The 70,469-nt window shown below is 52.4% G+C and overlaps 1 protein-coding gene and 4 non-coding genes across 5 annotated transcripts in view; 2 read left to right on the top strand and 3 right to left on the bottom strand.

Annotated features, from left to right (window-relative positions):
- The window catches only part of LOC149869695 (long neurotoxin homolog TA-bm16-like), a 3,785-nt gene extending 2,088 nt beyond the window's left edge, over nucleotides 1-1,697 (bottom strand). The window contains exons 1-2 of the mRNA XM_090037378.1: nucleotides 1,646-1,697; nucleotides 117-224 (exon numbers count right to left, since the gene is read on the bottom strand). Of these exons, the coding sequence (XP_089893504.1) occupies nucleotides 117-224; nucleotides 1,646-1,697 (160 nt within the window). The remainder of the gene's footprint in view (nucleotides 1-116; nucleotides 225-1,645) is intronic.
- A 36,994-nt stretch (nucleotides 1,698-38,691) lies between these two features.
- Nucleotides 38,692-38,764, bottom strand: TRNAR-ACG (transfer RNA arginine (anticodon ACG)). The gene has a single exon. It is a non-coding gene; the product is annotated as a tRNA-Arg (tRNA).
- An 8,118-nt stretch (nucleotides 38,765-46,882) lies between these two features.
- TRNAR-ACG (transfer RNA arginine (anticodon ACG)) lies at nucleotides 46,883-46,955 on the bottom strand. Its single transcript has one exon. It is a non-coding gene; the product is annotated as a tRNA-Arg (tRNA).
- A 5,463-nt stretch (nucleotides 46,956-52,418) lies between these two features.
- On the top strand, nucleotides 52,419-52,491 carry TRNAA-UGC (transfer RNA alanine (anticodon UGC)). Its single transcript has one exon. It is a non-coding gene; the product is annotated as a tRNA-Ala (tRNA).
- Nucleotides 52,492-53,235: 744 nt separating this feature from the next.
- On the top strand, nucleotides 53,236-53,308 carry TRNAH-AUG (transfer RNA histidin (anticodon AUG)). The gene has a single exon. It is a non-coding gene; the product is annotated as a tRNA-His (tRNA).
- The last annotated feature ends 17,161 nt before the right edge of the window (nucleotides 53,309-70,469 follow it).

Raw genomic sequence — 70,469 nt, 5'->3', positions numbered from 1 at the left:
TCCCTGTGTAGCTGCAACGGATGCATGGTTGTGTGAACCTCCTGGTTGTGTGTGCGTGTCAGGCACTTGTGTGTCCAACAGCAGACTGGGTCATTGCCCCTAATGTCTCTTCTTACCATACACTTCTGTCTTGCAATTGGTTAAGTTGCCGGGGCAGGTTTTGGATGTCAGACAATCCGCGTTTTTGGTCTTCGCTGGGCAGGTGTAACATGTCAAGGCGAAACCTGCAAGAGACCCAGGTGTGTGAAGGGGTACCACAGGATGGAGAGCCCCAGGGCGAGGAACGAGGAAGCCGGGTCACTGCAGTACAACCCGGGCCTTAAAGAACAGACTTTGTGACCCTGGGCACGCATCAGGGTCTGAGGGGAGCATGACGCCACAGGGTCTGTCTCCATCATACTGTCAACCGTGCTGAGCCAAAGCAGCTCTGGGTGTTCAGATCCCTCCTCTGCCCAGCCGGGATCCCAGGCCCCACTCCCAGAGCCAGGGCACATCAGGGGGTCTGGGAGGGAGGTGAGTCCAATTGCTCATGGGATAGCGGTCACCTGCCCTCCCCAGGGGCTGAGCACCCTCAGGGGTGCAGCTGTCACCAAGGACTAGATGGGATAGGAGTTCACACTCAATGCAGGTGTTTCACATCCCATGGCATGGGCACAACTGAAGCACGCACACAGCTGCAATTACAATTACAATTACAATTGTGCAGGTAGCTGCCGGGGTATAATGCACTTAACCTCCAGGGTGTATCGAACCCAGGCAGCTGGACCGATCACCGGCTAGCCGTTTAGTGGTCCCCACCAGACATGCGCTCCGATCCCATTCTCACACCCCCAACGGCAACATACAGACCCGACAATGCCCCGTGGCTATATTGCATTATACCATTCAGCATAAAAATAATGCAATAGTTTGAACCTCCACAGAAAAAAGATGAGTTGCAATCAGATGCCTTCTGAAATCAGCATCAGTGACAAAGGGAAGGATTCGGGTTGAAACGGGGAAGAAACTGAGACAAGGTCAAGGTTTTCAAGCCAGCTGACCCAGCGGCCTCATGGAATTGGCTGGAAGTGAACTGCATCAGCATTTTTCATGCAAAACCTCTCATTTAAGGAAATGTCGAAGTGACGTTGTTTGATATATTTGAATTTTTTCCCTCCCGTCCTTTTTGGTGAAAGCGTCTCACAAATCCTCCAATGCCTCATTCTCCAGCAAGTTGACTAATTTACTAGGCAAGGGATTCTTACAGGGATACCTTTCCAGTGGACCCACTACGTCGTTGGATGAAAGTTAGGCTTTCAAATGCAAGGCATTCTTCATAATTTCATATGTTAGGGGCTGGAAGGGACGTTACAGATCATTTGGGCAGAAAGCAAGACGGGCCCCTTTATCAAAAACATTTCTCTCGTCTGCAAACCCAAAATACGTTGACTTCCAGCAAGAAGATAAACCATTTTTTCTCCCTGTCTAGACCACTCTGTAATGTCCTTTCAGAAAGCTGATACCACACACCCAGACAAGAACCAGTGACTTCTGCCTTTTGCTTTGGGGCAAACACATCTTGCTGTCTCCTCCTATTTCCAGAGGTGCCTAACTCACTGGAAAGACCGTAGGATTGGGATAAAGAGGAAACTCCCCCCTGTCTTACCTGATTCTATGCACAGGATTGCGGCCAGCAAAATAACAAGAAAGACCTTCATCTTTGAGGCTGTGTCTAGCACTCTGAATAGAGGACTTTCCCCTCCTTTATATATAATCACTCCAGGTATCACTTGTGCAGGGTTGGAAAGTATCAAATCCCCTACTTCTGGGCCAACTGGTTCTCTGAGTCATGATGCAGGTATTGGCCAAAAAATACCACTCCTCTCTCTTTGTTGTTTCTTTGTCAGGTTCTTTTTCTTCTCCATCGTTCCTGCCTTTATCATCACCCTTGTGCAAACCCTACACACCTCAATGGAAAATACCAGAACTTTTCTTTACAATGCCAGCCTGGGGTTGATAAACCTCTCGTAGGTGGGGACTTGACTCAGGCATGTCCAGTCATACATTCAAACCCTGCCAATCCCCTTTGCTGTTATCATCAAAAGCACCAACACACCTGTGTTTGATCAACGCCAGGACACGGCTCTGTGGAACATGTTTCTATGGACCCAGATGCATAGCTTTTGGGGTTATCCTCTGGGCACTATCTTGCCCCATTCACAGAAGATACGAGCGGTGATGGCCTCTCTCCATAGGCAAGGCCATGTCATAGCTCTTGTTTTCAGTGCTAGAGGCCCCAGGTTCAGTCCACCCTGGGGTGACCTTCATGCAGGGAGCCCGTCAGACTCTTTCCAGAGCACCGCAGAAGAGAATAAGACATTTCCTTTGCATTTCCTACAGGAAAGATGTAGAGCTCATTGCCATAAGATGTAGGCCGAAGTTGAGAGGTTAGCCAGATTCAAGAAGGGATTGGAAACATGGTTGGAGGAGAGGGGCATCAGTAGGTAATGAGCATGAGGGGTATGGCCTCTGCATCAGAAATTTGAGCAGGAGGTTGGACTAGATGTGACCTCCAAAGGTCCCTTCCAGCCATCATTGTCTATGAGTCCTAGATGTTAAATGCTGGAGGCTGCAAGTGGGAGACGAACAGGGGAAAAATCTAGGGTCTGACCCAGTAAATAGCAGTTATGATGTTCTTAAGTAAATGTTGTTCAGTTGACCCGCACTTCTGTTCGGGTCTTGGCAGCTTCCACCCCTGTCTGCAAAGCATGTCTTACTGGGAAGGAAGGTGGCAGAATTTTCGACCCGGAGGGATGTGGGCAGTGGGGTCCCCCAGGGCTCGGTCCTCGGGCCCGCACTGTTCAACATCTTCATCAGCGACTTGGACGAGGGGGTAAAAAGCACCTGCTCAAATTTGCTGATGACACTAAGATGTGGGGGGATGTGGGCACGCTAGAAGGGAGGAATAGGCTGAAGTTGGACCTAGACAGGTTACAGGGGTGGGCGGATGAGAACAGGATGGGATTCAACACTGACAAGTGCAAGGTGCTGCACCTGGGGAGGAAGAACCAGCACCATACCTACAGGCTGGGGAACTCCCTTCTCGTCAGGGCAGAGGCAGAAAAGGATCTTGGAGTCGTCATTGATGCCAAGATGAACATGGGCCGGCGGTGTGGGGACGTGGTCAGGAAGGCCACCCGCACCTTGTCGTGCATCCACAGATGCATCTCGAGCAGGTCCGGGGAGGTGATCCTCCCCCTCTATGCGGCACTGGTCAGGCCGCAGCTGGAGGACTGCGTCCAGGTCTGGGCGCCGCACTGCAGGAGGGATGTGGACAGCATGGAGAGGGTCCAGAGGAGACCACTCGCATGGTCGGGGGCAGCAGGGCAGGCCCTACGAGGAGAGGCGACGGGACCTGAACCTGTTCGGCCTCCACAAGAGAAGGCTGAGGGGGGTCTAGTGGCGTGTTACAAACTAGTCAGGGGGGACCAGCAGGCACTGGGGGAGTCCCTGTTCCCCCGAGCACTGCCAGGAGTGACCAGGAATAGCGGTCACAAGCTGGCAGCGGGGAGATTCAGACTCGACATTGTGGCGAAATGCCGGGCTAGCAGCTCCGGCACCGCTTAGGGGAGCCGCGGGCTTTGCAGAGCTGTGCGAGCGCGCGGCTTGTGGGGCGGGATTGAGGTAGCTCTTAGCCACCCTCGAGGTTCGCCAAGTTGGCACAAGTAGACGACTTAGAGTAAGTTGTTAGTGTCTCTTAATCTATAGGGTGTCCGCTGGTTCACGAGGTTTCAGAGCCAGCCCTTGCTCTCCAACAGTGGAGCTGGTCCGAAGCTCGGTGCGGCTGCCGGCTCCTTAAGTCCCAGAACTGGTCCACGGCTCATTGAGATGGAATGTTCGTAATAAAAGTTATTACGGAGTAGATATAGAGTAAAATAAAAAGATTTATTCACTCACCTGGCCTCACCCTCTTACGAATAAGAGGGGAGGCCGGTTGGAACGAAGTTGCAGTAAATGCAAGTATAGCGAGCGTAGGTATGCTGTCTAAGCTACGATGAGAGGCAGTCGAGAAGCGGAGTCTCCGATGTCTCTTCAGTTACAGTATGCCGGATACTGACGGGGTCTGTTGGTTCACGGGGTTCCAGCAGCTGCCGGCTCCGTCGTCCCAGAACCGGTCAATGGCTCATGAATGGGATATACAAAGCAATACTGTAACACGGTGAATCGTTGTCAGTTGTCGGATTTCTGAGGCCTTTATCTTCGCTGGGATATGCCCAGGCGGGGAGGCTGAGAACCGGTCCGCGGGGTGATCGGGCCCACAGAGTTTTCCAGTTGTCGTCTCTGCTGCTTCCTGCTTTTTTGCCTCTTTTATAGATGTTCATTGGACTGCCTCTATGACACTAACTATAATACACAGATAGGATAATTTTCTTTTACATAATAGTTACTAGGCAGATTTTCTACACAAGTTTTGTTTCTGTAATACTGACACTTTTTAGATAAGAGGTAAAATTTATAGAGTATAGGTATGGGGCTTACTGCCAGCAGAGCATAGTACCAGGCACTTGTTTAGACTAACAGTAAAACTGCAAGGCAATAAAAAGCAGTACCAGGCACTTGCTTTAGATAACAGCACAGGCCTCAAGGTAACATAAATGTGAAAGTGCCACACGGCAGTTATATAAAAAGGAGAAAATAATATAAAATATATGCTTTATATAAAGATAATATAAAATGGTTATATGCTAAATAATATAAAATAGCTACAGACATCAGGAGGCGCAACTTCACGGTCAGGGCAGCTAGGACCTGGGCCCAACTTCCAAGAGAGGTGGTGCAGGCTCCTACCCTGGGGGCTTTAAGACAAGGCTAGACAATCACCTTGCCGGGGCCGTTTGACTCCAGTGCTCTTTCATAAATTTCATAGACATTAGGCCTGGAAGGGACCTCGGGAGATCATTGAGTCCAGCCCCCACCCAAAGGGCAGGAAGTCAGCAGGGGTCATAGGATCCCAGCAAGATAAGCATCCAGTTTACTCTTGAAGGTGTTCAATGTAGGTGCTTGAACCACCTCCGCTGGCAGACTGCTCCAGACCTTGGAGGCTCGGACAGTAAAGAAATTCTTCCTTATGTCCAGCCTGAAACGGTCTTGCAGGAGTTTGTGACCGTTCGACCTCGTCATCCCTTGGGGCGCTCTGGTGAACAGACGTTCCCCCAGATCCTGGTGGTCACCCCTGATAAACTTGTAGGTGGCCATCAGATCACCCCTGAGCCTGCGCTTTTCCAGGCTAAAGAGCCCCATGGCTCTCAACTTGTCGTCGTAAGGTCTGTTTTCCTGACCTCTGATCATGCGCGTGGCTCTCCTCTGCACTCTCTCCAGCTTCTCCACATCCTTTTTGAATTGTGGAGCCCAAAACTGGACGCAGTACTCCAGCTGCGGCCTCACCAAGGCCGAGTACAAGGGGAGAATGACGTCCCGGGATTTGCTCGAGAAGCATCTATGGATGCACGCCAGCGTTTTGGTCGCTTTACTAGCCGCAGCATCGCATTGCAGGCTCATGTTCATCTTGTGGTCAATCATGACCCCCAAGTCTTTCTCTTCTGTAGTGCTAGCCAACGTAGCACTGCCGAGCCTATAAGGGTGCTGCAGGTTTTTCCTCCCAAGGTGGAGAACCTTGCATTTTTCAGTGTTAAACACCATCAGGTTCTCGTCCGGCCATTTGCTGAGCCTGTCCAGGTCAGCCTGGATCACCCGCCTATCTTCTGGCGTGGATGCTTTGCCCCAAAGTTTGGTGTCATCGGCAAACTTGGCCAGTCCACTCCTGACTCCAATGTCCACATCGTTAATGAAGATGTTGAACAGGATGGGTCCCAGGACAGAGCCTTGAGGGACCCCACTGGTCACAGGGCACCACGATGAGTGACTGCCATCAATCACAACCCTCTGGGTCCGACCACGAAGCCAATTTCCCAGCCAGCGGATCGTGGTGGAGCCAAGGCCGCAACTGGGCAGTTTGGCCAAGAGGTGATCGTGGGATACCAGATCAAAAGCTTTTTTGAAGTCAAGATATATGACATCAATCTCTTCTCCCTTGTCCAGGTGATAGGTCACCTGGTCGTAGAAGGAAATGAGATTGGTCAAACAAGACCTACCCGCAACAAACCCGTGCTGGCTATCCCTTAGGATGTTAGCCTGGGCCAGTCCCTCAAGGATGGCCTCCTTAATAAACTTTTCTAAGATCTTCCCCAGGATAGAAGTCAGGCTAATGGGCCTGTAGTTAGCCGGATCCACTCTCCTCCCTTTCTTGAAGATCGGCACCACATTGGCCTTCTCCCAGTCTTCGGGCACTACACCAGAGCGCCAGGAGCTCTGGAAGACCTGTGCCAGGGGCTGGGCTATGATGCTCGCCACCTCCTTGAGTGCCCTGGGGTGCAGGTTGTCAGGGCCGGCTGACTTGAAGGTATCCAGCTTCTCAAGGTGTTTCTTCACGAGGTCAGCATTGATGGAGGGTAGGGGATCCCCCTCACCCAGATTTCCCTGTCCCATAGCAGGCATGGGCATCCCGTGCGACTGATGAAAGACTGACGCAAAGTACCTATTTAATAGGTTGGCTTTTCCCTGGGCGTCAGTTGTCAGTTGCCCCATCTGGTTTAGCAGGGGTCCAACATTGCCCTTGCTTTTCCTCCGGCTCCCCACATATCTGAAAAAAGACTTTTTGTTGTCCTTGATGCCTGAAGCTAGTTGGAGTTCAGTTGCAGCCTTGGCTTTCCTGGTTTGCTCCCTGCAGGACCGGACCAGCGCGGAGTAATCCTCCTTGGAGGTGAATCCCATCCTCCATCCTTTGTAGGCTTTCCTTTTTAGCCACAGGAGGTCTGCTAGGTCTCTGGAGAGCCAGGGGGGCTGCTGTGCCTTCTTGCTGTCTTTCCTCCGTGTTGGGATAGATTTAGCTTGTGCACTGAGGATCGCTTCCTTGAGAAGCAACCACTCTTCTTGAACTCCCATCTCCCTGGGGTCACGGTCCCTGAGGGCCTGACCGACTAGCCTCTTGAGCTTGTCAAAGTCGGCTTTTCTGAAGTCAAGGACTTCTGTGTTGCTGACTGGCTTGCCAGCTTTCCGGCGGATGGTGAAGGTGATCAGCTCGTGGTCGCTGTCACCCAGCTTCCCATTGATCACTAGGTCGCCGATTAGGTCGTCCCCCGTAGCCAGTACCAGGTCAAGCAGCGCTTTGCCTCTCGTTGGCCCATAGACTTCTTGAGTCAGGTAGAGGTCATCCACGCACGAGAGAAAGCTTTGCGCCCGCTCAGATTTAGCTGAGTGATCTTCCCACGAGATGTCCGGGTAATTGAAGTCACCCATGACAACCAAGGTCCTGGAGCAAGTGGCCTCAGTCAGTTCCCGGGCGAACTCCTGGTCAAGCTCGGGACTTTGGGTGGGAGGTCTGTAGTAGACTCCCACCGTTGTGTCCCCTGTGCCGAATTCCCCACGAATTTTTACCCAGAGGGTCTCTAGCTGTCCATGCCGGTCGCCAACATCAGCTTGCAGGGACATGTAGCTTTCCTTCACATAGAGAGCTACACCCCCGCCCCTTTTGTCAACACGATCCCTCCTGTGCAGGGTATAGCCCTCGATACCCGTGGTCCAGTCATGGGTGGAGTCCCACCAGGTCTCCGTTATCCCAATGACATCATATTTCTTTGCACTGAGCAGGAGGACGAGCTCGTCCTGCTTGTTGCCCAGGCTCCCGGCATTAGTGTACAGGCAGGCAAGTGTGGCCTTGGGGGCTCTTGCCTTGCCCACAGATTGTGCCAGGGCTGGGGCAGGGGTGGGCTCCCTTTAGTGCCTTGGTCTGCTGGCTTTGCAAGGGCCATTCAGCGGGCCAGCAGTGGCAGTCGTCCCCCCATCCCCCAGCGGGCTTAGTTTAAAGCCCGGTGGAGCAGGTCAGCCAGCCTGGCTGAGAAGAGCCTCCTCCCCAGGGGGGAGAGGTGGAGGCCATCTCTTCCCAGCAGCTCGCTGCCTCTCGCCAAAGAGCGGGCTGTGGTCAGGGAAGCCAAAGCCTTCCCGATGACACCAGCGCCGCAGTCTTTGGTTCACCGCATGGATCCTCCTCTCCCTCCTCAGCCCATAGCCCGAGACTGGGAGGATCGAGGAAAACACCACCTGATGTGAAAACACCATGGCAGAGGGTTGGACTCAGTGATCTACTCGGGCCCCTTCCGACCCTAGAAACTATGAAACTATGAGCATCAAGACATTTTTTGAAGCCGGACAAAGCATAGGAGATGGGGCATATTGCCATGTTTCTAGGATGGACAGAGAAGGAGGAGAGGAAATGGCTTGCTCATGATCCCACAAAGAAGTCAGGGATGGAGCTGGAAAATGATCTCTGGTCTAAACCCAGGATCATCTAATGTCGCCATTCTCTGCTTCCAAAGCGCCCCATCCTGCACCGGCGGCCTGTCCTCCAGATGTTTCTGATGGTCCTGAGTGGTCATGGATCTAAACAACTGACCCGCACACCAGCTCTAGAGCAGATGGGCTCACAGTTCAGCTGTGAAATGGGCATTCAAGACGCTGGAAATAATAAGCCCAGTATTTACAGAAAGATTTAAAGTCAATTAAATGTGTGTACCCAGGCAATGTCTACATGAGAGATCATCCTCTCTCAGTAAGGGCTGATAAACAAAGGGGAGCTCGTATTGGGATTTTGGCTGTAAATCTGATCTGAAGTGAAGAGTTAAGCATAAGGTTTTGGCTGGATCTCCAGGAGCCCCCATCACCAGCGGGGAGGTCTCCGAGCTATCTGCGGGTGAACCGCTGGGTAGGTTTGTGGTGCTGGCAGGAGGGGGAAAGGAGTCTTAGGAGCACCCATCCATGCAAGGGGATGCTGCCTGGAGAGGACATCGCGACGCCAGGTTTGGAAGCAGCACGTCGGGTAGCCCTGTGCCAGCCAGGGTCAGGTCTCCAGGGCTGTGATGCTGCTCTATTGTCTCATGCTGGTGGAAACCTTTTGTCTCTTTTTGGGCCTTTGCAGGGAGGCTGTGGTCCTGACGGGTCCCCATCTCCTCTCTGACCACCCCGCCCCCAGAGCGGTTCTCAGCGGGCACGTATCACCCTCGGTGATGCCAGGTGCAGCTCCCTCTCCCTCTCGTAGAGACCGAACCACATCCAGAGACCAACAAACCAATAAATTGGCTTGGGCAGATGCTGCTCAGCCTCTTAAGCCTGGCGGCTCTCTGATTTTAGGCTCACTTTCCACAGGCGGGGTCTAACTCTCCATCACCTCGACTGCCCAAAGTACTGACAGTGCTTGACGTGAGCCCAGCGATGGGGTGACAGTCTTCCCCTCCTTGTATGACCCTAAATGCTGATCTGTTATTATTGAGCATGGTCCAAAAGTAGACGGCAGCCATGTCCTTTGCTATTGATTCCCAAGCTGTAATTTGGGGGGGTTGGGGGCCAGTACTCAGTTATGTACAGCTATCGTTGGGGAACCTTTCCCATATCTGTATCCTGGGCCTGGTAGTTGCTCTCTTAGTTAGCCTAATAAAAGGTATCATCTCCACACCAAGACTTTGGGAGTTTTGCAGTTCTTTTTCACTGTATATGCAATTCTTGCTGTGTTCCTGAAGATGGCAACCCTCCCCCACGATAGCTGCCAGCAGGCAATATTAACATGCAGCTGTCCGCACCTGAGTGTAAGCATATTTTTTTTTCCTCCTGGTATTATGAAACCCCAAGTTCATCTAATGGTGTGCAGAAAAGGCCATCTATTTCCCCGGAGGCGCTAGGAGCATCTGTAAATCGCTCGGGCTTTTCTCTTGCGGTTTACATTGTCACGAGGAGCTCTTGGCAGACGTCTAGCTTTGGATCTCGTGTTAAGGATATAGTTTGCTCTCTAGATACTTCCTGCTCACCTGCCATTGTCCTGTATGGATGAGACCTAGGTAGCAATGTGGGGCACATGGTGATCTTATGGCTGACAGTCGCATAGATATTAGGAAAAACATTCTCATTAGGAAGGTAGTGAAACACTTGAACAGGGTACCCAGAGCGGTGGCGGACTCTCCATCTTTGGAGCTGTGGCTGGATGATGTAGTTGGGGCTGGTCCTGCTTGGAGCAGGGGGTTGGATGAGATGTGACCTTCTGAGGTCGCTTCAACCCTCGTTTTCTATGATTTTATGATCTAATAATCATGTGAAAAAATACACGAGCGGCATCGGGAAAGAGGCCAAAAACCAGAGCTTTGAGGGTGGTGCCTCCGGCCTATTCTCTTTCTGATCTAGGAATGCTTCTTTTTTTTGGCTTCCTTCATAACCCAGCTTTACCAGCAGGGATGAAGGAAGCTACCAGCCCCATCTCGCCTATCTAGACTTGGTGATTCCCTGGGAGGAAGAAGATATGGATTCATCTCTTAAGTGAGAAAGGCCTTGAATCCAGGTGAGAAGTGTCCTCACCACTAGCTTGGAAGAGAAAACATGCATGTCTTGTCCTCTTCCTCTTCCATCCCTGAAACCTTGGGTGACTAAACCGAGGTTTGATGCGTGTGACCCCCACATCAGGTGCAATATCCAACTCAGGGTCTCAGGGGCCAATATAAATGCTGTGTAACTCCTGAAGAGGGGCAGAGACCGGGAACACAAAACTCTTCTTGCTTTTCCTGCCATGGACCCATGCACTTACACCCGGGGCACAATAATGCACAGTCCTGCTGCAACAAGGGGCCTCAGTGACTCCAGGCCCAAATAAAAAGACCCCTTCAAGGTGATCCTGGCTGCGCCGACGTCTGCCCTAAGCCTTGAGGGATTCTGAATGCGACTTCAGCAGCTGCCGTATTAACCAGGAATATGAAGAGGTTAAAATGTTATGTCTGTTCCTTAGAGACGTCCTGGTTAATGGAATTATTTTATTGAAGAAGCCCCTCTCTAGGGTTCATAAAGGGATTCCCTTGTGGCCCTAAGCATGGCATTAACCAGTTAAGCACATGCATTAAAAGGGTTTCCGTCGCCTCTGAAACAGCAGGTGTATGAGAGCTGGCAGGAAGCAGCACGTTGGGACCGAGCAGGTGTGAACCCAACTGTGCTCTATTACCAAATGTCGGTGTAGCAAGTTGCATCACATATTGCTCGAGATGGGTGGGGAAGGTTTGAACAAAGTTCAGATGAAACTTTCCCTAGGCTGAAAGCCAGCAAGTTTCTCCTGCATGAGTATCTGCTGGGTGAAAGCAAAAGTCACTCTGCACCTCATCCATGGGGAACAAAATGGTGAGCAGCCTGGTCTCGTTCACTACTGCCCTTCAGTTACTTACTACAAGGACAGCTGCTTTTTTTCTTTACTTTGGCTTTCAAATCTTACATGTGGATCTTAATTCAGGGTGCATGGTATGTGAAGAAATACGGGATCTCTGCCTCCGTGGCAAAACCATTGCAACTGGAAGCCTGTTTCATTCTGGATTAAATGGCAGTGGTGTAGCTCACACAGGTCACAGAAGCATAGAAAATGAGGGCTGAAGGGAGCTCAGGAGGTCGCATCTAGTCCAACTCCTGCTCCAAGCAAGACCAGCCCTGACTACATCATCCCAGCCAAGGCTTTGTCTACCCGGGTCTTCAACACCTCCAAGGATGCAAACTCCACCACCTCTCTGATGCAGCCTAGTAAAGAAGACCACCGAGCGAACCGTACTTCTTGCATATTCCTTGGACTAATTTGGCCATAACTATACTCCAGCCTCCAATCTATATTGGCCAAGTTATGACTATATCTAGATTGAGCCAAGTTATAACTATAACTATATCTATATTGGCCATAACTATACTCCAGCCTTTTTAAAACATTGAGATTTTTAGTTGAAGCTGCCTCCGATGCCTGAAGGGGTGAAGGCAGGAGCTGGAGAGGCAGCAGCCAACACTGTGCCCAGACTCTGAGGACACTGAGCTGATGTTGCAGGAACCTTTTAATCAGTTAGACTTGTGCTGCTGAATCCGAACCCAGATCCTGAGCAGGTCAGGGGGTGCCCTGTTCTGTGATAGCTACAGGGGCTTTTAGGATCCAAATCGGTGATCCGCTTTCCATCCCCTGGGAGTCTGGAGCTCCTGGATCCACTCCAGGGAGAATGGAAACACCCTGTGGAGGTGGGACCATGTAGGACGCGTGGCCTTATGGACAAAGCAAGCCTATTCCTGCTGCTGGGTGACTTGTCTACATCTTCTTCATATGCACGGTGGGCATGATGACACTTGGTTGTCCAAACACTTTAATAAGAGCTATGGGGGAAAAGGCCTGCATAAGTGATGTGCATTAGTGTACGCCAGAAACCTCTTTGACCTTGAGTGTTGGCAGGAGGGGAAAGAGAGACTGAAAGCAAACCCACCTTTATCCCAAGCTGTTGGTAGCAAGCCTGACCTGGAAAAGCCCCTCTGCGTTGCACACGGGCTTCTAGACAATCAGAAAATCACGGCATGGCTGCCACTTGATTGCATCGCGGGGCTAATCAGGTCTGAAATCCTCCAGTTTTATTCCTGAGAGTTGTGGCCCAAAGCTCTCCATCAGATGGTGCTCTTGTACCGCCAGTCAGGCCCCAGGTTTTCTGTGGGTGTGGAGTAACCCCTGAATAGCAAGGCTGTTTATTTAAGATCCCAGCCACTCCCGAGCATCAAAAATGCATTTGACATTTTTTGTCATTTTGCTAATTGCTGCGCGCGTTTGCTTGCAGAAGAGTCCGTGTGTGGGATCCCTGCCAGCCCCGGCTGGAGGTGCTTGCTACATCCCTGGGCTGTTTTTAGGAGGCTCTGGAAGGGAAAAGTCTTTCCTGGAGCTTCAGGGTTTGGGGTGAAGCCGGGGGAAGCGGTTCTCATCTGCGAACCACACCGGTTTCCTTGGCCAGACATCTGCTGTGTGCATCTGCTCACAGCCATGGATAACGCAGCACTGTAGGACCGCTTGCAATGTGCATCTATGGTTTGCTCCATTTTCAGTACCAGGGAGTGAAGTGACTTCCCCCAGGTCGTGCAACGAGTAAGTGGCAGAGCTGCTGAGCCTGGATACCTGGGAGCCCGGATACTCAGTCTTGCAGTCTAACCATTGGGGGATGCTGATGTTGAGCACACTTCCCCGGCCTAGAGCATAGGGTGAGCAAACAGGAGACCATTTGCATGGGACAGAGAGAAATCGCTGCCAGGCCAAGAGCTCGGCAGGGGCATGGCTGGGTTGGAGCATGCTTGTGCATTGATCCTCCCCTTTGGCTTCAATAGTTGTTGATGCTAAGAGGTAGCATGTATTACACCTAATTACCAGACACTTGGGTACTGTTAGGATGCTGGATGGCAGTGCCTGGGCTCGGTACCCTTTAAAGCAGCAGACCTCTTGAAATGCCTGTTAGACCTGGTCAGAAAATGAATTTAGGGCAGAAAATGTATGAAACAGAACTGGTTTTGCATGAATAAATTGGGTTGGATGGAAGCTCTCAGGTCCAGGGTGGATCTGGTGGGCCAATCAGATGAAGAGCAATACATGTCCCAGAATGAAGGGTTTGGATGGTGGCACTAAGCATATGCTTGCTGCATCCTTAGCAAATCTGTGGCTGACATCAAGGTGAGTGGAGTTGCAGACATGCCGGAGGGCTGAGCTAGGATCCAAAATGGAAAATGGTCTGTAATCAAGCACGTGACTTTAAACAAGAAGTGCAAGGTGCTGCACTTGGGATGGAATAATTGCACATACAACCACAGCCTGTGGAAGGACTGTCTACAGATGGAGAAGGACCGGGGGTTACAGGAAACCATAAGTTGACCACAAGCCAACAGTGTGCACTTGTTGCAAAAGGTCGACAACATCCTGGGTTGTATCAACAGGAGTGTCGCTTGCAAATCGAGGGAAGTGATTTTTCTGCTCTATTTAGCCCTGGTGAGGCCTCATTTGGAGTCCTGTGTCCACTTTTGGACCCTGCACTTCAAGAAGGATGTGAACAGTTTGGAAAGAGCCAAGTCAAGCGTGCAAAAATGATTAGAGGCCTGGGAAGCAGGACTGATGAGGAAAAGTTGAAAGAATTGGGGTTGTTCATCTGGAGAAGAGAAGACTGAGGTGGGATTTGAGAAGAGTCTTCAAATACTTGAGGAGTGAGGCCAGGAAGGACGGAGATGGGCTTTTCTGTGGCTGGAGGAGAATGGGGCTAGGGGTCGGGGCCTCAAGCTGCAGCAGGGGAAGTTTAGGCTGGAGATGAGGAGGAACTTTCTGACTCTGAGCGTGGTCCAGCACTGGAACAAGCTGACCTGAGAGCCGGAGCATCTCCATCCTGGGAAGTTTGCAAAAGCAGGTGAGACGGACACTCAGCTGGGATGATTTGGTCAGGGATGATCCAGGGGCTGGACGAGACCCTGTGAGATCCCTTCCAGCTCTACTTGGCTACGATCCCATGAGTAGCCAAAATCAGAATCAACCTTGGGAAGCGGAGACAGATTCCCTCGTACATCTGATTGGAAAAAGAGAACTTGAGCCTGTGTTTTCCACACACCGGGCAATTTCCCTATCTAACAGGCTCTGGAGTAAGCTATCCTCTCTCCCCTCTTCACATTGTACCATGCTTTGCATTAAGTAATTAAATACTAATTTGGCCAAAGAGAGAGAGAGTCACATTGATGCAGACCCATAAATCATTGCACTTTTGATGCATTGGCAAATTCAGATGTAAAATATTTCACTGGTTTTTTTTTCCGCCCTGAGCATCCCCATCAGATCCTGCAGTGAGTAGGACAACGCATCTAGAGAAAAGAGCAGACAATAGGAATGCCAATTAGGACTTGTCATTTCTTTCCCTTAAAATGTTTGGCTAGAAAGCCTATAAGAAAAAAAATTGAACAACATATCTTCCTCAGATCCTTTATGAAAATAGGAGGGGTGCTCACGAATGTCCTTCCTCCACGGCACACAGAGGGAGGGCTTCCCAGTTTCTTGACCAGTTCTACCTACAGATTTATTCTGCAATGTGGTCTATAATAATGAAGAGGTCCACCATAAGGTTGGGTCCTGGCCCTGGTGAAGTTGATGGGAGTTTTCAATAGGGCAAGAGTTTGCAGTATGGAGTGGGTCTTCAAGCACTAAGCACTTGGAGGAGACAGTGGTGATTAGGAACAGCTGCATGGATTCACCAAGGGCAAGTCAACCTGATTGCCTCCTATGATGAGGTGACTGGCTCTGTGGATGTGGGGAGACCAGTGGACATGATATTCCTTAACTATAGCAATGCTTTTGATACCGTCTCCCACAGCATTTGTGCAAGCAACCTGAGGAAGTACAGGTTGGATGAATGGACTGTACGGTGGATAGAAAACTGGCTGGAGCATCGGGCTCAGAGGGTAGCAATCAATGGCTCAATGTCTAGCTGGCAGCTGGTATCACGTGCAGTGCCCCCGGGGTCAGTCCTGGGGCCGGTTCTGTTCAATGTCTTCATTAATGATTTGGAAGATGGGATGCAGGGCACCCTCAGCAAGTTTGCAGATGACACCAAGCTGGAGGATGTAGTTGATATACTGGAGGGTAGGGCTGGGATTCAGAGTGACCTGGACACATTGGAGGATGGGGCCAAAAGAAATATCATGAGGCTCAATAAGGACAAGTGCAAAGTCCTGCACTTAGGACGGAGCAAGGCCCTGCACCGGGACAGGCTGGGGACCAACTAGCTAAGGAGCAGGGGGGACAGGGGCAATACAATGGATATGAGCCAGCAGTGTGCCCTTGGTGCCAAGAAGGCTACCGGCATCCTGGGTGGCATTGGTAGGAGCATTGCCACCAGGTCAGATAGGTTAGACAGTGGTTTTGTATGGGATGGTTGGGATAGGGATGGTTTTACAACTGTGACGAGCCTCTTTTCTGCTGCTTATTGGTTGCTGGACACATTCCAGACTTAATCAGTACATATTGGAGAGGATTTGTCCTCCTAAACATAAGAAAATGGAGGCTTTTTTTTAGCATTTGGAGTCCAGGGAGGAGGTGCTAGGAAAAAAAAAGTAGCAGAGAAGTTATTAAATATTTGACATATGCTAAATATGTATCTCCAGTAGATGTGCATCTTAGAGTCCTGCCTCGTGCTGGTATCTGGTTGGGTCCATGGGAATAGTTATAATGTCCTTCCTCTGCGTGTTCTGCTTACTCTGTCTGATGCCAAGGAAATGTAAATCAGTGGAAAGACTTTTATTGAGTACACTGGACCTGATATATATTTACCATATATCAAATATTCAATAGCCACTCAGCAGCTTCTTTTTCCTAGCACCTCCTCACTGGGCTACGGCCAGCCTGTTGTGCAAGTGGTGGCACGACAAGCTATGTAAAGAAATGATTGAATACCCACTTCCAAAACATTATGGTATAATGCTTCTGTGCACTGCCCTCCGGCAAAAAAAGAGGCATTTTTGGAATGACAGCTATGCATCATCAGGATAAGTCATATCTCTCGCCTTTCTGATGTCAAGGCGTACCAAGCGTCCCATCTCCAAACCCTTGTGTCTGTGACATTTGTAAATGGGAGTTTGCTAAGGGGGAGTTTGCATTGTAGCTGTTGAGGCCAGAAGGGACTAGTATGGTACAGTATCTAGTTTGATCTCCTGCAAAATACAAGTCACTGAACTGAGCAGCACCAACTCAACCCTGAATCAAGCCCTTGACTTCTGTCTTGAGACGGAGTGGAGTATTTAGAAAGACATCTGGTTTTCATTTCGAGGACTCAAGTGACAGGGAATCCATCACCTCCCGCAGCAAGTTTCCCCAGTGATGAAATAACCTCACTGTTAAAACCACCTTATTTCTCACCTAAATCGGTCTAGCTTCAGCCTCCTGCCATTGGCTCTTGTTCTGCTGTCTCCTGTTAGATGCTGCTATTGGCAAATCTTCCGGACTATGATCAAACAACCTTTCAATCTTCTCAGCGGTAAACGAAACAGGTTGATCTTCTCACTCGCGTGCATTCAGTGATCAAAGGAAAAGGCAACTTATAATGACTCTTCTTAGAAGCGTCTGAATTAAAGTGCACGATTAGTCAATGTGGTTGCAATACATTGCAAATTGATGCACCAATAAATCGATGCTCCTCCCTGGAGAGCTTTCCCAGCAAGCTGTGTGCTCAGGAGGTCTGCACCCAGCGTGCACGGAGGATCCTGAGTCCTGTGTCCCAGGCTCCAGCTTTCCCTATTCCTGCGGTGATTTTTTTAATGAGCTTTGCAAAGGTTGCATGTGCACTGGAGTTGCAGGATGGGAGAGTACAGGCTGAAAGGTGAGGTCTGGAACTGGCAGTATTTAAAGGAAGGATTAGTGTGCTGAGCTGCAGTTGTGGCAGATGTCAGGAAAAGAGAAAAATAGTGGAAAAGGATGGATTTGCCATGGCAAATTACAAGAAGAGAAAAAAAAAAGAGGTCCCCAGAGCACAAAAAACAGAGCTGTTGCCCAGGCTACTCACCTAATCCAATGATCTAGGTTTCCCCCAACACCATGGGCATTTTATCCATGTTTTTGCCTAGAAAAATAAAACAATAACAGATCAAGAGCGCATATGTGGAAATGCAAAAGTGGAATTGAGAATTAAGGTGCTTGTACATGTTACTGGCTTTTTTCTAGCTAAAGCTGTTCTCGGGGTTTATTTTACTCTTGCAATGTACCACGACAACTGATGTTACTATTTTGCACGTAACACATGGGGCACATCCAGGGTGTGATATGGGGCAGTGTTGACAGCACTCTGCTGTGTCTTATCCCCCGATGGGATTGTGGCAGGCAAATTTTTGGAGACAAGAGGCTCCTCGGTGTTGGCAATGTCAGACATGAAGCCCCAGATTCATCTGACTGGGGCCAAAGAAACTCCCAGCAAGGCGGAACAAGGACGGTGGCGATTCTTCTGGTCCATAGCAAACCCATCCAGAAATGCTGCTTCAAGGCCAGCAAAGCTCTGTACAAAGTTGGGCTGAACTTGGTGAATAGCTTTGGCTGAAAAAGAAAAGAAGGAGGTTTGCCCATACCATGCCATAGTTAGGGGGAAGAGAGAAATGGCAAAAGTGATGGTAGTCAGGTCCAACCCCAGCCCCCCTCCAACCCAGGCTGGGCCATTACAGCCCAGTCACCCAAAAACATTGACAGAAAGGGTTGAATACCTTCCACAATGACATGAAACGCAGCGTTTCAGTCAACGTGAATTTTTTTTTCAATTCACAAAACTAAACCAATCGACCACTTCTCTTGGAGTAACTTTTTCCCCGGCCCCCTAATCACCAACCATGGATGTCTTTCATGGTCACCTTGTATTAATCCCCAGACTCATAGCTGCTTTTTTAGCAGTGCTGCCTCTGCTATCAAGGGACACTGGACCTGAGATCCATCTCTTAGGAAAAAGGGTGTGATGGAAACACCCTGATGAGCAATGGAGAATGCCTAAAACAGTGAGGCCACATCCATACGAAATGTCTGATGGGGTCAGAGCACCATCTAGCCTGCTGTTTTCTGTTTTTAGACAACACTTGGGAAGAAGAAGGGTTGTTTTTAAAGGACAAATGGAACGACTACCTACTTAGCTAATTAAAAAAAAAAAACAGCAGCAACAAAACCCAACAGCTAGTAAAGACGGAGGGAAAGAGAAATAATAGTGGGGACCTCAGCGGCACCAGCCTTGCTCCAGGCTCAGTGCAGCGCTGGTGGGCAAGAGGAGTGGAGCACTGTAGCTTTGACTTCCTCGTTGGATGGCTTCTGGGGGGGGAACTGCAAGGATAACTTGCAGCAAGAGCAGAGGCAGAAGAAAGCACAAGACTGAGCAAAAAGGCCTCTCCTTTTTCCACCCTCCAGGAAATACAGATGTGCCCTGCGGAGGCAGCGGAGAAAATCCAGTACTAGGGCAATCCCACGTTGCGTGATTGTATGTGTCCCTGCTCTCTGCATGGTCAGACATGGGTGGCCAGGCTGTTTAGACTGGACCTGTGCCCCCAGAAAGGTGATCATCACTTCATGGGACCAGATAATTTGCTACAGCTCCTGAACCGTGAGTTCAAACCTCACTCAGGACTTGTGTCCCAGCAGTAAGCAAGCACTGGATCACTCCAGCTGGGAGGCTGAGGCAGATGGGGAGGATCCCAGCCATATCCTTCCCTTGCCTGCCACTGACTGTAGAAGCTGCGGTGGCTCCACCGTGCCGGCCCTACGGCCTGTCAGTCTCAGATGAACCTTGGCCTTCCTTCTTCTGACACACAACTGGAGCAGGAGCATGGATGGTGCAAGTGTTGCAGGCAGGCTAAGGAGGTACAATCCTGCTGGGTCCCTATGGTGCTGTGCTTGCATGAACGGGGCTCTGCTGCTTCCGTGTTGGGAGCCAGTGGACACAGCACATCTATGCCTGGTGTTGCATGGGACCTGATGGAAATTTCCATAAAGGGCCATATCTTATGGGAGGTACCCATCCTATTGGGCTGGAGGAGAGCTTTGCAAGGGAAGTACCTTTTGGAAACAGGGTGTTAGTCACATAAACCTCACAATTTTTCCTGCTTATGCAGGGGGTCGGACTTGATGATCTATTGAGGTCCCTTCCGACCCTAGTATCTATGAATCTATGAATCTATGAATGCTGCTCGGCCACACGTACAGTATCATTGCTAAGGAGGCATTTGCACTTGTCTGGGTTTAGCAGTTCATATTGGCTCATGATGGATCTAGCTCTGTCTTGTTCACTATGCAAAACATGATCCCAGAGTCACTGGGGCATAGCAGCATTGTTGGAATTCATTTCTTATTAATTGCTGAAATAAGGTTTGCTTTAATAGGCAACTCAAATTTCCGAGCAGTGACGGAGGGGGGATGAAAGTCCCTCTAGAAGTGGTGGATTCTCTGATTCCTAATCTTTTCAAGGCTGGGCATCTTTCTGGAAGATGCTGTTAGCCAAACGCATGTTACTGTGGTGCCCTTCTGAGACAACCGAGTGAGAGGCAATACCTTGTGCTATTCAGCAGGTCAGGTTTGATATCTAAATGGTCCTTCCTGCTCTCAAACTCCATGTATCTATGGCTTTGTCTCTTAAACACCTAAGGATTAAATCAGCAGCATTTATTTTCAACATTGTTCACAAAGGTGCAGCCATTCTCTGTAGAGACCATAGGGGAACGTTGCTAAGTCTAAATACACAGGAAGTCAAAAAATATAGGGAATACCGTACTTTCTTGCATACAACATGCCCTGGAATATAAGACACACCTTGTTTTTGAAAGGCAGAATAAATAAAGAAAGATGTTTCCCAGAGCTATGGGTATAGAGCAGGGTCAGAGCATAATCTCCAGGTGACTCACCCTCCTTTTCCTGCTTAGGCTGTGAAATAGGAGGAGAGAGACCAGGAGTTAGGAGACAGCAACATCACCCTGAGAAAAGTTAGTTTGATTACTGACATATCAAGATCATTAGAAAGGAGAGACAGCTGGTAACACTTGTGGAGTGGAGAACAACTAGCCATTTAGTCAATTTACTCGCTGAGTAAATACCACCGCTGCTGCATTGTAGAGCAAGGATCAAAGCAGGGGGCTTCTATCCTGGTCAGAAAATCAACTTCCTAGCTTAATACAGTCACCTCAATTTTGGGGGGGAGGAGGGCTGATTTCTGGGGTGGTATGTAGTATATCTGAGGAAATACAGTTTTAGGATCAGGTCCTCAATGGTACTAGACCCTGAAATACCACTGAAGACCTGAGCGGTAGTTTCTGTCTCTGGCTGCCTCTAGTTGAAAGCGGACGTGCACAGGTCTCCTGTGACAAGGAAGAGGCAGAGCAGGTGTGAGGGAGCAGCCTCTGGAGGCAGCCAGGACTTCTCCATTTCTAAGGGACCTCAATGCAGGATGAAACAAAACTGCGTGGGTCTGCAAGTAGTGTGATAGTAGCATGTTGCCCTTATGGCTTTCATCTGAGGTTTTTACAGCCTTACACACACACACACACACACACACAAATCAGCTTCTTGACACCTGTCTGATGGTGGCCAGGGAAAGGTAGCACCCACTTTGACAGAGACACTGAATGACATGCTGAGCCATAGAGTCACCAAGTCCCCCACTTTTTAAACAAACCATCAACAGCCGTCTGAAGCGCTGTTGCAAAAACCCATCGATCCCCCAAACATGTGAATCAGCTCCATATGGCCCACGGGTTAAAAAAGCTCAAAGAAGCACACAGAGATGTCGCTGCCCAAGCGGCGTAATAGGCTTCCGGCATCTGAGTGAGTTGCCGTATGAATAACAAAATCACAGGTGCCCATTGCATGGTCTGCCTTCCCTCCCAAAATACCACCCACGTACAATATACAGCAATTGTTTTATTTGCCACTGAAATGCAAACACCTCTGAGGTGGAGTGTTGTTGTTTGTAACTGTGATTAGCAACGCTGTGCAACAGCCGAAGACAGAATATGAGGAAGGATAATGGTGCCAAAAGCCGGGTGTTGGCCTGATTTGGAAACCCGTGGGGTATAAGACTAACTCTTTTGTACTTCTTCCACCACTTGTGAGTCCTATCGTGTTACGTATCATCTGTGCATGGCATCTCCAACAGAAAAGTGCCTCCTAGCTTTGATCTGGAGCATTGGTTCAATGGCAACTCTCAGGGTACCTGATCTCCTCAGGCCTATATGCATCTAAGCAATGGTCGCATGTTGCAGCAAGCAAGGGTTAAGTTGGATATTAGGAAAAACTTTCTCACTAGGAGGGTGCTGAGGTGCTGGAACAGGATACCTAGAGAGATGGTGGAGTCTCCATCCGTGGAGGTTTAAAGCCCTGGGTAGACATAGTTTCTAGGGTCGGAAGGGACCTGAGCAGATCATCAAGTCTGACCCCCTGCCATGGCAGGAAAGAGTATTGGGGTCAAAAGACCCTAGCAAGGTGTTCATCAAGCCTCCTCTTAAAGACCCCCAGGGTAGGAGCCAGCACCACTTCTCTTGGTACGCGAGCAGATAAGGTTGTTTGGGTAAATATGATATCTTTTATTTGTCCATCTAAACAGACCATCCCTCTCCTGACCTCCAAGAGCCCTGCCTTCATGGATTCGGTACCTCCTTGCATATAGCATATGAGTGTCTAATTTTTATTAATCATTGGCTGGGATGATGTAGTTGGGGCTGGTCCTGCTTCGAGTAGGGGGTTGGACTAGATGTGACCTCCTGGGGTCCCTTCACAACCTCATTTTTTATGATTCTACGAAAGCAATTAGATGCTTAAAATTAAGCTCATGCTTAAGCCGTATTGCCTTTGCAAGAGCTACACAGACTGCCTTGCCTGACTTTGTGAGGATCACCCCATAGAAACTACCGAGTCCAAAGGTGGACTCAGCTGACCCTCTCCAAGGCCCTGACACTTTATTGGTGATGGGTATTTAGGAACACGGGAGTAAAAGGGACCCGTGTGGTTTCTCAAGTCTGGCCCTCCCCATGATTGCAGGCAACTATATAAAGCATGTCCTGCAAAGAGCCAACAAAACATCTACTCCGTCCCCTACAGCACTGGTTCTCAACCTTTTTAGACACAAACACCCCTTTTATTAGGCCCAAGCTCCCCACCCTCCTAACTTTTCTGAATTTAGCAGCCCCCCTTTGCAAAAACTCGTTGCACTTGTTTTCTGACGATGGAAAAACACGTCAGCAATTCTTCTGTTGGCCAGAACTCAGCAAGACCACAGCAGGGCCGAGTGTGTGTGCCATGCTCGGACCCTTTTTGAAATCTCTGGTTTTGTTTTGTGAATCATGCATAGGTGTTTCTCCAGGCAGGGACCGTGAGAAACAAGGGCACCATTCCTGTCTCGGACCTCTCCCACTTCCACGCCCTCCCCAGGCAGCCACGCCTGTGGGTTGCTTTCGTTACAACATGCTGGGCCTCTGCATACAGAGAGAGGCTGGTTTGGACTGAAAGCCTTGGAGATTACCTCTCTTTTAATTTTTTATTTTTTTATGTGCATCTCTGAATTTGTGCTGCTTTTTAAAAACATTTTATTAATGATTTCTGATTCTCAGGCACCCAAGCTGCTTAGTGATTATACCATATTTGATAAAAATTTCTATTAAGTGCCTCTTGTAAATACCTCGCCTAAATTAACTGCGTCTGATCTATCATAACAGCGCGGGCAACCTTCCCTCGTGCTCGTCTGTGCCAGAGGGAGGGGAACCGGGAAGTGAAATAGCAATTTCTTTCTAAACAGACTATTAAGAATGGGGGGGTTTGTTGTGTTGATCTTTTCCCCGGGTTTTCAGCTATGAACAAGGTTTCCATGTGCAGCCAGTTGCTCGTATTGAATATAAGCATGCTCACTTTAATAGGGAGAGATATTTCATCGCCTTGTTTCTGTGTATTTGAACAAAACCTCCAGACAGCTTTCAAAGAGTGTTAAGAGAGACCGAATAGTGTTCTCAGTCCTTTCCTGGTGGCATAAAGCACTTGCAGCTTGATCTTGCGTCTGTTGAATTTTGGTTGCAGAAAGTCCTATTGAATTCAGGGGTGCAAAAGCAAAGCCCTTCTGGGGTCTCATTTGGCAAACACTCACATGCACCCTTAGCATTTATCAGGTGAACAAGTCTGCTCACAGCCAAGTTTGAACTGCAGCAAAGAGGATTTAGATCCCAATTTGTGAAAGTTTCCTCCCTGCCAGAGCAGAAGGACAGTGGAAGGTGCTGCCCAGAGAAGTGGTGGGATCTCCTTCTCTGGAGGTTTTCAAGCCAAGATAGGGGAGGACTCTACCCAGGATGGGTTAGAAACAGCATGCCCTGTCTCTGTGCAAGGGGGCTGGAGTAGATTCTTCCTGTGGTCTTTTCCAGCCCTCTGTTCTGTGCTAGTGAAGGAGCATGCAGGTGTCTGCAGCATCCAGGCCACAAACAAATGCCCAAACTTTAGCACGCGTGTCCCTTTAATGAAAGCAAGTGCAGTTTAAGCAATGCCCTTCCCCTTTCCACTCTCTGCCAGGAAGATATGAGCTCTGACATGTCTGTGCACAGTTGGAGGGTGGATCCAGATTGAAGACACTGATGGAGATGTGTGGGGTTTTCCAATCAGGCTCTGTCTACACCCCTTCCCCAGTGCAGCAAATGCAGAGGGCAACCAGGCCAAGATGCTCCTCTTGGTGGCTGGAACTGAACCAGAGCAACATCTGCAAAGGAGCTTTCTTATTTCACAGGCGAAACATCTTTGCATGGCAGCATTATTATTCATGTATTATTTATGAAGTGTTGTTGCCCTGCTGTAAGAGAGACGCATCTCTCGGCGTCACATTCCCTGGGGCTGGGTATTTCGTTTCTGACCTTCTAGCTGTCCAATTTTTTAAGAAACGCTAGGGGCTTTGTGGAGCTATGGTTTTAGGTCTCTGACTTGGGATACTTCACAAGTCCTTTAAGGCTGTAACCTCTTCAGAAAGCCAGACCTCATCAAGATGCCTCCACTGGGCTCCTCCAAACTAGAAAGACCCCTAGTCCCCAGCACATTAGCTTTGCTCTGTTGGACCTTTCTGACCAAGGCACAGAATGGCTCTGTCTTCCCCGTGTGATCTTGCTATTAAAGTAGTTGGAAACCATTCATATTCCAGTGGGTATCCAGGGTTCCTGGTCTTGTTGGGTGGATTTGTGGTGGGTGCCTTTGGGGTGCTGCTGAGGATGCTGTGGAGAAGAACAATTCTGCATACCTACTGCTGCCCCACACATGTCAAACCCAGTCAGTAAAGCTGCCATTCTCCAGCACACTGGAGACCCAGGGCTTGAGCACAGCAATGAGAAATACCTCTGAATAGCTTTTCTGCCTTGTGGCCAAGTTTTGGAAACGTGGAGGAGATGGGTGGGGTCTGCTTGGAAGTACCATGAGAGTAGTATTGGCATTGTGTGGTTGCAAGTAGATACAAAACCTGTTCAGACCTGAGAAATAGCCTTTTATACTCTTGGGCTATTACACCTTCTTGGACTTCCACTGCACAAACACAAATAGCAATACAAGCTACAAGGGTCCAGAGTCTACCCACCTATTGGGCATTTAAGTGGAGTTAGGTGCCTAAGTGTGATTCTATTCACCCTGTTCAAGTCCTGAAAATCCATGAGTGCATCTCTTTGTGTCGGGGGGGGGGAGGGGGGGTTGGTCAAAGTTTCATAGTTTCTAGGGTCGGAAGGGACCTGAGCAGATCATCAAGTCTGACCCCCTGCCCTGGCAGGAAAGAGTATTGGGGTCAAAAGACCCTAGCAAGGTGTTCATCAAGCCTCCTCTTAAAGACCCCCAGGGTAGGAGCCAGCACCACTTCTCTTGGTACGCGAGCAGATAAGGTTGTTTGGGTAAATATGATATCTTTTATTTGTCCATTTAAACAGACCATCCCTCTCCTGACCTCCAAGAGCCCTGCCTTCATGGATTCGGTACCTCCTTGCATATAGCATATGAGTGTCTAATTTTTATTAATCATTGGCTGGGATGATGTAGTTGGGGCTGGTCCTGCTTCGAGCAGGGAGTTGGTCTAGATGTGACCTCCTGAGATCCCTTCACACCCTCATTTTCTATGGGTGTATGTATTAGGCCAGCATTAGAGCACTCTGGAAATTTTACCTTAGGATATGTTGCACAAAGAGAAGGAGAAGGGCCCAACCCTATTTTGTACCATCAGTTTTTTTCAGGGACTCGTGCAGGGTGGAATAGGGTCCATTAAGTCCATTGACATTCCTAATAGGAGGAGCAGATTTTGGCCTAAGGTGTTTGGATGACACATGAAGCCCTGTTCTCAGTTGTCGCCTCACCACCCCGCACACAAAAAATTCACAGCATGGCTTTTGTAATCGTTCTCATACTGGATTTATTTTTCTTCTCCTGATTACACTGCAGGCACGCATGCACATGTTTTGCCCTGGTATGCGGCTGTTTCCTTTTGGGTAATGTTAATTGCTTAATATTGCAGAGTGCTGTGGCGCGTGCTGATGGAGTGGTTTCCCTACTGTTTCATGACTTCTTCCTTTCACTCTTCAAAGTCCCGCAACTTGCCGTTCTGCCCCCATCCTCGTTTGCTGAATCAGTGCAAGTTATCTCCCAGAAGCAATTTGCGGGGGGGTTGAATGAGGTCTTTGCTCTGTCAGTTAGAGGATATATACATTTTTTGCATTTTTGCATTGTCTGGGGGGGGTGGAATAAAATCCTGAATTGAGATAAAAAGCCCAAAGTCAACCTTTCCTCTCCAGCCAGAGAAGAGACATCCTGCAATATTTCATTTCAGAAACTCTGGAACACCACATTTCTGAAGCAAAAACCTGTTTCTGACACAAAATCTGCTTCTGGTTGCTGACAGAAATAGGCAGTTTTAATTCTTGCCTGACACTGAATAACAGCAGCAGACAAGAATTATGCCCATTTCAATCGGCTGATGCCAGGGTCACTATCTTCACAGGCCGCGTCTACATGAGACTCTTCTTGTGCAGTAGCTCATTAGTACTATGTAGTAGTGTTGCAGGGTGCGAACTGTGATGCGACGCTACTGTGCAGTGGTAACAAGCTACTGCACAGTCAGCATCACCAGGAAGCCCCTCTCCTCACCAGGCCAGGGCAGGTTCCCTCTGTGCCTGCCAGGCAGCTGCTGCTGAGCTCACCCAGCTTCCTTGGCACATGTAGGGTGTGTCTGGGGGCATGAACGCCACTGAGAGTCATGCAGCCAACACTGTAGCCCCCCAGAACTGTTGGCCAGCCTGGGGCCAGGGTCATCCGGGGGTGGGGGGTGGGGAATGAGGCTTTGGGCAGAGACAAAGATGCCGAAGGGGCTGGCCCAGAAATGGAAAGCATGCCCAGGTGTAGGGCACCTTTGGCTCTGCCCAAAGCCTCATATGTATGTCCCTGACAAGCCAACCCTGGTCCCAGCCTGTCCCACAGTGCTGGGGGACCACAGCGCCGGCTGCATGACCCTCAATGGTGCTCATGCCCCCTGGATCACCCTGGACATGGCAAGGAGGTCCGGTCGGCCCAGCCACAGCCCCCAGGTCTGCCTCTTGCCCCTGTTTGCTGAGCAGCACCACAGCCCTCATGCAGCAAAACAGTCCTCCAAGGTGGCCCAGAGGAACATGCCAAGCCCCCATTTCCGCTGCAGTGTGGGCATGCAGGGACAAAAGGCTGGAGAATGCAGGCATCAATCCAGCTACTTCCTGTAGGCTCCACAAGTGCTGGACCACCTGAGCTAATTGCCCAGCTGCTTAAAGGGTTGTGGGGTCCTGGGGAAAGAGAAGCCCCCCACCAAGCAAAGGCAGGTTTCCTCCCTGAATGCCAGGGGGCTGCAGCAGGGCACATCTGGCCTCCTTGGCACATCTGGGATGAACCAGAGGGCTTGAGCCACTGAGACGAAGGTGGCCCTAACCCCAGCCTGGCCCCTCTGCCCAGCTGGTTGTCATATAACCCAAGCTGCAGTCCCCCAGCACCATTGGATTGGTCGAGGCCAGGGTCAGCTTTGGCCTTGTTGGCTTAAGATTAATTAAGTCTTTGAGCTAACAGAAAATTGGAGGCCCCACCACACCAGGCAAGGGCAGGGTCTCTCTGTGCCTGCCAGGGGACTGTGGCTGGCCTGGGCACGAGGGCACAGAGGGCAGAGCACCAGGCAGTGCGTTCAACACTCACCTGCAGCTGGGAGCACATGGGCAATCATGGGCCAGTGGCACAAGGGATAATGGATTTCACTCTGTGCGGTAAATATGGTGATTTACACCAGCTTGCACATAAATTGCACCTGCATGATGCAGGGAACCAATTTATGCCTGATTAGGTACTGCACAGTATCTCACATGTAAACGCTTTACTGCACAGTAACACTGTGATGGTGGACTGACTTGGGACTGACTAACTTTAGACCCAGGTCAGACCAAACATAGTATTAATGCACTTTAACACCTGCACGTGTAGATGCCCGCCTATTTTTGCTAACTGAGCAGTAACTTACTGGACAGCAAATTTAATGCAACGCAAATGCCCATGTAGATGCACCCCTGGAATCATACTAAACGAGGGCTGGAAGGGACCTCAGGAGGTCACATCTAGTCCAAACCCCAGCTCAAAGCAGGATGAGCACCAACAATATCATCTCAGCCAAGGCTTTTTCTAGCCAGGTCTTCAACACCTCCAAGGATGGAGATGCCACTGCCCCGTTAGGCAACCCATTGCAGTGCTTCACCTCCCTAATCCAATATCCTAACGATACTGTCTCTCGCTTAATTTCCCAGGCAGTGAGAAATGTCCTTCCCTAACAGCTTGATGTTATACTTACAGGCCCCTTCTTTTAAAGTATATATTCATCATTGTCTGGAAGGACCTAGTTCATGTCCTCCACGGTACATCCCCATCCACAAGGATGATGAATAAACAAACAAACAAGCTCCCATGAAATGCTGCATCTTAGTGACTGCTGCTCTTGAGTCACTTAGGCTTTGGAGGTTTGGAAGCTGCGGAAGCAACTCAGCATTTCTCACTTGGAAGTAGTTATCACATTGTGCAATCCTGGCACTATTATGACAGATACAAAATGCATTTTACATGAAATGCCACAATGCATATACACCTAGGCTTAGTGCAGACAGTCAAAAAGCCACAGGCTGAAGCATTTCTGTAGGGGAATTTGCTCAGATGGTAGAGAGCTTGCTTAACATGCGAGAAGTAGCAGGATGGATGCCTGTGTTCTCCAGCAGCTTGCATTTACTTGGCCTGCACTTGCAGAGAGGCAGTAAGAAAGGCCAAACCAACTGCAGAGCTGAGGCTGGCAACACAAATTAAAGATACCAAAAAATCATTTTTAGGTATCTAGAGAGTAAAAGGAAGGCACAGGGCAGCATGGGATGCCTCCCAAACAAGCAGGAGCAATTAGTGACAGACAGGGGGGACAAGGCTGAGCTCTTCAGTGAATTTTTGCCTCAGTGTTCATGAACAAGGGTCAAGACAGGTCTCCTAATGGGCTCTTAGATGTGCATCAGAGGGATGCCAGCCCACCGACTGTCGAAGCTGACTACATGCAGAGTCACTCGGATGGACTGGATGTGTTCAAGTCAGCAGGGCCAGGTAAGCTGCATCTGAGGGTACTGAAGGAATTGGCCCGTGTCATAGCAAAACCACTGGCATGGCTGTTTGAGACCTCATGGTGCTTGGGTCAGGTCCTGGAAGACTGGAAAAGGGCCAATGTGGTCCCTATTTTCAAGAAGAGGAGGAAGAAGGATCCGTGTAATTATAAGCCAGGCAATCTCACCCGCATCTTTGGAACAGTCGTTGAAAAGATTATTAAGGATCATATTTGGGGGAGTCCTGCGGGAAAAATAATGCATCAGAGAAACTCTATCATGTGAGCTAATTGCCCTGCTGGTATAAGGTTCACTGGGGCACTGGGTGAACAGAAAATTGTTCTCGCCACCAGGTGAGGGCAGGTTCCACCTGCGAAAGCCAGGGGGCTGCGGCTAGGTTCACCTGGCCTCCACGGCACATCCAACACAAGCCAGAGGGCTTGAGTGCTGCTGAGACGAAGGTGGACCCAGCCCTAACCTCTCATTTCTGCCCAGCAGGTTGTCACGTAGTCCGAGCTGCAGTCCCCCAGCACTGTTGGATTGGCCAGGGCGAGGGCCAGCTTTGGTGTGGAGCACTAGCTCCATCTCCGTACCCGCACCCACACCTCTGCTGGCCCAGGCAGGGTGGCATGAGTTGTCCTGTCCTGTCCCAGCAGCCCTGTCCCCATCCCAGCACAGCGCCTGCATTTCAGCACTGCAACCTTAGTGTGGGCACGCCAGGTTAAAAGGAAACACAGGCTGCTGGAGAAACTGGGCATCTATCCTGCTACCTCTCACCTGCAAATCACATGCTGTATCATCCGGGCTAATTTCCCTACATGCCAAGGTGGCTTAAGATTAATTGAGTCCCTGGGCAAACATAAAATTGGAAGGCCCTGCAACACCAGTCACGGGCGGGTTCCCTCTGTGCCTGCCAGGGGGTTGTGGCTAGGCCAGTGCATCTTCTTTGGCATGTCCAGGGTGAGCCAGGAGGCACAAGCACTGTGGTCTCCTGGATGGTCAGCCTGGATGGTGAGGATGGGACACATGAGGCTTTCAACTCTTGCATCTTGCCATTCTGCTCTCATCCTCATTTGCTGAATCAGTGCCATTTATCACCACAAAGTAATTTCAAGGGGGTCGAGGGAGGGCTTTGCTCTGTCAGTTCAAGGATATATACATATTTTGCATTTTCTAAAAGGGGAAATAAAATCCTGAATTGGGAAATACAGCCCCAACTCAACCTTTCCCTCTCCTGTCAGAGAAGTGACATCCAGCAATATTTCATTTCAGAAACTGTGGAGCGTCATGTGTCTGAAGCAAAATCTCATTTCTGAAACAAAATCTGCTTCAGCTGCTGACAGAAATGGGCAGTTTAAATTCTTGCCTAACACTGAATAATGGTAGCCAATGAGAATTAATCCCATTTCAATCGGCTGATGCCAGGGTCACTGTCTTCACAGGCTGTGTCTACATGTGACGCTTACTGCGCAGTAGCTCGTTAGTACTATGTAGTAGCATTGCAGGGTGCGAACTGTGATGCGACGCTACTGCACAGTGGTAATAAGGTTCTGCACAGTCAGTGTCACCAGGAGGCCATGCAGGGATGTTAGTACTTGGGTATGCAAGATTAAATAACTGGACAGTAACAATAGCGCACTCAACGTCTTGCAAAAAGGTGGCCACAGCAACCCATCACACTGAGCACTTCCGAGTCAGAAACCCAATGCTTCCTGAGCCGGGGGTCCAGTTGGTCCTTCACACAGCAGGAGTCAGACAACTTGGTGAAGGGGGAGGTAGTTAGCTGTGTTAGTCTGAAGTCAGTCGGAGGGCACAGGTGAGTAGATATGCAGGGGTGAGTGAGCTGGCAGGAATTGAGGAAGGTTTCCACCAGAAAATCCTCTGCCAAGTAAGTGTGGCAACTTGCTGCTGGGAGATGAATTTCCACAAAAAGTTTGCTATTGATGAATTGGTATTGGCTGATAGAGGGGGGAAAAAACACAATGCGTCGTTCTCACGTAATGTGTCCCGGGCTTGCTAATGCTGGCCTAATTAGATACTCGAGTGCTGGCGTGATGTGAGCTGGTACTGAACGCATGGAGGCAGGAATTATAGATTTCATAGATTTCATAGACGTTAGGGCTGGACGGGACCTCGGGAGATCATCGAGTCCAGCCCCCCGCTCGAAGGGCAGGAAGTCAGCTGGGGTCATAGGATCCCAGCAACATAAGCATCCAAGATAAGACTCCTGAGGATCAGGAACAGGATAGCTCCATTGAAAGCCCAGTGTTTGCAGTATCACCTCAGAGCATTTTTTTCCCTACCCACAGGAATGTCTTCTTTCGCTTTCCCCCTCCCACCGCTCTGATGAACCCTCTTTTCCACTCTTACCCCTTTGGCTGCCCCCAGGTCTTGTTAGAGGAACCCGCCTTGTCCCTGTTGCTGCTAGCAAAGCAAGCCATGCTCACACCTGATGCACCCTTGCAGAGTTATCTGCTCAACTTCTGCCTCCAGCTCAGCCTAGGAGCAGTGAGGATAGGCCTGCTATGGAAAGTGTGGCCATAACTGAAAATGGTAAGGACACTGCCTTTGGAGAGGGCAGCCCTGTGCCCAATCTTGGTATCACTAATTCATATAATTTCACTCCAATTCGAAGGTCCCTTTCCATGGCCACAGCTCCAGATGCACTGTCCTGGTTCTCAGGAGGACACACTGCCCAGGGAGATACCAGGACCAAGCAGGCTGGGGTGGGATAGTTGGCAGGGGACCAGCAAGCAGCAGAGGAGGCCAGGGCAGCACTGCCAACTGCAGATTGCATGACAGCAAAAACTTTCCTTCAAGCCAGAGACATAAGGATCTTCAAACAAAGCGAGCCGATAGCCCACTGCTCGCTCAGCTGAGCTATCGAAGGAGGATGAGGGTGTGGGCTTAAGGGTGATGCAAGGCAGCGTGCTGCATCGGCCTCAAATCTTGCAGGCCTCTGTGCGCAGGATTCTTCATGCAGAGCTCTTGGGAAGGACAAGGCAGGTGCATGGGCCCTGGCAGACAGGCCTGTGGTCCCCAAACCAGTCTTTGGGCAGAGCCAGAGGTGCCCTCCGCCTAGGCACAATTTCTGTTTCTGCCCCCGCGCCAGCCCCTTTGGACAGGCGGCCTCCCAGAGCTGGAGCGGTGGGACCCACCTCATGCCCAGCCTTGCTGCATTGCCCAAGTGCAACGGGGGCCCAAGAGCCTGCTGGCGAGCTCTACGCCCACCCGCCCGCGCCCCATGAGCCGCCAGGAAGGTGAGGGGGCACTGGGCTCCAGGTACAGCTCCAGGATGTGGGATCACTCTTCACCAGCAGCTGGTAGGACGTGGGAAATCATGGGGCAGTGGCAAAATGGATAACAATGGATCTGCTGCACTGTCTTAGCAACTGGGTGCCAAACAAGTGGGTGATCCCAGAGCTCTCTTGTGTCTGCTGCCTTCACTTGCCTGTTGAGCTACAGCACACCCCTCATGCAGCAAAACAGGCCTCCTAGGAGGCAAAGAGCAACAAAACATGGGGCTAAAAGGTGACTAAACATACAGGGGAATCAAACCCACATCCTCCCATAAACAAAAGAAGTACACTGCCAGCTGAGCTAAGTCATCAGCTGCTCAAAGCATGCCTGTGCATCTGCCTTGTCATTCCCAAGAGCTCTGTCTGAAGGAGCCTATGTATACAGGCTTGCAAGACCTGAGGGCAGTGCATGCCACCAAGGCTGGGCCTGGGGCCACATTCATATCAGGGGGCTTCAGGGCCTCAGGCTTGGAAAAAAACCCTCAGTACAAGACAGGCAGGAGTTAAACCTACAATCTCCTGATCCATTGTCAGACACTATTCATTGCACCACTGGCCCATGAGTGCCTGGGCTTCCCAGCTGCTGGGGAAGGATGAGGCCATTTCCAGGTGTTCCGCAGTGCTCAGGGACCACAGCACCTGCTGCATGGCCCTCTGTGGTGCTCATGCCCCCTGGATCACCCTGGACATGCCAAGGAGGTTGGGTCAACCTGGCCGCAGCCCCATGGCAGGCACAGAGGGATCCTGCCCTTTCCTGGGGGAGGGGCCTCCAATTTTCTGTTTACTCAGGGACCCAATTAATCTTAGACATCCTTGGAGTGGAAGGGAATTAGCTCAGATGGCAGCATGTTTGCTTTGCATGTGAGATGTAGTGGGATGGATGCCCACATTCTCCAGTCCTTGTTGCCTTTTATCCTAGCATGGTCAGGCCACAGCTGGAGTACTGCATCCAGATCTGGGCACCACACTTCAGGAGGGATGTGGACAGCATGGAGAGGGTCCAGAGGAGGCCATTCGCATGGTCGGGGGGCAGTAGGGCAGGCCTTACGAGGAGAGGCAACGGGACCTGAACCTGTTCAGCCTCCACAAGAGACGGCTGAGGGGGATCTAGTGGCCTGTTACAAACTAGGCTGAGGGGATCAGCAGGCACTGGGGGAGTCCCTGTTCCCCCGAGCACCGCCACGAGTGACCAGGAATAACGGTCACAAGCTGGCAGAGGGGAGATTCAGACTCGACATCAGGAGGCGCGAGTTCACAGTCAGGGCAGCTAGGGTCTGGGACCAACTTCCAAGAGAGGTGGTGCTGGCTCCTACCCTGGGGGGCTTTAAGACGAGGTTAGATGCACACCTTGCTGGGGTCGTTTGACCCCAGTACTCTTTCCTGCCATGGCAGGGGGTCAGACTAGATGGTCTGCTCAGGTCCCTTCCGACCTGACCAACTATGAAACTATGAGTCCCATGACTCTCAGCCTGGACTGTTTTCCTGACCTCTGATCATGTGTGTGACTCTCCTTTGTCATTTGCAGAGGAAATCTGCCCTCACCTGGAGGATGCTTTCTTCTTGTCCAGGACCCCATTAAAGCTGTCTGCAGCAGGGGAATTAGTTCAGATGGTAGCGCACTTGCTTAGCCTGCGAGAGGTAGTAGGATTGATGCCTGCATTCTCCAGCAGTTTGTGCTCCCTTTTGTCCTGGCCAGTCCACACTGCAGCTGAAGCTGGGGCTTGGCGTGTTGCTTTCTGCCTCCTAGGAGGACTGTTATGCTGCATGAGGGGTGTGGTGTGGCTCAGCGGGCAAGGGCAAGGCAGCGTGGAGAGGCAGTTCGGAAGGCCAACCGCACCTTGTCGTGCATGCACAGATGCATCTCGAGCAGGGGATGTGGGCGGGTGGACATGCAGCTTGCCAGCAGGCCCTTTGCCCCAGCTTGGGCAATGCAGTAAAGCTGCGCAAGCGGCGGGGCCCACTGCTCCAGGTGATCCTCCCCACCTTTGGATCTGTGCCTCATGTCTCCTGTCCCCTGCCATGCAGCACTGGTCAGGCCGCAGCTGGAGTACTGCGTCCAGTGATCTGGGCAGCCGCACTGTGTCAGGAGGGATGTGGACAGCATGGAGAGGGTCCAGAGGAGGCCACCCGCATGGTCGGGGGCAGCAGGGCAGGCCCTACGAGGAGAGGTGACAGGACCTGAACCTGTTCAGCCTCCAAAAGAGAAGGCTGAGGGGGGATCTAGCGGCCTGTTACAAACTAGTCTGAGGGGACCAGCAGGCATTGGGGGAGTCCCTGTTCCCCCGGGCACTACCAGGAGTGACCAGGAATAACGGTCACAAGCTGGCAGCGGGGAGATTCAGACTCGACATCAGGAGGCGCGAGTTCCCGGTCAGGGCGGCTAGGGTCTGGGACCAACTTCCAAGAGAAGTGGTGCTGGCCCCTACCCTGGGAGGCTTTAAGAGGAGGCTGGATGAACACCTTGCTGGGGTCGTTTAACCCCAGTACTCTTTCTTGCCCTTTGCAGGGGGTCACTTGATGACGTACTCAGGTCTGTTCTGACCCCAGAAACTATGAAACGATGAGTCCCGTGGCTCTCAGCCTGAACTGTTTTCCTGACCTCTGATGATGTGTGAGGCTGTCCTGTGGCATTTGCCCTCACCTGAAGGCTGCTTTCTGCTTGTCCAGGAGTCCAGGGCCAGCCTCAGCAGCAGGGGAAGTAGCTCAGATGGTAGAGCGCTCGCTTAGCATGCGAGAGGTAGTGGGATCGATGCCTGCCTTCTCCAGCAGCTTGGGCTCCTTTTGGTCCTGGCCAGTCCACACTGCAGCTGAAGTTGGGGCTTGGCGTGTTACTCTCTGCCTCCTAGGAGGACTGTTATGCTGCATGAGGGGTGTGGTGTGGCTCAGCGGGCAAGGGCAAGGGCAAGGGCAAGGGCCAGGGGCATACACAAGAGAGCTCTTGGCTGGGAAAAAGAAAGGCAATAGAAAGCAGGCAGAAGTCAAGCCAACAACCTTCCAACACAGAGTGAAATGCATTATCCATGGTGCCACTGGCCCACGATTGCCCGTGTGCTCCCAGCTGCAGGTGAGTGTTGAACCCACTGCCTGGTGCTCTGCCCGGGACCGGTCGAGTCGGGCCAGCCACAGCCCCCTGGCAGGCACAGAGGGAACCTGCCCTTGCGTGGTGCGGTGGGGCCTCCAATTCTCTCTTAGCCCAAGGACTCAATTAATCTTAAGCCAACAAGGCCAAAGCTGACCCTGGCCTCGACCAATCCAATGGTGCTGGGGGCCTGCAGCTCGGGTTATGTGACAACCAGCTGGGCAGAGGGGCCAGGCTGGGGTTAGGGCCACCTTCGTCTCAGTGGCTCAAGCCCTCTGGATCGCCCCAGATGTGCCGAGGAGGCCAAATGTGCCCAGCTGCAGCCCCCTGGCATTCAGGGAAGAAACCTGCCTTTGCTTGGTGGGGGGCTTCTCTTTCCCCAGGACCCCACAACCCTTTAAGCAGCTGGGCAATTAGCTCAGGTGGTGCAGCACTTGCGGAGCCTACAGGAAGTAGCAGGATTGATGCCTGCCTTCTCCAGCCACTTGGGCAGCCTTTTGTCCCTGCATGCCCACACTGCAGCGGAAATGGGGGCTTGGCATGTTCCTCTGGGCCACCTTGGAGGACTGTTTTGCTGCATGGGGGGTGTGGTGCCGCTCAGCCAACAGGGACAAGAGGCAGGCACAGCAAACCTCTTGGCTCCATGAAAAGCTTTCCCTTCAAACAAGGAAGGAGTTGAACCCATAAACTTCCGATCCAGCGTCAGAGGCATTATCCATTGTACCACTGGCACACAACTCCCATGCCCTCCCAGCCGCTGGTGAAGAGGGAGACCACTTCCAGGTGCTCTGTCCACAGCCCCAAGCCCACTCTCCCTCCTGGCAGCTCCAAAAGACCTGAAACTAGCAGTGGAGTTAGCTCATCTAGCTGGTGAGGGGTAGCGGGATCGATGCCTGCATGTTCCCACAGCTTGAGTTGCCGTTTGTTCCAGCATGCTGTAGCTGCAGCTGAGAAAGGGGCTGGCGCATGGGTTTCTGCCTCAAGGATTTTCCCCAAGACCGATATGAGGTGCATAGGCCTATAGTTTCCTGGGTCCTCCTTTCTCCCTTTCTTATAAATGGGGACCACATTAGCTAGTTCCCAATCTCTGGGCACCTGGCCCGTGGACCACGGTCGCTCGTACAGCCGGGCCAAGGGCACAGCAATGACCCCCGCTATCTCCCTCAATACCGATGGGTGGAGGGCATCAGGACCCGCAGGCTTGCTATTGATGTATTGGTAATGACTGATCGGCGGCGGGGGGGAACCACGATGCATTCTCAGGTCATGTGTCCAGAGCTTGCTAATGCTGGCCTAAATAGACACTCGAGTGCTGGCGTGATGTGAGCTGGTACTGACCCCATGAATGAAGGACAGCTGGGGATCAGGAAAGGGAGGGCCCCATGCGCAGGCTTCTTCATGCACAGCTCTTGGGAACAAGAAGGCAGGTGCGTGGGCCCTAGCAGACAGGCCTGTGGCCACCAAACCAGTCTGTGGGCAGAGCCAAAGGTGCCCTCCGCCTAGGCACAGTTTCTGTTTCCACCCCCATGCCAGCACGTTCGGACTGGCAGGCTCCCAGAGCTGGAGCGGCGGGACCTACCTCATGCCCAGCCTTCCTGCATTGCCCAAGCACAAGGGGGGCCCAAGAGCCTGCTGGCGAGCTCTACGCCCACCCACCTGCACCCCATGAGCCACCAGGAAGGTAAGGGGGCACTGGGTTCTGCACAGAGCACCAAGAAACGAGTTCAGCCTTCACCAGGCCCTGGGTGCCCTTGGGCATTCATGGGGTTGGGGCACATTTGAAAACGTGTCTGACTACAGATCAGAAGATGGTCGGCTTGACTCCCGATTGGCTCGTGTTTCCCCGTTCCTTGGTTGAGCCAGGAGCGCTCATGTGCATCCCGCTTGCCCTTGCTTGGTGAGCTGCACCCCACCCCTCATGCAAAAAAAGAGGCCTCCTGCGAGGAACGTGCCCCTCCATTGCAGCTCTGTACCTCTTGCACAGGTGTGCCGGCATAAAATGCAACAGGCGCTGGTGGAGAACATGGGCGTCGATCATACTACCTGTCACATGCGAAGCGAGGGCTCTACCATCTGAGCTAATTCCTCAAAAGGAGGATGGATCAAAAGATTTGTTGTGTCTTTGTACAAACATAAAATGGGAGCGCCTCCCCGCTCCCCGCCAGGAAGGGCAGGTTCCCTGTGTGCCTGCCAGGCAGCTGCTGCTGAACTCACCCGGCTTCCTTGGCATATGCAGGGTGCGCCTGGGGGCATGAACGCCACTGAGGGTCATGCAGCCACCACTGTAGTCCCCCAGCACCTTTGGCCAGGCTGGGGCCAGGGTCGTCTGGAGCGGGGGATGAGGCTTTGGGCAGAGACAAAGATGCCGAAGGGACTGGCCCAGGGGCCATAAAGGAAAGCATGCCCACGTGGAGGGCACCATCGGCTCTGCCCAAAGCCTGGTGTGTTTGTGTCCGCCAAGCCAACCCTGGTCCCAGCCTGTCCCACAGTGATGAGGAACCACAGTGCCGGCTGCATGAAGTGCTCATGCCCTCTGGATCGCCCTGGACATGCCAAGGAGGTTAGATGAGCCCTGCCACAGCCCCCTGGCCGGCAGAGGGAACCTGCCCATGCCTGGTGTAGGGGGGCCTCTCATTTTGTGTTTGCCCAAGGACTCAATTAATCTTAAGACACCGCCACGGGTAGAGGAATGAGCTCAGATGCAGCGCTGAAAGGCAGGTGCTTTGGTGGGATGGGGACAGTGCTGCAACCCTGCCTGGGCCAGAAACGGGGCCAGTGGGGATATGGAGCTGGAGCTTGTTCCCCCCACAAAGCTAGCCCCAGGCTTGGCCAGTTCATTGGTACTGGGGAACCGCAGCGCAGCCTACGTGACACCAAGATGGGCAGAAGGGTGAAGCTGGGGCTGCGTCTACCTTCATCTCAGGGGTGCTCATGCCCTCTGGCTCGTCCCAGATGGCCAAGTGGGCCCAGCCGCAGCCCCTGGCGTTGGCAGAGGGAGCCTGCCTTCGCCTGGCGGGGGGCCTCCAATGTCCTGTTTGCCCAGGACCCCAGACAAGCCTCACCACTCTTGGGGAATTGGCTCTGGTGGTAGAGCGCTTGCTTAGTATGCAAGAGGGAGTGGAATTGGTGCTTCCCTTCTCCAGCAGCTTGCCTTGCCTTTTATCCCAGCCTGCCCCTGCTCCAGCTGAAACAGGGGCTGGGCATGCTCTTCCGTACCTCCTTGGAGGACTGTTTGGCTGCATGAGGGTGTGGAGCAGCTGAGCAAGAGGCAGGCACAACAGAGGTCCTGGCTCAGAAAAGAAGGCCTCGCTACGAGCCAGGTAGGAGTCGAACCTACACTCTCCTGATCCGTAGTCAGGCGCGGTATCCATTGCGCCACTGGCCCACAGGTGCCAGGGGAAGGGCGAGCCCACTTCCAGCTGCTCTGTCTACAGTCCTGTGCCCACTTCCCCCTTGGCGACTCATGGGGGATGCAGGCGGGTGGGCATAGAGCTTGTCAGCAGGATCGTTGGTCCCCGGTCTGCTTGGGCCAGGCAGCAAGGCTGCCCATGAGATGGGGCCCACTGCTCCAGTACTGCCAGGCTGCCAGTGTGACGGCGCTGGCACGGGGGCAGAAATGGAAGTCATGCCTGGGTAGAGAGCACCTTTGGCTCTCTCTAAAGCTTGGTGTGCCCCCCCCAGCCGACCCTGGCTCCAGCCCCCTGGCATTCACAGGGGGAACCTGAGCTGGCCTGGCAGGGCGGCCTCCAATTTTCTGTTTGCCCAGAGCCCCAATACACCTTATAGCAACAGGGGAATTCGCTTAGATGTGTCACCCGAATGGTTCTCCGAGATGTACCACCTCTCCACTTGCAGGTGCACAAACACTGGGAGAGCTGTAGGGACCCTCCTTCCCTATCAAGCAGAGCCAGATCACCAACAAGGACTTCAACATACACCTTTTAATGAGAGGAACCGTGCTGGGAACATAACATATATAAACCGCCGGGTACAGGGGACTCTACAATGCTCTGAGTGGATGGGAATCAATAAAGGTTAGGCATTCGCGTCTGTAGACCCATCCATCGAGTTAACAAAAGACAGGTTTAACAAAATATTGTGTTGTTTGCATTTGATAAATGGTACCGATTGGCAAAATATAGAGTGCACAAAAATAGAAACATCAAATACCAACGGGTACAGGGTGTAGGTACCTGACGGGAGGAAAAACACAATGACCCCCTCCACTCCAACAAGGATTTCTCCACTGGCACTTCAGTGACCCAACTTGACCCAGGCAAGACTGGGACTCACATAGTAGGTAGTGACGCTACGACACAGCTACCCCTGTACTAACCAGCCTGGGCTGGTAGCGTTCGGGAAGCCCCAGCCTGACATGGAGCTGCCCTGCCTCTTGCTGGACAGACTGGGAGTGGAGCTGGCAGCCTCTCGGGTCACTGCACAGCTTTCTGCTGGACCCAGCCAGGCAGCCTCTCTTGCTTGCCGCAGCCTCTTGCTGGGGATCCTGGGGCACAGCAGGGAGCCTCTCCTGCCGGCCGTGCTGCGCTGCCCGCAGGTCCCACTGCTTCAGGTACCTCTGGGGCAACTGCAACTGCTCCCACCTCGCTGGCCCAGCTCTTGCCGGCTCTTTGAAGCTCCTTCCTCATTGTCCCTCACAGGTCTCCTGCGAGTCAGCTGCGCTACTCCTTTTATCCTCCTGCAGGGGACCCGAGGGGGATAAAAGGGACGTGGAGGCTGAGTCTCTGGGACCTGATTGGTGAGGATAGGGAATCCCAAGTCCTCTAATCATCGTTTCCCCTTTCAAAACCCCTGGGCCAAATCACTACCAGCTTGCCGGTCACAGAGGCTATAATGGGGAAGTTTGAAACAGCCTCTCTCATCTGACAGGCAGATCAAGGTCACAATCCCGGGAGGGCTGCGGGGGCTGTGCCGGCCCTGCTGGGGCTGCGGGTCCCCCTCTGCCTGCCAGATGAGGGAGGGATGCTGGCTGGGACCGGGGAGCAAGGGGAAGGGACCTGAGCCCCATCACTCCGTTCCCCTCCCCAGCACTGGATCGATCGGGGAAGGGAACTGGGAAGGAGCTGAGCACTACCACGGTTCTGGGGAAAGAAACTGAGCCCAGCTGGGGTCCGCCCAGCTGGGGTTGGGAATTCAGCCCAGCTCAGCTGGGTTGCCTTCTCCCCCCGCCCCGCCATAAGACTGTAGCACTGGGGAGGGAAACTGTGCAATTGGGCATTTGTTATGTTGTGACTAGTCTTGATTTCGAAGACTAGGCTGTTTCGAAGCCCTTCATTACATTTTGATTTCACTGTTTGCAGTTCAAAATGAGTTGAAAGAGTGTCAAGACAAAACAGGCAGTGAAATTTGGCAGAGCCCTAGTGCCTGCTGCTGGCCCTGGCTTGATGAACCACACAACACCCCTCCTGCAGCAGGACAGTACCCCTGGGATGCACATGCCCGGCACCCATTTCTGCTGTAGCATGAGCCTGCTGGCACTGAAAACACCCCACATTACTGGAAGAAGCAGGAATTAATCCCACTGCTTCCCATCTGCTAAACAAGCACTCTACCAACTGAGCTAAGTCCCCAGAAGTTAGGCGGGGGGTTGCTCTGGGCCAACTGAAAATTGGAGGCCTCCCACCAGGTAAGGACAGGTTCCCTGTGCAAATGCCTGAGGGCTGGAGCCGGGGTCGGCTTGATGGGGCAGGAGACACATGAGGCTGTGGACAGAGCCAAAGGAGCCCTCCACCTAGGCATAACGTCCACTTGCCCCCCATGCCAGCCCCTTCAGACTGGCAGCCTCAGCGCAACGAAGCAGGTGTCCCCATCTCGTGCCCAGCCTTGCTACCTTGCCCAAGCAGAACAGGGGCCGTGTAGCCTGCTGGTGAGCATAACGCTCACCCACCTGCATCCACGTGACCACCGAGAGGGGAAGCGGGCTCGGGGCTCTGGACAGAGGACCTGGAAGTGGGATCTCCCTTCCAGAGCAGCGGTAGCATGGGCGTGCTGGGACAAGAGGCAGCGCAAGGGGCCGGAGAATGTGGGCATGGCTCCCGCTACCGCTCATATGCTTAGTAACCACTCTACCTCTGAGCTAATTCCCTGCTAGTTTGAGGTCTTTTGGGGCCCTGAGCAAACAGAAAATTGGAGGCCCCCCACACCAGGCGACAGCAGGTTTCCTCTGCAAATGGCAGAGGGCTGCGGCTGGGCCCACCCGGCCCCCTTGGCACTTCTCGGGCAAGCCAGAGAGCATAAACACTGCTGAAGTGAAGGCAGCCTGTCTCATGTTTCCTTTTTTTCCTGAGCAAAGAGCTCTCTTGTGTCTGCCCTTGCCCTTATTTGCTGAGCTGCACCACACCCTCATGCAGCAAAACCAGCCTCCTAGGAGGCACAAACCCATGCGCCAGCCCCTCGTTCTGCTGCAGATGCAGCATGCTGGAACAAACAGCAACTCAAACTGTGGGAGCATGCAGGCATCAATCCCACAACCTCTCGTATCATAGATGAGCTAACTCTACTGCTAGGTTCAGGTCTTTGGGAGTCCCCGGGAGGGAAGGTGGGCTTGGGGCTGTGGACAGAGCACCTTGACGTAGTCTCACCCTTCAGCAGTCACTGGCGAAGCGTCCTAGTTGTGGGCCAGTGGTCCAATTTTATGTTTGTCCAAGGACTCAAGAAATCTTTGGCTGTTTCCCAAAAGTAGGGGAATTGGCTCAGGTGGTCTGGCGTGCGCTTTGCATGGGAGAGGTGGCGGGATCAATGACCCTTTTGTGCCTCCCGCTTGCACACAGGACGTGGGCACACTGGAAGGATGCAACAGGCTACAATCAGACCTAGACAGGTTACAAGGGCGGGCGGATGAGAAATGGATGGGTTTCAACACAGGCAAGTGCAAGGTGATGCACCTGGGGAGGAAGAACCGGCACCATACCTACAGGTTGGGGAACTCCCCTCTTGTCAGCACGGAGGCGGAAAAGGATCTGGGGGTCATCATTGACTCCAAGATGAACATGGGCCGGCAGCGTGGAGAGGCAGTTCGGAAGGCCAACCGCACCTTGTCGTGCATGCACAGATGCATCTCGAGCAGGGCCAAAGAGGTGATCCTCCCCCTCTGTGCGGCACTGGTCAGGCCGCAGCTGGAGTACTGCGTCCAGTTCTGGGCGCCGCACTGCAGGAGGGATGTGGACAGCATGGAGAGGGTCCAGAGGAGGCCACTCGCATGGTCGGGGGCAGCAGGGCGGGCCCTACGAGGAGAGGTGACAGGACCTGAACCTGTTCAGCCTCCAAAAGAGAAGGCTGAGGGGGGATCTAGTGGCCTGTTACAAACTAGTCTGAGGGGACCAGCAGGCACTGGGGGAGTCCCTGTTCCCCCGGGCACTACCAGGAGTGACCAGGAATAACGGTCACAAGCTGGCAGCGGGGAGATTCAGACTCGACATCAGGAGGCGCGAGTTCCCGGTCAGGGCGGCTAGGGTCTGGGACCAACTTCCAAGAGAAGTGGTGCTGGCCCCTACCCTGGGAGGCTTTAAGAGGAGGCTGGATGAACACCTTGCTGGGGTCGTTTAACCCCAGTACTCTTTCTTGCCCTTTGCAGGGGGTCACTTGATGACGTACTCAGGTCTGTTCTGACCCCAGAAACTATGAAACGATGAGTCCCGTGGCTCTCAGCCTGAACTGTTTTCCTGACCTCTGATGATGTGTGAGGCTGTCCTGTGGCATTTGCCCTCACCTGAAGGCTGCTTTCTGCTTGTCCAGGAGTCCAGGGCCAGCCTCAGCAGCAGGGGAAGTAGCTCAGATGGTAGAGCGCTCGCTTAGCATGCGAGAGGTAGTGGGATCGATGCCTGCCTTCTCCAGCAGCTTGGGCTCCTTTTGGTCCTGGCCAGTCCACACTGCAGCTGAAGTTGGGGCTTGGCGTGTTACTCTCTGCCTCCTAGGAGGACTGTTATGCTGCATGAGGGGTGTGGTGTGGCTCAGCGGGCAAGGGCAAGGGCAAGGGCAAGGGCCAGGGGCATACACAAGAGAGCTCTTGGCTGGGAAAAAGAAAGGCAATAGAAAGCAGGCAGAAGTCAAGCCAACAACCTTCCAACACAGAGTGAAATGCATTATCCATGGTGCCACTGGCCCACGATTGCCCGTGTGCTCCCAGCTGCAGGTGAGTGTTGAACCCACTGCCTGGTGCTCTGCCCGGGACCGGTCGAGTCGGGCCAGCCACAGCCCCCTGGCAGGCACAGAGGGAACCTGCCCTTGCGTGGTGCGGTGGGGCCTCCAATTCTCTCTTAGCCCAAGGACTCAATTAATCTTAAGCCAACAAGGCCAAAGCTGACCCTGGCCTCAACCAATCCAATGGTGCTGGGGGCCTGCAGCTCGGGTTATGTGACAACCAGCTGGGCAGAGGGGCCAGGCTGGGGTTAGGGCCACCTTCGTCTCAGTGGCTCAAGCCCTCTGGATCGCCCCAGATGTGCCGAGGAGGCCAAATGTGCCCAGCTGCAGCCCCCTGGCATTCAGGGAAGAAACCTGCCTTTGCTTGGTGGGGGGCTTCTCTTTCCCCAGGACCCCACAACCCTTTAAGCAGCTGGGCAATTAGCTCAGGTGGTGCAGCACTTGCGGAGCCTACAGGAAGTAGCAGGATTGATGCCTGCCTTCTCCAGCCACTTGGGCAGCCTTTTGTCCCTGCATGCCCACACTGCAGCGGAAATGGGGGCTTGGCATGTTCCTCTGGGCCACCTTGGAGGACTGTTTTGCTGCATGGGGGGTGTGGTGCCGCTCAGCCAACAGGGACAAGAGGCAGGCACAGCAAACCTCTTGGCTCCATGAAAAGCTTTCCCTTCAAACAAGGAAGGAGTTGAACCCATAAACTTCCGATCCAGCGTCAGAGGCATTATCCATTGTACCACTGGCACACAACTCCCATGCCCTCCCAGCCGCTGGTGAAGAGGGAGACCACTTCCAGGTGCTCTGTCCACAGCCCCAAGCCCACTCTCCCTCCTGGCAGCTCCAAAAGACCTGAAACTAGCAGTGGAGTTAGCTCATCTAGCTGGTGAGGGGTAGCGGGATCGATGCCTGCATGTTCCCACAGCTTGAGTTGCCGTTTGTTCCAGCATGCTGTAGCTGCAGCTGAGAAAGGGGCTGGCGCATGGGTTTCTGCCTCAAGGATTTTCCCCAAGACCGATATGAGGTGCATAGGCCTATAGTTTCCTGGGTCCTCCTTTCTCCCTTTCTTATAAATGGGGACCACATTAGCTAGTTCCCAATCTCTGGGCACCTGGCCCGTGGACCACGGTCGCTCGTACAGCCGGGCCAAGGGCACAGCAATGACCCCCGCTATCTCCCTCAATACCGATGGGTGGAGGGCATCAGGACCCGCAGGCTTGCTATTGATGTATTGGTAATGACTGATCGGCGGCGGGGGGGAACCACGATGCATTCTCAGGTCATGTGTCCAGAGCTTGCTAATGCTGGCCTAAATAGACACTCGAGTGCTGGCGTGATGTGAGCTGGTACTGACCCCATGAATGAAGGACAGCTGGGGATCAGGAAAGGGAGGGCCCCATGCGCAGGCTTCTTCATGCACAGCTCTTGGGAACAAGAAGGCAGGTGCGTGGGCCCTAGCAGACAGGCCTGTGGCCACCAAACCAGTCTGTGGGCAGAGCCAAAGGTGCCCTCCGCCTAGGCACAGTTTCTGTTTCCACCCCCATGCCAGCACGTTCGGACTGGCAGGCTCCCAGAGCTGGAGCGGCGGGACCTACCTCATGCCCAGCCTTCCTGCATTGCCCAAGCACAAGGGGGGCCCAAGAGCCTGCTGGCGAGCTCTACGCCCACCCACCTGCACCCCATGAGCCACCAGGAAGGTAAGGGGGCACTGGGTTCTGCACAGAGCACCAAGAAACGAGTTCAGCCTTCACCAGGCCCTGGGTGCCCTTGGGCATTCATGGGGTTGGGGCACATTTGAAAACGTGTCTGACTACAGATCAGAAGATGGTCGGCTTGACTCCCGATTGGCTCGTGTTTCCCCGTTCCTTGGTTGAGCCAGGAGCGCTCATGTGCATCCCGCTTGCCCTTGCTTGGTGAGCTGCACCCCACCCCTCATGCAAAAAAAGAGGCCTCCTGCGAGGAACGTGCCCCTCCATTGCAGCTCTGTACCTCTTGCACAGGTGTGCCGGCATAAAATGCAACAGGCGCTGGTGGAGAACATGGGCGTCGATCATACTACCTGTCACATGCGAAGCGAGGGCTCTACCATCTGAGCTAATTCCTCAAAAGGAGGATGGATCAAAAGATTTGTTGTGTCTTTGTACAAACATAAAATGGGAGCGCCTCCCCGCTCCCCGCCAGGAAGGGCAGGTTCCCTGTGTGCCTGCCAGGCAGCTGCTGCTGAACTCACCCGGCTTCCTTGGCATATGCAGGGTGCGCCTGGGGGCATGAACGCCACTGAGGGTCATGCAGCCACCACTGTAGTCCCCCAGCACTGTTTGGCCAGGCTGGGGCCAGGGTCGTCTGGAGCGGGGGATGAGGCTTTGGGCAGAGACAAAGATGCCGAAGGGACTGGCCCAGGGGCCATAAAGGAAAGCATGCCCACGTGGAGGGCACCATCGGCTCTGCCCAAAGCCTGGTGTGTTTGTGTCCGCCAAGCCAACCCTGGTCCCAGCCTGTCCCACAGTGATGAGGAACCACAGTGCCGGCTGCATGAAGTGCTCATGCCCTCTGGATCGCCCTGGACATGCCAAGGAGGTTAGATGAGCCCTGCCACAGCCCCCTGGCCGGCAGAGGGAACCTGCCCATGCCTGGTGTAGGGGGGCCTCTCATTTTGTGTTTGCCCAAGGACTCAATTAATCTTAAGACACCGCCACGGGTAGAGGAATGAGCTCAGATGCAGCGCTGAAAGGCAGGTGCTTTGGTGGGATGGGGACAGTGCTGCTGGGACAGGAGAGGACAACCCCCTGCAACCCTGCCTGGGCCAGAAACGGGGCCAGTGGGGATATGGAGCTGGAGCTTGTTCCCCCCACAAAGCTAGCCCCAGGCTTGGCCAGTTCATTGGTACTGGGGAACCGCAGCGCAGCCTACGTGACACCAAGATGGGCAGAAGGGTGAAGCTGGGGCTGCGTCTACCTTCATCTCAGGGGTGCTCATGCCCTCTGGCTCGTCCCAGATGGCCAAGTGGGCCCAGCCGCAGCCCCTGGCGTTCGCAGAGGGAGCCTGCCTTCGCCTGGCGGGGGGCCTCCAATGTCCTGTTTGCCCAGGACCCCAGACAAGCCTCACCACTCTTGGGGAATTGGCTCTGGTGGTAGAGCGCTTGCTTAGTATGCAAGAGGGAGTGGAATTGGTGCTTCCCTTCTCCAGCAGCTTGCCTTGCCTTTTATCCCAGCCTGCCCCTGCTCCAGCTGAAACAGGGGCTGGGCATGCTCTTCCGTACCTCCTTGGAGGACTGTTTGGCTGCATGAGGGTGTGGAGCAGCTGAGCAAGAGGCAGGCACAACAGAGGTCCTGGCTCAGAAAAGAAGGCCTCGCTACGAGCCAGGTAGGAGTCGAACCTACACTCTCCTGATCCGTAGTCAGGCGCGGTATCCATTGCGCCACTGGCCCATGGCTGCCAGGCCCTCCTGGCTCCTGGGGAAGGGCGAGCCCACTTCCAGCTGCTCTGTCTACAGTCCTGTGCCCACTTCCCCCTTGGCGACTCATGGGGGATGCAGGCGGGTGGGCATAGAGCTTGTCAGCAGGATCGTTGGTCCCCGGTCTGCTTGGGCCAGGCAGCAAGGCTGCCCATGAGATGGGGCCCACTGCTCCAGTACTGCCAGGCTGCCAGTGTGACGGCGCTGGCACGGGGGCAGAAATGGAAGTCATGCCTGGGTAGAGAGCACCTTTGGCTCTCTCTAAAGCTTGGTGTGCCCCCCCCAGCCGACCCTGGCTCCAGCCCCCTGGCATTCACAGGGGGAACCTGAGCTGGCCTGGCAGGGCGGCCTCCAATTTTCTGTTTGCCCAGAGCCCCAATACACCTTATAGCAACAGGGGAATTCGCTTAGATGTGTCACCCGAATGGTTCTCCGAGATGTACCACCTCTCCACTTGCAGGTGCACAAACACTGGGAGAGCTGTAGGGACCCTCCTTCCCTATCAAGCAGAGCCAGATCACCAACAAGGACTTCAACATACACCTTTTAATGAGAGGAACCGTGCTGGGAACATAACATATATAAACCGCCGGCTACAGGGGACTCTACAATTCTCCGAGTGGATGGGGATCAATAAAGGTTAGGCATTCGCGTCTGTAGACCCATCCATCGAGTTAACAAAAGACAAGTTTAACAAAATATTGTGTTGTTTGCATTTTATAAATGGTACCGATTGGCAAAATATAGAGTGCACAAAAATAGAAACATCAAATACCAACGGAGAATGTGGGCATGGCTCCCGCTACCGCTCATATGCTTAGTAACCACTCTACCTCTGAGCTAATTCCCTGCTAGTTTGAGGTCTTTTGGGGCCCTGAGCAAACAGAAAATTGGAGGCCCCCCACACCAGGCGACAGCAGGTTTCCTCTGCAAATGCCAGAGGGCTGCGGCTGGTCTTGTGGCAGAAAGCCACCTTGGTTTCTCCCCAAAATCTCTGGCCAGCGACAATGTGATGAAATTTTCCCAGCATAGAGGAGTCACACCTCAGCCTGTGTCTTTAGGTAACCTGAGTTGGCAGCAGTTTTGAGGGAGGGGGAAACCTGCTCCCTCTGCCTACGGGACTGGCATCAGCCACCTGGGTGAGGGGCATCTATGTGGGGAGCTGGAATCTGCTTGGTAACAGGTGATGTATTTCAAATTCATTGGCTGACAGCCAACTGGGGCTGACCTCCACTGGACCAGGTGAATGAGGTCACGCTGTCTATATAGGTTAGGGGCGGGAAGAAGGCTGTCTCTCTTTTCGGGCATGAGGTGAAGGAGCAGCAAAGCAGGGGAGTCACAGAAGCCTTACCATCTGGACCTAGCTCTCTCTCTCACCCCAAGACTCCAGAGGGGAATTGCACCAGCCTCTGGAAGATGCTTGTGAGTAAGCTACTCAATCGGATTAGATATCTAGCTGGCAGTAACACAGATGCGTGATCAAAGGGCTACCTCAGCCACACTGTTTGCTCTTTAGGATTTCTAAGATATTGCTCAACCCTGTACCCTAGTTTCCCCTACCCCTGTAATCAATAAAGTTCTCCTTTTCGACTGGTGTTGGAGACTTATTGAGGGGTGGGTCTAAATTACGCCAGAGAGACCCCTTAGGTCTGCGGACTAAGGGAGACTTTACTTTTTCCCCCCTACTTGGGGAAGTGCCCCAACTGCCTGTACTGGGTCGAGTACCCATCGGACTATTAGGCCTGTGTTTCCCCGAGGACACAGGGCTGAGACAGTCCCTTCTCGGGGTGGTGGTGGCAACATTACCCCCTGGCTAGTGAGTGTGCTCCAGGAAGGGGGTTGGCTGGACGTAAGACGCCTCTAGGGAGGCATTCGGAGCCTGGAAGGTGGTCGGGCGCAAAGAGGTGGGTAGCTTAACACAGGAGCGCCCCCTACTGGCCCGTCACAGGCCTACCCAGCCTCCATGGCACATCTCGGGGAAACCAGAGAGCATAAACACTGCTGAAATGAAGGCAGCCTGTCTCATGTTTCCTTTTTTTTCCTGAGCAAAGAGCTTTCTTGTGTCTGCCCTTGCCCTTATTTGCTGAGCTGCACCACACCCTCATGCAGCAAAAGCAATAAATGGTTTCCAATAAGTTGTTGGCCACTTCTCAATTGTAGAGGAATTAGCTCAGATGGTAGGGTGTTTGCTTTGTATGTGAGAGGTGGTGGGATCAATGCCTCCCTTTTCCTGCAGTTCCTCTTGTCTTCTATCCTGGCACACCTGTGCAAGAGGTACAGAGCTGCAATGGAGGGGCATGTTCCTTGCAGAAGGGCTCTTTTTTTGCATGAGGGGTGTGGTGCGGCTCCCCAAGCAAGGGCAAGCGGGAGGCACAAAAGCGCTCCTGGCTCGGAAAAGGAACAGGGTGACACGAGCCAATCAGGAATCAAACCGACTGTCTTCTGATCTGTAGTCAGACACGTTATCAATTGTGCCCCGACCACATGAATGCCCATGGGCACCCAGGGCCTTGTGAAGGGTAGGCCTACTTCCTGGTGCTCTGTGCAGAGCCCAGTGCCCCCTTACCTTCCTGGTGGCTCATGGGGCACAGGCGGGTGTATGTAGAGCTTGCCAGCAGGCTCTTGGCTCCCCATTGTGCTCGGGCAATGCAGCAAGGCTGGGCATGAAGTGGGTCCCACCGCTGCAGCTCTGGGAGCCTGCCAGTCCAAAGGTGCTGGCATGGGAGTGGAAACAGAAATTGTGCCTGGGTGGAGGGCAACTTTGGCTCTGCCCAAAGACTGGTTTGGTGGCCATAGGCCTGTGTGCCAGGGCCCATGCATCTGCCTTGTCCTTCCCAAGAGCTGTGCATGAAAAAGGCTGTGAATGGAGGCCTGCAAGAATTGAGGCCAGTGCAGCATGCTGCCTTGAGTCACCCTTGGGCCCACAGCCTCATCCTCCTTCAATAGCTCAGTTGAGAGAGTATTGGGCTGTTAGTTGGCTTTGTATTAATATCCTTATGTCTCACCTTATGTGAGAGGTAGTGGGATCGCTGCCCGCCTTCTCCAGCAGCTTGTGTTTCCTTTTATCCTGGCGTGTCCACACTAAGGTTGCAGTGCCGCAATGCAGGTGCTGTGCTGGGATGGGGACAGGGCTGCTGGGAGCCCATTAGGAGACTTGTCTTTAACACAGAAGCAAAAAAGTCATTGGCGATCTCAGCCTTGTCCCCCCGTCTGTCACTAATTGCTCCTGCTTGTTCGGGAGGCATCCCATGCTGCTCTGCACCTTCCTTTTACTCTCTAGATACCTAAAAATGATTTTTTGGTACCTTTAATTTGTGTTGCCAGCCTCAGCTCTGCAGTTGGTTTGGCCTTTCTTACTGCCTCTCTGCAAGTCTGATAACTACTTCCAAGTGAGAAATGCTGAGTTGCTTCCACAGCTTCCAAACCTCCAAAGCCTAAGTGACTCAAGAGCAGCAGTCACTAAGATGCAGCATTTCATGGGAGTTTGTTTATTCATCATCCTTGCGGATGGGGACGTACCGTGGGGGACATGAACTAGGTCCTTCCAGACAATGATGAATATATACTTTAAAAGAAGGGGCCTGTAAGTATAACATCAAGCTGTTAGGGAAGGACATTTCTCACTGCCTGGGAAATTAAGCGAGAGACAGTATCGTTAGGATATTGGATTAGGGAGGCGAAGCACTACAATGGGTTGCCTAACGAGGCAGTGGCATCTCCATCCTTGGAGGTGTTGAAGACCTGGCTAGAAAAAGCCTTGGCTGAGATGATATTGTTGGTGCTCATCCTGCTTTGAGCTGGGGTTTGGACTAGATGTGACCTCCTGAGGTCCCTTCCAGCCCTCGTTTAGTATGATTCCAGGGGTGCATCTACATGGGCATTTACGTAGCATTAAATTTACTGTGCAGTAAGTTACTGCTCAGTAAGGAAAAATAGGCGGGCATCTACACGTGCAGGTGTTAAAGTGCATTAATACTATGTTTGGTCTGACCTGGGTCTAAAGTTAGTCCCAAGTCAGTCCACCATCACAGTGTTACTGTGCAGTAAAGCGTTTACATGTGAGATACTGTGCAGTACCTAATCAGGCATAACTTGGTTCCCTGCATCATGCAGGTGCAATTTATGTGCAAGCTGGCATAAATCACCATATTTACCGCACAGGACGGGTGTGCACATGTAGAAGCGTGCCAGTACTCAGCAATAATTTTTGGTTACTGCACAGTAATTTAGGTTACTATGCACTAAATGTGCATGTGTAGATGTACACTCTCCTGGTCATAATTACATCAGGAAAGACTTTTAGTCTAATAAACTTTCACCTTTGGGGAAGGGGGCAGGAAGTTACACTTGTGGTTTGTGTTCCCTGAGAATCCAGTAGGAGAGGTTGTAAATAGCCAGAAGAGAAATTATACTTAAGCCCTCCCTTGAGAGCAGAGTGGCATCTCCAGTCTTCCTGGGGTGGCTGGAAGCACCAGTAGGGCGAGTAAAGTAGGATGATGGGAGAAATTGCAGAAGGGACTGGCACAAAGCTCAGAGGCAGAAACTGCCTTCTCACCCCTTGAGCTGGGTAGGATTTGCATTCTTGGATTTCGATGCCGGGTAAGAACAGATTTTCTTGTGTTTCCTTGTTCTTATTCTCTGCCTGTATCTCAAGGTAAGGTTACAAGGCCCCAGTAAACTGCAGCTGACCAGGACAATTAGCTCAGGTGTAGAGCACTTGCTTTGAATGTGAGAGGCAATGCCTGCATTCTCCATCAGCCCGTGTTTCCTTTTATCTCGGCATGTCCATGCTAAGCATGCAGCACTGAAATGGAGGGGCACCTTCCGGTGTGCCTTGCAGGAAAGCTTCTTTGCTGCATCTGGGTGTGCTGTAGGCAGGCAGAAAAAGCAGATGCAAGAGGTAGGAGCAAGGGAGCTCTTGGATCCAAAAAAGGTGCAAGGAGCCAGGCAGTAGTCAAACTAACAATCTTCAAATCCCTGAACAAGTTCATTATGCATGGAGCCACAAGCTGGCCCCTCAGCTGTGTGGCCTGTGGCTGGCAGGAGAGGCTCCCCTGCTCCAGGAAGGATCTAAGCAGTGACCTGAGGGGTTCCCAGCCCTGCTTCAAGCTTCTTCAGCAAGAGGCCAGGCAGCTCGACATGAGGCTGGGGCTCTGGGAAGGTCAAGACCCCTAGCAGCTTCAAGTAGTACCAGTGCTGGTAGTTGTGTGGTAGAATTTCTACTTGACAAGCTTAAAGTCTCACTTTAAATCCCAGGCAGGCTGAGTGCTGTGACAATGAGAAATTTTTGGTGCAGTGGAAGGGGGGCATTGTGTTTTCCCCTTTCCCCCCCCTTCCAGGTACCTATACCCAATATCACAGCTAGGACCCTCTGTGAGCAAAACCCAATTAATCTTTAGAGTACAGCCCAATTAATGATTTGCTGTGATGGTACTATGGGGAATTAGCTCAAGTGGTAGAGCGCTTGCTTTGCATGCAAGAGGTAGTGGGATCAATGCCCACATTCTCCAGTGGCTTGGGTTGCTTTTTGCCCCAGCATACCCATGCAGCAGCTGCAGCTGAAATGGGGGCTGGGCCAAAGGGCATGTTCCTCTGTGCCATCACGCATGGGCCAGCGGCAGGCACATGAGAGCTCTTGCCTTGAAAAAAAAGGCAACGTGAGCCAGACAGGAGTTGAATGTACAGTCTTCTGATCCGAAGTCGGAAGTGTTATCCATTGCACCACTGGCCCCAAGCTACCAACTGATGCCCAGCTGTGGTGAAGGATAATTCCACTTCCTGGTGCTCTGCCCAGAGCCCTGTGCCCCTTTCCCTCCTGGCAGCTCGCGGGGATGCGGGCGGGTGGGCGTGCAGCTTGCCAGTGGGCTCTTTGGCCCCCATTTTGTTTGGGCAATGCAATAAAGCTGTGCATGAGGCGGGGCCCACTGCTCCAGCTCTGAGAGGCTGACAGTCTGAAGGGGCTGGCATGGGGGCAGAAACAGAAATCATGGCTAGCTGGAGGGCACCTTTGGATCTGTCCAAAGCCTCATGTCTCCTGTCCCTTGCCATCCAAGCCAACCCTAGCCGCAGCCTGACCCATAGTGTGGGGCACCACAGCACTCACCTGGCTCACCCTGGACATGCCATGGATGTTGGGTCAGCCCAGCTGCATGGCTAGGTTGGGGGCACCTTTGTCTCTGCCCAAAGCCTCATGTGTCCTGTTCCCCACACAAGGCCGACTCTGGCTCCAGGGCTAGGGAGGGTCTGGTACCCATGGGCCAGTGGCGCAATGGATAATGTGTCTGACTATGGATCAGGAGATTGTAGGTTCGACTCCTACCTGGCTCGTAGCAAGGGCTTCTTTTCTGAGCCAGGACCTCTGTTGTGCCTGCCTCTTGCTCAGCTGCTCCACACCCTCATGCAGCCAAACAGTGCCTCCAAGGAGGTACGGAAGAGCAGGGGCAGGCTGGGATAAAAGGGATGCACCAATTCCAGTCCCTCTTGCATACTAAGCAAGGCCTCTACCACCAGAGCCAATTCCCCAAGAGTGGTGAGGCTTGTCTGGGGTCCTGGGCAAACAGGACATTGGAGGCCCCCCGCCAGGCGAAGGCAGGCTCCCTCTGCGAACGCCAGGGGCTGCGGCTGGGCCCACTTGGCCATCTGGGACGAGCCAGAGGGCATGAGCACCCCTGAGATGAAGGTAGACGCAGCCCCAGCTTCACCCTTCTGCCCATCTTGGTGTCACGTAGGCTGCGCTGCGGTTCCCCAGTACCAATGAACTGGCCAAGCCTGGGGCCAGCTTTGTGGGGGGAACAAGCTCCAGCTCCATATCCCCACTGGCCCCGTTTCTGGCCCAGGCAGGGTTGCAGGGGGTTGTCCTCTCCTGTCCCAGCAGCACTGTCCCCATCCCACCAAAGCACCTGCCTTTCAGCGCTGCATCTGAGCTCATTCCTTTACCCGTGGCAGTGTCTTAAGATTAATTGAGTCCTTGGGCAAACAGAAAATGAGAGGCCCCCCCACACCAGGCATGGGCAGGTTCCCTGTGGCAGCCAGGGGGCTGTGGCAGGGCTCATCTAACCTCCTTGGCATGTCCAGGGCAATCCAGGGGGCATGAGCACTGCTGAGGGTCAGGCAGCCCAAGAAGAACGAGGTCCATGTGTTCCCCCAGCACTGTGGGACAGGCCTGGTCCTGGGTCGGTCATGGTGGGGGGACACGAGACTTCCAAGTCTCATATCTTGACCTTCCTCCTTCATCCTCATTTTCTGAATTAGTGCAATTTATCTCCACGGAGCAATGTCCAGGGGGGTCAAGTGAGGTCTTTGCTCTGTCGGTTAGAGGGTATATACATCTTTTGCATTCCTGCATTTTCTAGAAGGGGAAATACAATCCTGAATTGAGATAAAAATCCCAAGCTTAACCTTTCCCCCCCCCCGTTAGAGAAGTGCCATCCTGCAATATTTCATTTCAGAAACTCTGGAACGGCACATTTCTGAAGCAAAATCTTGTTTCAGCAATAAAATCTGCTTCTGGGTGCTGATGGAGATGGGCACAGTTTCAATTCTTGCCTAGCACTGAATAAGGGGGCACTAGGCTCTGGAAAGAGCACCAGGAAGCAGGGTCACTCTTCAGCAGCTGCTGGAAGCACCTGGGAGTTTGTGGGCTAGTAGTGCAATGGCTAACAAGGTTGACTACAGATTGCAAGGTTGTAGGTTTGACTTCTGTCTGGCTTGTGTTCTGGGTTTTTTCTTTCAAAGCCAAAACCACTCTTGTGCCTGCTGCTAGCTCTTGCTTGCTCAGCCACACCACATCCCTCATGCAGAAAAACAGCTCCCCTGTGAGTAGCATGTCCCTTCATCTCAGCACTGCATCCTGAGCATGAGCACAATGGGATAAAGGGCACCCAGAGCTGCTGGAGAACATAGGCATCAATCCTACAAGTTCTACATGCAAAGCAAGCATGCTACCATCTCAGCTAAAACTGCTGCAGGTATGTGATTTTTGTGGTGTCCTGGGCAAACAGAAATTTGGAGGTCCCCCACCAAGTGAGGGCAGGTTTTCTCTGCCAATGCCAGGGGGCTGTGGCTGGGCCCACCTGGTCACCTCGGCACATCTGGGGTGAGCTGGTGGGCATGAGCACCACTTAGACAAAGGTGGCCCCAGCCCCAGCCCCAGCCTGGTCCCTCCTCTCAGCTTGTTGTTATGTAGCCCGAGTTGCGGTCCCCCAACAGCATTGGATTGGGCAAAGCCGAGGCCAGCTCTGGCCTGGGGGCAAGCTCCACCTCTGCGCCTGCACCCAGTCCTCTGCTGGGCTCTGCTGGCCTGGGCAGGGTGGCATGGGGTTGTCCTGTCCTGTCGTGTGCCAGCAGCAAGCTCTGTGCCCACCCGTCTGTGCTCCCAGGAGCCTGCCATGAGGGAAAGGGACCGCTGGGCTCTAGGTGGGGCACCAGGAAGCAGATTCACCTTTTTACAGGACCCGGCAGCTGCTCAATGAGCTATGGACCAGTGGTGCAATGGCTGCTGTGTCTGTGTATGGGGCAAGAGGTTGGAGATCTGACTGTTGCCTGCTTCTTTGTACCTTTTCTCTGGGTCAAGAGCTCTCTTACACCTACCACTTCCTGTTCATTTTTTTCCACACCATAACCCTCATGCAGCAAAACAGCTCTCCTGGAAGGCCCATCCTTCATTTCAGAGCTGCATCCTTAGCATGGGCATGCCAGGATAAAAGGCAGCCTGAGCAAGTGGAGAACGCACTCCTCATCCCCACTACCTCTCACATGCAAAGGGAGCACTTTACCATTTGAGCTAATACCCCTTTTCTGCCAGGGGACTGAAGATTAATTAGGTCCCTAGGCAAATAGAAGATTGGAGCACCCCCCCCCCCCAGCAAAGGCAGGTTTCCTCTGTGTCTTCCAGGGGGCTGCAGCTGGGCATATCCAACCTCCTTGGCATGTCCGGGGGAGCTGCAGGTGCAGGCACCTGTGAGGTGGAAGTGATGTCAGTGCCAGCCTGGACCCTGCCCCCAGCAGTTGTCATGCAGCCAGAGCTGTGGTCCCCCAGCATCATGGGACAGACCAGGGCCTGGAGCCGGCTTTTTTCAGGGAGGGGCCGGAGCTCTACCCCCAGCTCCCCACCCACTCCCCTGCCAGCCCAGGCAGGGAGGGACGAGCTGTCCTGGCATGTCCCAGTGGTGCTGGCGGCACAAATGGCAGGGAGCTGGAGAGGGAGTGGGAGTGGGAACGGGGCCAAACAAGGGCCCTTCTGGCAAAGCCACCACTGTGTGCAGGTAGACCCAGGCCCACACTTAGCCCCTGGCCCTGACCTAGCTGAAGCCAAGGAGGCATGAGCTGTCTGCCCCGGATGCTGATGTCCAGGATGCCTGGGCCATGCTGACCCTGGTGCTACAGTCTCTTGTTCAGGTATTTAGAGAGTAAAAGGAAGGTGCAGGGCAGCATATGACCCCTACTGAACAAGCAGGAGCAATTCACGGGGTTAGACTAAGCTATGTAGATTGTAATGATAAGCTGGTGAACAGACATTCACTTTTGCTTCCAGAAATGCAGCCACAAGCTTGCAGTTGCCCAGGCCAGAAGCCAGAGGGCACTAGAGCACAACTCCCTGCTGGGCTGGAGCAGGCCTCTTGGGCCAAGGCTAGCCCACCCACCCTGGAAGGGTTGTGGGGTTGTGGAGGAGGTGCAAAGCATCATGGGATGCTGAGGGATTGAGAGTTAACTTGAGCCTGGAGGGGACCCAGGACAGAAGTTCAATAAACTGATTTAACCCAAATCAGTTAAGTCTGATACTAAGTCCATCCAGGGTTATCTTAAATGAGTTTTGGACAGTTCTGAAAGCGGTTTAGGTGCACTGAACTTCTATTGTGTTACATATTTGAACTGGTTTCCGACCACTTAAGTGGTTTATATGTAATTTCTCTCCCTAGCCATAAGGATGAAAAGATTCAGTACAATTTGACATTACCTATCTGTAAAGATGACACATGCCCCAGGCAACCCTCACCAGCTCATACAGCCCCACAGCTAACACTACAGCATGTTGGAAAGGACACCTCCTACCATCTTGCTGAAACCCACCTGTGTTCCTCATTCAGAGGCATTCACAGTCCTCAGAGCTGCTGTACCTACAGTCCTGAGGCCCCTCGTGGACTGCAGCCCTAAAAAACCTTTTCTTTGCAAACCCCAGAGTTAGAATTTGTTTCCCCCAGTGGAAGAAGAAAACACTGGACACAGTGTTTCCCCTATGAGTGAAAGATTCTCAAGAAAACATACATGACATCCCATGATCCCCCTCAAAACATAGTGGGGCTCATGGCAGTGGATATTCATTAATTAAAGGCTCCTTAATTAGCAGAGGAGCTCAGCCCTGTACATCTGTGTGTGGAACATGGGTCTGAAGGAAGGAGGAGCTATGGGCATTTATGCCCCAAGGCTACCAAGCTACAAAGGAAGAGTGATGTCCAGAAACAGGATGCTGATGTTTGGGATGAAAACACTTTATGCCATCACAGCGAAATGAGTATGGTATTGACTGTTAGTTAATCTATGAATGAAAAGTTCAGAAAACTGATTATTAAAATGTATCTGTTAGGAAAGACCATACCCATTCAGTAACATATAGATTTCCTGACCCTTCTTGGTCTCCTGTGGCACTACTATGTACTGTTGTGTAGCAAGCTCAGCATATCACTTCACTTTGTCTTCTCTCTTGCTCCCAGTCCATGACATGATCCTACAGTAGTACCTCAGTCACACGTGGATTTTAGAAATATCACCACATCAGATACAAGTATCATCTGGATGGGAGCCTTGAAGAGGGAAAGAAATTATACAACCCAATACAAAAGAGAGGCATGGCCTTTGTTAAGACTTTAGAAAAACATTAGCAAGGCTCAGTGTCATCCAGTGTTTAGAAAAGTGTTGGGCCTTTAGCATAACCCAAAAAGCATGAGGGCAGTTTGGTCAGCTACTCAAGGCAGCACTCTAAAAGCCTCATCCTACTGAGCATGAAAGCTAAAATGCCTACTGAATGGGCACGTCTACATGTCTCCATATAGTGGTGTTGCTACAGCGCTATGCTTTAGTACCTCATCATTTCATAGTTTGTAGGGTCAGAAGGGACCTAAGCAGATCATCAAGTCTGACCCCCTGCCATGGTAGGAAAGGATGCCAGGGTCAGATGACCCCAGCCAGGTGTACATCCAGCCTCCTCTTAAGCCCTCCAGGGTAGGAGCCAGCACCACTTTGCTTGGAAGCTGGTTTCAGATCCTAGCCACCCAGACTGTGAAGTCGCGCCTCCTGATATCTAATCTGAATCTCCCCTCTGCCAGTTTGTGACCGTTATTTCTAGTCTCCTGGAAGTACTTAGGGGAACAGGAACTCCCCCAGTGCCTGCTGGTCCCCTCTGACTAGTTTGTAACAGGACACCAGATCCCCCCTCAGCCTTCTCTTGTGGAGGCTGGACAGGTTCAGGTCCCGGCGCCTCTCCTCATAGGGCCTGCCCTGCTGCCCCGACCATGCAAGTGGCCTCCTCTGGACCCTCTCCATGCTGTCCACATCCCTCCTGAAGTGCGGCGCCCAGACCTGGACGCAGTCCTCCAGCTGCGGCCTGACCAGTGCCGCATAGAGCGGGAGGATCACCTCCCTGGACCTGCTCGAGATGCATCTGTGGATGCAGGACAAGGTACAGTTGGCCTTCCTGACCGCGTCCCCACACTGCTGACCCATGTTCATCTTGGCATCAATAATGACTCCAAAATCCTTTTCTGCACCGACGAGAAGGGAGTCCCCAGCCTATAGGTATGGTGCTGGCTCTTCCTCCCCACATGCAGCACCTTGAACTTGTCAGTGCTGAAACCCATCCTGTTTCCATCTGCCCACCCCTGTAACTTGTCTAGGTCTGATTGTAGCCTATTCCTTCCTTTGAGCATGCCCACATCCCCCCACATCTTAATGTCGTCTGTGAATTTGAACAGGGTGCTATTTACCCCCTCGTCCAAGTCACTAATCTAGATGTTGCACAGTGCGGGCCCGAGGACCAAGCCCTGGGGGACCCCACTGCCCACATGCCTCCAGGTCGAGAATGACCCGTCCACCACCGCTCTCTGGGTGCGGCCCTCCCGCCAGTTGGCGACACATCTGACTGTGTGGGTGTCGACACCACAGCCCCCAGTTTCTTAATGAGAACGGGGTGAGAGACAGTGTCGAAGGACTTCCAAAAGTCCAGGAAGACGATGTCCACTGCTACCCCTGCATCTAAGGATTTGGTGATCTGGTCGTAGAAGGCCACCAGGTTGGCCTGACAGGACCTGCCTTTTATGAACTCATGTTGGTTGCCCCTAAGCATGACCTCCTCTGCTGGCCCCTTGTGGACATGCACCAGGATAATTCTCTCGAAAAGCTTACCTAGGATCGAGGTAAGACTAACTAGCTTATAGTTTCCTGGGTCCTTCTTCCTCCCTTTTTTGAAGATGGGAACCACATTGGCCTCTTCCAGTCCTCTGGCACCACACCAGAGCACCACGAGTGCTCGTAAAGCCATGCCAGGGGTTCCACAATAACCTCAGCACTCGGGGGCAGAGATCATCCAGACCAGCTGATTTAAATATGTCCAGTCCCTCCAGAAGTTCCCTGACTAGATCCTCCCTGACCCTGGGCCTGGGTGCACCCCCTCTGGGGCCTGAGGAGGTCCCAGTGGGGGGCTGATCCGGTCCCTGCTCAGGAAATTGGAGGCACAGAAGTCGTTAAATAAGTTAGCTTTGTTGTCTGGTGTGACGATCAGATTTCCTAGCGTGTCCTGCAGGGGCCCCACGTTACCCGGTACCATCTTTTTGCCCCCTGTGTATTTAAAAAAGGACTTCTTGTTGTCGTTGATCTGGGTAGCTCCTTTTGGAAGTACTAGTATTGGGCAGTATTGGCAATTGGCCAGTATTGGCATTGGGCAGTACGGGTGATTACTGTGCCAGTCACACAGCGCACACTTAGATTTTGCCACTACGTCACCGGTATTGCACTCTCCACCTGGGGAGCATGCTGCTATGGCTATGTAGCTGGCGATCACATGTGGACACATAGTTTCATAGATGTCATTAGGATTGGAAAGGACCTTTTAGATCATAGAGTTTGACCCCCTGCCCTGGGCAGCAATGAGTGCTGGGGTCAGATGACCCCAGCCAGGTGTCCGTCCAATCACCTTTTAAATACCTCCAAGGAAGGGACAGAACCACCTCCCTTGGAAGCTTATTGCATATTTTGGCAACCTTCACTGTAAAGAATTTTTTCCTGATGTCCAATCTAAATTTGCTCTCTTCTAGTTTGTGGCCATTATTTCTAGTTACCCCAACAGGCACCCTGGTAAACTTTGTATCCCCTATTTCTTGCTGGCCCCCCTGATGAGTTTGTAGGCAGCCATGAAATCACCTCTCATCCTCCTCTTGCAGAGGCTGAAGAGGTTCAGGTTTCCCAATCGGTCCACATAGGGGTTTTTCTGTAGGCCTTTAACCAGATGAGTGGCCTTCTTCTGACCACGATCGCTATGTCACCATAGTATGCTGTATGGTGACATACGGTGACATGTAGATGCACCCAAATGTATAGTAGATGTGACAAATAGGAAAGAGCAAGTTATATATCAGTTTAAGCCAAGTTTAGGGAATCACTGCATTTGCGTGGTTGGTTGCATTGCTAGAACAATTTCAGGAAGAGAATTTCCCCTCTATGGCTTTGTCTACATTACAAGTGCTCCTGTGCAATACCCCAGCAAAGCAGTATAGACACAGCTATACTGGTAAACCAGTACTGGGTACATCTACATGTTCATTAATGTGCCATAGTTATGGCATATAAAGTTCAGTACTTGGATAACCAAGTACTAAATAAGTGGGCAATAACTTGCACTACTGCACAGTAGTGCCAGCACATGGGTTTTTAGTGAAGCTTACTGTGCAGTAGCATAATAACATGGTGCAGTAGCATATTAGCATGGGTTTTGCCCTGCACGCTACTGTGCAGTGTTATTAAGTTACTGCACAGTAAGCGTCTCATGTAGATGTGCCCACTGTGTTCCCATATAGTCAAGCCATCCCTACAAGAGGGGTGAAACACATGCCTATGAATGGCATCAGGGACTGTACCTCAGCGCAAAGACGGTCCATTCACTAATGCACACACTAGAAGTATCCTGGTGGGAAATTACACATTACATGCCCATTGAGGTGGGCATCCCAATTAAATTCAGCAGAAGATTCTGCTGTGATTTGCCTCTTGTGGCTTGGGAAATGTTGCCTATGTGATGGAAAAGGCTTTTTCCTCATTTATTACCAGCTGTCCTGCGAACATGCCTCACACAGCACACATTCGTTAATATGTAATGAAGGCAGGAATGGAGGCAAGTGTGTGTGTGTGCTTGTGTGTGCATGTGCATATTTGTGTCTGTGTGCATGTGTGTGTATGAAAGGACGATATCCTAGCTCACTAGCGAGTGCTAACAAGTGCTCTAGCGGAAGCATGCTGAAGATCCCACAAAGCTCTTGGTTCAGAGGTGATATCTTTTATTAGACCAACTAAATAGTAGCAAAAACAAATCTTTTTGTTTATTACTATTTAGTTGGTCTAATAAAAGATATCACCTCCAAGCCAGGAGCTCTGTGTTTTTGTCTTTTCTCAGACCAACATGACTACAAAATAGATCCCGGAAGATCCCGGAGTCCCCAAATTCCCATGGCAGGGGACTTCCTGGATACAAGGCACAGCTGGGTGGGTTTGCCTATCACCCCTCTGCTCAGCCTCAGGTGGGAGGATAAAAGGCAGGGAGATACTTGAGGCTGGATGAGAGCTAGGGATTGGTCCTTTCCAGTTGACCTTTGGCTCTTTGTTCACAGGGATTATTGGTAGATGAGGCACAATCATAACACAGACAGGAACATTTCTCTCTCAGCAGGGTGCTCGGCTCTACTCTGAGTAATAACAAACGGTGGTGAATAGCTCGCTGCTGGATGTACTGCCTATTCTTTTGCACTTGTTTCTCTCTTTGCTTTAAGGATGAACTCTAACCTCTGCTTTACAGGTGCGAGTACTGCCTGCTAACAGCAATGTACACGGCACATTTATAGACCTGAGAAAAGATAACAGAAGCCAAGAGAAGAGAAAACACTAGCTAGAACAATAAATATTTGACTACAACTGTTAGGGTGACAGTATTTGGATCTTGGGGAACATTGGATTTGCAGCCAAATAAAGGCTTTAATCTGTGGCTCAGCAAGACTGCTGGCCACAAGGCAGAATGATATATTAAAAGTAACATTGCAAGACGCTTAGGCAAACATTTGCCTAATAATGTGGTAGTGATGTAAGATATACAGCTCATTGTGTAAGGAGCACAGGATGCAGCCCACAAGCTATCGTCAGGGGATAAAGCAGAAGTAAGACCTTGGAGATGAAGAAGGAGTCAGCAAGAAACGGCAAGTGACTGAAAGAAGCCGGGTTCATAGTCTTATGCATGCGCTTATAGCAAAAAGACATGCAAATGAATGAAATGCATATGTAATTCCATGTTAATGAAGTAAACAGTAAAAAGAGGCAGAGCTTGAGATAGGCGGGAATATGGGTGAAACAAAGGAGGGACAAAGGTGAAATAAATGTTAATGAGTATAAACCAAGGTGTATAATTGTGGAAAAAACTAATGTTCACTGCAGCTCTCTGAACATTATTGTTGGAGCTGGCCTGGAGCTGTCTCCATTTTGAATAAAGCTGTTGCTAGCAATGTGTGCTGGTGTTTACTCTCTGAACAATTGGATCATCGTCTTCCTAGTCATTGGGCGCCGCATGGAGTCAGGGTCTAACAAGAATGAAAAATAATTTCCTCGGGACCTCAGGAGGTCACATCTAGTCCAACCCCCTGTTCCAAGCAGGACCAGCCCCAACTACATCATCCCAGGCAAGGCTTTGTCAAGCTGGGTCTTAAACACCTCCAAGGATGGAGGGTCCATCATTTCTTTGGGACCCCTGTCATGTTGACCCCTGGCTTGGAATAGAGGCCAGGAAACAAGATGAGGTCAAGTTGAAGTTCAAGGGGGTGGATATACAATCAGGGAAGCCAGAGGCATTACTGGGACAGGAGCTGCTCAGGAACTGGAAACCAGTAAGTTGTGCATCAAAATTCAGGTGCTGGAGGAGGTCCTTAAAAGCAGACCCAGAACCAATCAGTGGGAAGATTGAGGGCTCAGCAAGCCCAATTTCAGGCCTAGCTAGTCCAGCTTATCAGGCAGCAGGATAGGAGCCTCACTTATCCTTAGCTTTTTAAGGCCTCTCTCTCTTTGTAGACAGGGCCCTTACTTTGTTTCTGCTCTGTTGCATTGATGGTCCTTCAAACAGGCTTTCTCATTTGGCAAAGCCAGGGCTTGGGATCCCATGGCCACACACACAGTCAAGCTGGGAGCCCCACAGCAGATGATCCATAGCATAGAGGATCCAATAGTCACAGTGCAGACACTGCAAATGGGACAGCTGCCTCCTGGCCAGGAGCAGTGATGGATCCAGGATTCAATGCCACCAAGAGTAGGAGGGAACAGGCTGTCCAGCTAGTGCTGGGAATGCTCCCAGCTTCTGTGGCTTGGGCCCCTAAGAGCCCTGCTAAAACAGATTGCAGCTTCCCACCCAGGGATCACAGCCAGATCCATGCAGTGCACTTCATCCAATCAGTGCTTTCAGCCTATCTCACACCTTCCTTTTAAGGAAGAGCAAGGCAAGAAGGATTGCTAACCTCAAAAAAGGAGCATCACTGAATGCCGTATTTTCTTGCATACAACATACACCTTTCCCTCCCAAAATACAGCTGCTGGAAATTCAGGTGCAAATAACTGAGGAAATATAGCAACAGTCGTTTTGGAGGCTTAAGCTGGGGAAAGCAAAAATAAAGGTGCTTATGCTGTTTGCAGGGCTCCCTAGCTGCTGCTGCGGACACTGTCTTTTCCCCCTCTCCCCTTCCGAGTAGAGGCTCTTGAGGAAGGAAATTTTTTCCCTTCATTCTGTCTTTCAAAAACAAGGTGAATATTTTATTCAGGGGCATGTTATATATGAGAAAATATGGTATGCTGCTTCCTATATGTCATCCTCCACATCATGATCCCTGATGGCCCCAGGAAAGGTGCAACCAGGGTTGGAGTGGACCTAGTTAGGGACCTCCTGCTGGGACTGGACACATCCAAATCAGTGGGTCCCGACGATCGCCACCCCAGAGTGCTGAGAGAATTAGCAGAGGTCATTGCAGGACTCCTGGCATGGCTTTACGAGCACTCATGGTGCTCTGTCAAGGTGGCAGAGGACTGGAAGAGGGCCAATGTGGTTCCCATTTTCAAAAAAGGGAGGAAGGAGGACCCAGGAAACTATAGGCCTATTAGTCTTACCTCGGTCCTGGGGAAACTCTTTGAGACAATTATCCAGGACCACATCTGTGAGGGGCAAGCAGGGAAAGTATGCTTAGGGGCAACCAACATAGGCTCATTAGAGGCAGGTCCTGTCAGACCAACCTGGCGGCCTTCTATGATCTGGTTACTAAATCCTTGGATGCAGGCATTGTGGAGGACGTAGTCTTTCTGGACTTTGGAAAAGCCTTCGACACTGTCTCTCACCCCATTCTCATTAAAAAATTAGGCAACTGTGCCGTTGATCCCTACACAGTCAAATGGGTTGTCAGTTGGCTTGAGGACCACACCCAGAGATCAGTGGTGGACTGGTCATTTTCAAGCTGGAGGGATCTGGGCAGTGGGGTCCCCCAGGGCTCGGTCCTCGGGCCCGCACTGTTCAACATCTTCATCAGTGACTTGGACAAAGGGGGTAAAAAGCACCTGCTCAAATTCGCAGACAACACTAAGATGTGAGGGGAAGTGGGCACGCTAGAAGGGAGGAATAGGCTGAAATTGGACCTGGACAGGTTACAGGGGTGGACAGATGAGAATAGGATGGGATTCAATACCATCAAGTGCAAGGTGCTGCACCTGGGGAGGAACAACCGGCACCATACCTACAGGCTGGGGACTCCCTTCTCATCAGTACAGAGGCAGAAAAGGATCTTGGAGTCATCACTGATGCCAAGATGAACATGGGTCGGCAGTGTGGGGACGTGGTCAGGAAGGCCAACCATACCTTGTCATGCATCCACAGATGCATCTCGAGCAGGGCCAGGGAGGTGATCCTCCCGCTCTATGCGGCACTGGTCAGGCCGCAGCGGGAGTACTGCATCCAGCTCTGGGTGCCGCACTTCAGGAGGGATGTGGACAACATGGAGAGCGTCCAGAAGAGGCCACTCACATGGTCAGGGGGCAGCAGGGCAGGCCCTACGAGGAGAGGCGACGGGACCTGAACCTGTTCAGCCTTCACAAGAGAAGGCTGAGGTGGGACTTGGTTGCTGTCTATAAACTGGCCAAGGGAGACCAGGAGGGAATGAGAGAATCCCTGTTTCCCCAAGCATTAATGGGAGTAACAGTGAACAATGGACATAAGCTGACAGAGAGTAGATTCAGACTAGACATCAGGAGGCGCTACTTCACTGTCAGGGCACCCAGGAGCTGGCACCAACTTCCAAGCGAAGTGGTGCTGGCTCCTACCCTGGGGGACTTTAAGAGGTGGCTAGATCATCACCTTGCTGGGGTCATCTGACCCCAGCATCCTTTCCTGCCGTGGCAGGGGGTCGGACTTGATGATCTGCTCAGGTCCCTTCTGACCGTACCAACTATGAAACTATTTCCTGATGAACAACTGGGTTTATGCTCCTGCATGAGTCAGGCTGGTGATCATCATGTACCAGGCTTGATATCACAACTTAGGTACCTCTTTAGCTAGCATTTGCCATGTATTTGCTTGCTGGCAACCAAAGCGAGTAAGGTGACTAGGTGGTAAGAGATTACAGGCACGATGGCACTGCCTTATTCACTCTCTGGTTTAGATCCTGGTGAGGACCTATTACACCCTAGGGTAGTCAACTGGTCTTGGTAGGTTTGAATCAGACACCCCTGCTTTGCTTCACAGCCAACTGAGAGGTCAAGGATTTGGCAGTGTGACAGGCTAGCTGGTAGTGACCTAGCCCAGGGGTTTTGAAAGGGCAAAAGATGATTGGAGGACTTAGTTTCATAGTTTCATAGTTTGTAGGGTCGGAAGGGACCTGAGTAGATCATCTAATCTGACCCCTGCCATGGCAGGAAAGAGTACTGGGGTCAAATGACCCCAGCTAGATGTTCATCCAGCCTCCTCTTAAAAACCCCCAGGGTAGGAGCCTGCAGCACTTCTCTTGGAAGCTGGTTCCAGACCCTAGCCACCCTGACTGTGAAGTAGTGCCTCCTGATATCTAACCTAAACCTACCCTCTGCTAGCTTGTGACCATTATTCCTGGTCACTCCTGGCAGTGCTCAGGGAAACAGTGATGTCCCCAATGCCTGCTGGTCCCCCCTGACTAGTTTATAACAGGCCACAATATCCCCCCTCAGCCTTCTCTTGTGGAGGCTGAACAGGTTCAGGTCCCGCAGCCTGTCCTCATAGGGCCTGCTCTGCTGCCCCCTGATCATGCGAGTGGCCTCCTCTGGACCCTCTCCATGCTGTCGACATCCCTCCTGAAGTGCGGTGCCCAGAACTGGATGCAGTACTCCCGCTGCGGCCTGACCAATGCCGCATAGAGGGGAAGGATCACCTCCCTGGCCCTGCTCGAGATGCATCTGTGGATGCATGCCAAGGTGCGGTTGGCCTTCCTGACTGCATCCCCACACTGCCGGCCCATGTTCATCTTGGAGTCAATGATGACCCCCAGATCCCTTTCCGCCTCCGTGCTGACAAGAGGGGAGTTCCCCAACCTGTAGGTATGGTGCTGGTTGTTCCTCCCCAGGTGCAGCACCTTGCACCTGTCTGTGTTGAAACCCATCCTATTCTCGTCCACCCACCCTTGTAACCTGTCTAGGTCTGATTGTAGCCTGTTGCATCCTTCCAATGTTCCCACGTCCCCCCACATCTTAGTGTCATCAGCAGATTTGAACAGGTGCTTTTTACCCCCTCGTCCAAGTCACTGATGAAGATGTTGAACAGTGCGGGCCCGAGGACCGAGCCCTGGGGGACCCCACTGCCCACCTCCTTCCAGGTTGAGAAGGACCCATCTACTACTATCCTCTGGGTGTGGCCCTCCAGCCAGTTGGCGACCCATTTGACTGTGTGGGGGTCTACACCACAGCCCCCCAGTTTCTTAATGAGAACAGGGTGAGAGACAGTGTCAAAAGCCTTCCAGAAGTCCAGGAAGACGATGTCCACTGCTACCCCTGCGTCTAATGATCTGGTGATCTGATTGTAAAAGGCCACCAGGTTGGTCTGACAGGACCTGCTGCTGATGAACCCGTGTTGGTTGCCCCTAAGCATGCAGTCTCCTGCTGGCCCCTCCTGGATGTGTGCCAGCATAATTTTTTCAAAGAGCTTGCCTAGGATCGAGGTGAGACTAACCAGCCTATAGTTTCCTGGGTCTTCCTTCCTGCCTTTTTTGAAGATGGGGACCACGTTCGCCCTCTTTCAGTCCTCCGGTACCTCACCACAGCACCACAAGTGCTCGTAAAGCCGTGCCAGGGGCCTTGCAATGACCTCGGCCAGTTCCTTTAGAACTCTAGGGTGAAGATCATCCAGGCCGGCTGACTTGAATACATCCAACCCCTCCAGAAGCTCCCTAACTAAATCCTTGTGAACCCTTGGCCCAGATGTGCCTCCCCCGGGGCCCAAGGGGGCCCGAGCAGGGAGGTGGCTGTTCTGGCCCCTACTTAGGAAGACGGAGGCAAAGAAATCGTTAAACATGTTAGCTTTGCCATCTGGTGTGACGACCACGTTACCCATGTCATCCTGCAAGGGCCCCACATTACCTGGGACCTTCTTTTTACCCCCTACGTTTTTAAAAAAAGACTTCTTATTTTCCTTAATCTGGGAAGCCAGTCCCAGTGCCATCTCTGCCTTGGCCTTCCTAACTACCCCCCCATCCCTGAGCAACTACAGAATAGCCCTCCCTGGTGATGACCCCTTCTTTCCACTGGGTATAAGCCTCCTTTTTAGCAAGGAGACCTTCCCGGATTCTTTTGGTGAGCCACAGAGGCTTGTGTGCTCTCCTGCTCCCTTTGATCCTCGTTGGGATTACCTTCCTTTGGGCTTGGAGGATCGTCTCCTTAAGGAGCGACCACTCGCCTTGGACTCCTGGCTCCCCACCCCCCCGGGACCTCAGCGCTTCTCCAACTATCCTCCTTAGCTCGTTGAAGTCTGCCCTCCTAAAATCCAGGGCCGCTGCCTTACTGCATGCCTTTGCCACCTTGCGCTGGATGGTGAATCCCAGCAGGCGATGATTGCTGTCGCCCAGGTGGTCGAGCATTTGCAGCCCCCTCACCAGGTCATCACCCGTGGCCAGCACTAGGTCCAACAGGGCATCTCCCCGGTGGAGCTGTGCACCTCCTGGGTTAGATGGAGGTCCTGCACTCTGGCCAAGAACCGACGTGAGCGGTCAGACCTGGCTGACTGCTCTTCCCAGCAGCTGTCCGGGAAGTTCAGGTCCCCCATGACTACTACATCCCTAGCCTTCACTACCTCCATGAGCTGACCCAAGAATTCCTGGTCAAGCTCTTCTCCCTGGTCGGGAGGTCTGTAGTAGACTCCCACCGTTAAGTCCCTTTCACCTCGACTGCCCTGTACTCTAACCCAAAGCATTTCAGACTGCCCCTCCCCTGGCTTCTTGCTTATTAACGAGGATGTGTATTCCTCCTTAATATAGAGCGCCATGCCCCCACCCCTCTTTCCTATCCTGTCCCTCCTGTACAGCCTATAGCCCTTGACATTGACCGCCCAATCATGGGTTTCATCCCACCACGTTTCCGTGATCCCCACTATGTCCGGGCTGGTGTCAACCAGCAGGAGGGTGAGTTCCTCCTGCTTATTGCCCATACTACGAGCATTTGTGTAGAGGCATTTGAGGCCTCCTGTGGGTGTGTGTGCTGACCCCCTAGTCCCAGCATTACCCTGGCCTCTCTCTCTTACCTGTTTGATTGCTTCTCTCGTCGGTCTGGGCAGGGCTGTAGTTGTGGGTGCTGTTTGGTCTGGCAGTCTGATGTATCCTCCGCCCTTATCTTCCCCTCCCCCCGATGAGCCTAGTTTAAAGGCCGCTGGAGGAGGTCCGCCAACCTAGAAGAGAACACATGCTTACCTTTAGGGGAAAGGTGGAGCCCGTCTCATCCCAGCATGTCTCTCATCGTGATGTGCCGGTCGTGGTTGAGGAAGCCAAAGCCCTCCTTGAAGCACCATTCCTGTAGCCGCCAGTTGGTCTCCACGATGTTCGTTTCATGTCGTCTGCCTCGTCCACTCACTGGGAGGATAGAAGAGAAAACCACCTGTGCGCCCATCTCCTTTAGCATGCACCCCAGAGCAAGGTAGTCCTCCATCAGGCGGTCAGGGCTCCTCCTGGCCGCATCGTTAGTACCCACATGGACTAGGACCATAGGGTAATAATCGGTGGGCTGGATTACGGTCTGGAGCATCCCTTTCATGTCTTGAAGCCTCGCTCCAGGTAGGCAGTATATCTCGCGTGCCGAGGGGTCCCTGCGACAGATAGGGCCCTCCGTACCTCTCGGGGTGGAGTCACCAATGATGATCACGCGACGCTTCTTCCTCCTGGCCTTCGTGCCTCCTTCGGCTTGCATGGAACGCGGAGTGCATGGAGTTGCCTCCTCCCCGGTTTCGTCCTCTCCATCCTCCTCCTCCAGGGCTGCCAGAGCTTCGTACCTGTTCTCCAGCCAGACTGTAGGAACTGGTGCTGCCATGTCTCGAGCATCCCTGGCACGGGAGGTGACCGTCTGCCACTTAGCAGTGGAGGGCTCATCTTGAGGTGCGTCCTCCTTCGTCATAGAACCCTGCAGGGAAAGAAAATAGCTATCAATTTCTTCCTCTGCCTCCCTGATTCCCCTTAGCCTGCTAACCTCCTCCTGGAGCTCCCTCACCTGCGGCTCCAGGGCCCTAAGGCGGGCGCCTGCAGGACAGGTGTGGGGGTCCCCAGTCCCTGCCCCCCCAGGCCTTGCTGGGTAGCTCCCACAGGCCAGGGGGTTGGGGGACATCTGGGTGGAGGCCTCAGACAAGCCCTGGGAAGGCCACACCCCCCTGGCAGGGGCCCAGGCAGCACTCCGTGTCGACACCATCGTAGGAGTTCCTAGCTGAGTTCGGGTCCTCTGGCCCTCGCTAACAAGGGTCGGTCTCTCGGCCCCTCCTGCTCCCCCTCTGGCTCGAACGCTGGTGCAAATGCTGGCGCGCTCTTACAGACCGTGCCTGTTTGTGCGCTCTGTTCACGCGGCTCAGGAGTGCAGCTCCCTACTGGCTCAGCTAAGAGGGATCCGGGGGGCTTCCCCTCTGGATCCGGCTCAGCTGCACTGGCCCCTCTGCCCCACTTACCTTAGGGGGATCAGCTGCTGCTGCACCCGCTGCTGCTCCGCTTCTCTCACCTCTGCTCCG

This window comes from Crocodylus siamensis, chromosome 3 (genome assembly GCF_052110815.1).
Source record: "Crocodylus siamensis isolate JL-2025a chromosome 3, ASM5211081v1, whole genome shotgun sequence".
Classification (NCBI taxonomy): Eukaryota; Metazoa; Chordata; order Crocodylia; family Crocodylidae; genus Crocodylus; species Crocodylus siamensis.
The sequence above is the reverse complement of the archived record's forward strand: the minus strand, read 5'-3'. Positions and strand labels throughout refer to the sequence as shown.